This window comes from Myotis myotis, unplaced genomic scaffold, assembly GCF_014108235.1.
Source record: "Myotis myotis isolate mMyoMyo1 unplaced genomic scaffold, mMyoMyo1.p scaffold_m19_p_2, whole genome shotgun sequence".
Lineage (NCBI taxonomy): Eukaryota > Metazoa > Chordata > Mammalia > Chiroptera > Vespertilionidae > Myotis > Myotis myotis.
Window position 1 is genome coordinate 96,819,738 of NW_023416324.1, and position 72,089 is coordinate 96,891,826.

Sequence of the window (72,089 nt, forward strand, 5' to 3'; positions counted from 1 at the left end):
GGCCAACACCATGCAGATTGTGATGCTCCATTCGTGCATGCTGCTGGGTACGTGTGTGTCCTGGAGGACTGAGCAGCTAAGTGGGAAGGCCGCTGTACGCTCATGTGACCTCCTTGGGTCAAGCTATGCAAATGAGCAAATGGTGGGATTGGCATTGTTTCCAAAAGCTCTCTCAATCTACATTATTCCTAGAAGGGGCTGTTGGCTCAAAAAACCAACGCCTTCCCAACTCCCACCTAGTTTTCTTAAACAGGCCTTTGTACAAAAATCCCACACAAAAAGTTTTTTCTACCTCTAAATAAACTCCACATCACACCCAATTAGAATACTGAGCGGCTGAGTACTTTCAGTCACCTGTTAAAATAGCTTTTGGCACCAACTCTAATGACCTGAACTAGAAGCTTCAGGAACTACTAACTCTTTATGATCAACAGTTTGCATAGAGGTCTGCAGCCAAAATAAACCCCATTCGCAGATGTTCAAACATGCACTGGTAATTCTCCCCTGATGGAGAGACAGACAGGGCACACTTGCAACCTTTAGTCAGATACTCAATAAGGTGGTTAAGCCTAAGGTGCAAAATGGAACACTAATTTTGATACTAGCTAAAATAATTATGCTCTGTTGTTACAGGCACAGGTCTCTAGCGGGAGGGAAACGAGAGCGAAGTGCCAAGATAGCGCTGCATAATGAAACACAGTCAGGGTGTTACATGACTCCCCGAGCCTGGGCCGAGGAGCCCCTGCTAGATCCCAAGGGATGGAGGTGCTCAAGCCTCCCACAAGTCGAAGGCAGTTTTTCTTTTTTTCTCAGTTTCTCCCCTTTCTCTGGCAATACAAGGAAAGGGAAGAGGAACTTCCCTCTGAAGTCTTGGTGGTTTCTTGTTAAGTACATGTATAAATACAGCATGTTGAAAGCACATTCTTAATAAAATTATTAATAACTCAGAGTCAGGATGGGAGGAGCTGTCTAGTGGATCACAGGGCTTGACAGTGTGTTCCCCATTTCTATGGTGAGAGGCGGGTTTACAGACCAACTCATGTTGTGCAACACAAGCTCTGCCTTTTCCCTGGGTGCCCAGGTACCTGAGCTCAACATGTCCTTTGAGTTGCAGACAAGACCCCCTGAAGGTTAAGAATTTCTCTAAAACACAACTCAAAAAAATAAAACACAGCTGTGTGCATGCGTGTACACACACACACACACACACGATTATTAGAATTTATAGGCTCTCACTAGAGTTCATAAGCTGTCTCTGCCTGAGTGATGTGAGCAGTTCCAGATGCTGAAAGTGGGGTTCCTTGTTGAGACAAAAACTAAAAAGAACCAGAACCCAATACATTAAAGAAGCCACTAGTGGAAAACCATGCTCATGGAAAAGCAAAAATGCTATTGAGGGCTGTGAGGACACTCAAGGTTAATTAAGGTACTCTGAAAAACATGATTGAAGTCAAAGAATCACGTTGGGCAGAGAGGGTTTATCAACAGATACCTGGAGTGGAATGAGCAGAAACCTGAATGGAATGGAGGTGAATGGAGTGAGTGAGTAGAAACCTCAGTGGAGTGGAGGTGAGTGAGCAGAAACCTGGATAGAGTGGAAGTGAGTGGAGTGGAATGAGCAGAAACCTGAATGGAATGGAGGTGAATGGAGTGAGTGAGCAGAAACCTCAGTGGAGTGGAGTGAGTGAGCAGATACCTGGATGGAGTGGAGGTTAGAGCAGGTGACCCAGTTAAGTCACCTTCACTGTAGGCCATGGTTCTGAATTTCAGGCTAGAAAGGATCTGTGCAAAAGTAAATGACAGAAAAAAATAGCCTATGAAAACTTGCCTGGGCCACAACCATCTTGTTTCACAAATCAAGGCCCTGGGGCAGCAGGAGTCCACTGCTCCCCCATCTTAAGTGTGACCTAACCACTGGGCCTGACCAGGGCAGAGAAGAGGCCTCTGCCTCCAACATCTAGGCATAGTCAAGACTATCTTTAAAAAATTTTTTAAAATATGTTTTTATTGATTTCAGAGAGGGAGCGGGAGATAGAAACATCAATGATGAGAGAGAATCATTGATTGGCTGCCTCCTGCTAGCCCCTACTGGGGATCGAGCCCACAACCCAGGCATGTGCTCTTGACCAGAATGGAACCCAGGAACCTTCAGTTCACAGGCCGATTCTCTATCCACTGGGTCAAACTGGTTGCAAGCCTGCTGAGTCAGAATAAACATTTATGCCACAAACTAATCAATGCCATGTCATCTCAGCCATCAGGAGCTGCTACCAGATTAGCCCAACACAGCTCCAGCCCCCTGCCAGGAGCTTCCAGGCACTGGAAGCAGAAACTTGGGACACATGGCAAGCCGGGGCCCATGCACACCTGCCTGTAGTTCAAGCCAAACCTGTACTTGAAGTAAAAAGTTACACCCCAGCACTCCCACCCTCCAAACTGGATTTAAACAAGGACAATGTAGGAAGTCAACTTAAATTGTTCCTGGAGCCAGTTTGTGGTTTTTCACATTAGAAGCTGGGGGTGGAATCAGAACCTTCGCTCAACAGCCTGCAGCAGTGCTGGGGGGTGGGATGGGGGGGGGCAGGGGAGTGGCTGGGCCATCTGTGTGGGAGAGGCAATCATTTCAGACTGCTGGCATTCAGTTCCCACCCTGTGCAGCAGCACACAGCTCCTGTCTCTGAACTTCTTGCTTTCATGGATGATTGACTTTTCTCCCATGGAGAAATTGGTTCACATTTCCTAGTGTCTGCTGTACTTCCCCCGGAGGAAAACAGCCTCTAAAATAAAATCAGCATCTGTGCTGGAGGAGCAGGCTCCGAACCTGCTTCATGGCCCTCCCAGGCAGGAACACGCACCGCCCATGCCTTAGCTAAGGAAGGATGCTCTGAACACAAAGTTAAATGTGGCTACACTACCTTTTATTAATAAAAGTGTGTAGCTGTTGGTAAATGTCACCATGGAGAGAACATAAACCATGGGTAAGACACACCAAGAGAGATATGCCAGCTGGGAGACTGAAGCACGTGACCAGAGGCTACAGTCAGGATGGCAGCAGGACTGTCGAGACTGCTGCCCAGGCACCAAGATTGTGGTCAAAGGCATCGCCGCAGCACTGGAATTAAGGCAAAAACATGTCCTCTCGCTAAGAGTGTCCTCAGTGCTCAACATGTAACAACACGATTACACAGGTACTCCATTTAAAACAACAGACAAGTTCACAAAACAGTTCTGGACACTTAAACTCTAGGTTTTCTTTCTGGCAGCACCAGACTAAACTCGGTGGCTCTGCAGCATGTCCGACTTCAGGTGCGTTACAGTCTTCTGAGAAAGGCCCAGTACTTCAAAACGCCCGGTGTGGCTGTGGAGAAAGAACAGTGCTGGCAACAAATAGTAAGACAGCATTTCAGGACCTACAGGAATATATTTTGATGCTCATAAGTGAACATACGTTTAAGCATTCAAACTGATATCTTCAATACTTTCTAGTTAACATATTTACATTTATTTTTGGTTTAAGGAAAAGTGTACTTCATAGGCAAATTATTTCATCTGTATGTGGGAGGTCCATGGCCACGTTTCTTATTGAATACCTGGGGCCTGTACGCCCGTAGAGTTGGGAGATGTCATTGTCCCGATCCCCCAAGAGCTCACCTGTGACACCCTCTAAAAGCACGGGAAACCTCTTACTCAGGCTCCTTGTGTGGCAGCATCAGAGAAAGAGTGCAGCACCTCCTTAGGGAGAAGCCAGGGATGGGTTTCCATTCCGTGGCTCTGCGCGCTGAAGCACTGGAGCTGTACAAAGGCTGGGGCACAGAAATGCTTGCAGCACGCCGGCATGCCCGCTGGCCCACGCTGCAGCTGTAGGTGCTCTGCTGCCTGCTGGCCGTGGCCTGAATGTGGAATTTCACCCACCAGAAAGCATTACTGGAGCCCAAATAAGAAACTTTAAATAGCTCAGTGACATTGATGCTTTTCCCTTTGGCTTCAGAAAACAATCACGACCAAACATCTTTAACTATGAGGCAGAGTTGACTGGAACCACAAAAAATACCTTTTCAAAAAACATTTAATGAGGTAGCTGAGATCAAATATCAAATCCACAGCATACACAAAGGTGCTCAATAAGTGCACATTTAAAATTGTATTTTTAAATGCAAACTGCTACAATGCCTAATAAATGTTCTTTCTTCCCACTACCTAAAGGTACGAGCAAGCCTTTGGAAGGGCCCCTGGCAGAGAGAGACAGCAAGTGGTTGGGAGTCAGTGAAGCTGGAGGGAAGAGAAAGGCAGGGCATTCAGAGCATACAGCTTTGGCTGAATTGGTAGTGCTCCCCATAGAACTAAAATGCAGTGGGTGCCAGAGAAAACAAATACCACACAGAACCTGGGGACATGATGGGCTCCAAGGGGACCTGACTTGAGGCAGCAGGAAGCCCAGGCCTGGGGCAGTCATTAAGTCTAGGCAATGGTCAGAACACTGACCGCCACCACCTTCCAAGGTACCTGAAGCCATCTCAGAGGGAGTCTGGCAACGTGCTGCCCTGACATGGCCACCTGCGCTCTGGGGGCGGCTGCCTTCAGCCACTGCCTAAGTTCTCAGTGCGTGTTCACAGACAAGGGCTGCTTCTGGCTGCACAGCACTGCAGATGCTGACAGGAAAGCCCTCACTTGCGAGCGCTGGGCAAAAGGAAAGGGGGTGGTAGCAGCTGGCAGTGTGGACTGAGAGTGCTCGTCACTGTTCACACACTCACACATGCAAACAGATGCATGCAGAGACACACACACACACACACACACACACACACACACACACACACACACGTGCACACTGACCCTCAGAGGCAAGTGACACTGTGGGCAGCGAGCAGCCTCCAGACAGTGCAGAAGTTTTGGGAAGACAGAGTGGAAGGGCCTGAGACAGGGCTGGGGAGGTCCTGGATAGGAGCCTGGATCCACTTTCTTCGCCAGCCTCCCCTCCTGTCCTCCGAGGTGAGGTGGCACCCCATACACCAGGTCGCCTGGCGGAAAGGCAGGCACCAGGTCGCAGTGTTAGGTCTCCGTAGGGTACTTGCTGTAGGCCAGAGGAGGCAGGGCCTGAAAGCTGCTCTCCCTCCAGGCGCTGGGCGGGGCCTCCGTGCGCCCCTGCTCTTTATATTTACCCAGAATGTTCCTGGCTTCTTCTGCATCCCTCAAAGGGCTCTCTCCATACTCCTCCTTCAGCCACTGCCGGTACTGAAGGAGTTGAAAAGAAAAGCAAACGTCACACACACACCGGCATGCATGTAAGACTTTTACGTGTTACATACAAACTGGCAAATACATGGGCATGGGCAGTCACAGCTCTGTGGTTGGCCAGGCAGTGTCAAAGAAGAGAAATTACTGCTTCTTCAGGTTTTGGCTTGAGGACATGAATGTCAGCCAAACCCAGAAAACAGTACTTGACCCCCAGGGAGAGAAATGAAGCACACGGGGCCCAAGGAAGATGGTAAAGGGTGATATCCTGTGGCTGTGGCTAGTGAACAAGGGACCAGGGAGGACTTCATGTGGGGTTCAGGTAAGGTGTCCTTGGACCAGATGTCCTCTGTGGGCCTCTCCAACTTCAACCTCCATGCTTCCAGGGGTGTGTGGAAAGACAGGCACCTTCCCAGGGTGTGCTGCGTACCTCCCGAGTCCCTGGAGCACAGTTACCTCATGGACTTCATGCTTCTCAAATTCCTGGAGCTGTCTCTGGAAGCCCAGGTTGGGGTTGGCACAGGACCTGCCTGCACGCACAGTGTGCAGGGCATCTTCCCAGCCAAAGTCAGTGACGGTCATGATGTACGCGATCACCAGAGTCACACTCCTGGAGACACCGGCCAGGCTGTGGGGCCAAGAGAATGGCCCATGGGCAAGGAAGGTTTAGGGTCTGCAGTCTACCTTCTGATCCATTTGGAGCAAGTACTCTATGGATCTGATTCTAGAGTCTTCCTGCCTTGGATTGCGAGTGGACAGCAAGCCAATATGCTACCTGGAAATCCCTCAACCATGGACACAACCAGGCAGAGGACCTGAGAGCACACACACACGTGCTCTGAAATTCAGCCATGGTGTATGCTCTGCGGGCAGTAAGGGTTACGTGTCTTTAGCAGGCTGAGTAGGGGACCTATTGTAAATGCATATGCAAAGTAAGGTGGTCAAGGAAAGGCTGTGCTGCGTCAGATTTGGAGTGTTCTAGTAACGGTTTCTGATGGGGAAGTTTAGCACATTTCTCATTTTGAGAAAAGCCTATATTCAGATTTGCACAGCTGTATGAAATACAAATTCCTAGACTATGAGACCTACAGATAGTTAAATATAAATAATATTATCAATATGGTAATAACACTAATAAACCACTTTGATGTGATGTCTCTTCCGTAAGGCTTTATCTCAGAAATAATGAAAGCTTTTAAAAAATACATCTTCTCGCCCTAACCAGTTTGGCTCAGTGGATAGAGTGTCGGCCTGTGGACTGAAGGGTCCCAGGTTCAATTCCAGTCAAGGGCATGTGCCTTGGTTGCGGGCACATCCCCAGTGGGGAGTGTGCAGGAGGCAGCTGATCGATGTTTCTCTCTCATTGATGTTTCTAGCTCTCTATTCCTCCCCCTTCCTCTCTGTAAAAAAATCAATAAAATAAAATATATATATTTTAAAAAATACATCTTCTTGAGCTGCAACCTGGAACCCTAGAAGTCCAGGTAGAGAAAGGAGTTCAAAACTGCCCTTTAAATGGCTCCAACTGCACTCCCTAAGTGACACACACACACACACACACACACACACACACACACACAAATATATATATTTAGAGAGGAAGGGAGAGGGAGAGAGAGGTAGAAATATCAATGATGAGAGAGAATCATTGATTGGCTGCCTCCTATACACCCCCTACTGGGTGGGGATCAAGCCTGCAACCCAGTCATGTGCCCTTGACAGGAATAAAACCTGGGACCCTTCAGTCTGTAGGCTGACGCTTTATCCACTGAGCCAAACCAGCTATGGCCCCAAAGAGCTTTAATGAAAAGGCAAACAATGCTACAAAACCCACCATTTGTATTTATAACATGTCCTACTCTTTTTAAAAGTAAAATAAATAAGCACTCTATTTCAAGAACTTTATACAACTGCAGAACACCCTTTTTAAGCAATCAAACTATCTATGTTTCTGCTACCCCATGACAGGTCCCTGGCCCTTAGGACAAATGACAGTTCTCATGAATGACCCCTGTGGACACTGTGCACTGGACCCCCTCTGCCACCAGGGCTGCCCCCCACTTCGGCAGTGGCACGCCCAGTGGCGCCAGTGTATTTCCAGAGAGCTTCACTGCAATAGGGACTCGAGCTGCTGGCCAACATCGAGCCTCATTCAAGGCAGAGAGGCAGGTACTCAGCCTGCACTCTGACATTGAGCATGGCTCCAGACTTTGGCTGCTGGCTCCCATACAGGTTAGTGATGCTGCCAGAGGAAGACAGAAGAATGAGGGAGTGAAGTGAGAGCCGACACTCGGAGAGCTCACTCTGCGCCAGGCTCCGTGTGCTGTCCTTCAGCTCCACCTGTCCCAGTCCCTTCCTCTGCAGTGCATGTATACATGCATGTACATGTATGTGTATCTACATCCACACCCAGAGGACAGCCGAATCGAGGGGCACAGATGTATGTAACTGCTTAATTCTAAGTCTATTCAGATCCTTTCAAAGCCAAACACACACAAAGTCCCAATCTAGATGGAGAGAGAGCCGCCACTCTGGTGCTACGGTGACGCAGTACTACAGTGATGCGGTGCTACCACCACACATGCAATCACAGCTCTGCGGAAGGAACTGTGCTCTCAAAGACCCTGAGGGTTCAGGAACAAACCTACAGTCTGTGCCCTCCAGGGAGGCTGCTCTGACAGAATGGCAGAGGTTGGCCACAAAGGCTCTGCTGTCCAGGGGCCTGACAGTCCCTACAGAAGTCCTACCTGTGAAGATGAAAAACCTGTTTTAGGGTTCTCTCTCAACGAAGGCCAACGGTGTTGAACAAAGAGGAGACTCAAGTGGGGTGTGTGTCTGAGGTTTCGAGGGAGGAAAAAAACCATTAGGAGATGAAATAATTAACTGCACACAGGGAAGCCCTGAGAATCGACCAAGCTGAACGGCTTTCAGGCAAGAGGCATACATACCAGTGGACAAGACAGCCCTCTCCCCGGAGCCGGCACTCGTGAATGAATTTAATACTTTCTTTGAAATGTCTTGTCCTGAGGGGAGAAAAAGAGAGAAGTGACATTCATTTACTCAACACATGGTAAAAAGTCCACCTGAGGTTTGTTAGAAGGTCTCGGCCACTCAGCTTCCCAGCCACACTGTTGGGCAGAGCTGCCTGCGTGTCAGCGCCCATCACACGCCCCGAGGCCTGGGGAGCTGAGGCCTGGGAGCTGCCCACATCTGGGCTGCTTGGAATTTGTCTACTGCCACTGACTGGTGGTCATGGTGGGTGGCTTCTGCCCAGCCCACGGTCAGTCTGGCCCCGATGCTCGGCAGCACACCGGCAACCCTACAGCCACTTTGGTGAGGAAGGTGCCCACGTTATGCAGGCTCCCTAAGTCCGAAAAGCTAGTTTACTTCTGACACTCTGAACAACCAGTAAGTCTTCCACACCGGCCTCCTCCTGTCCTGTCTGTGTGACAGGAGAGCTCTGTGGAAAATGACAACTGCAGCTCCAACGCCTACCCACTCAGTAGCTTAGTGGCTGTGTGGCCTCAGGAAAGCCCCGTGGCTCCCCTTAACCTCTGCTGTAGTGGGAATAATGTTTTACATGCCAACATGCTCCATGGATTCTGAAGTTCTCTAGGACAATAATCCACGACCCTCACTTCTGACTCTCAGCTTTGCTGCCATGTGTCTAGTCAGAATGGGAAATCCAGGTGCGATGCGATGATCGCCACAGGCACTGACTGCAGAGAAGTTCTGTAGTGTTAAGTTCAGGTGCCTAGCTGTTCTGGGACAGGCATAAATCTGCAAAGTGACTCAGGGCATTGCAACTCTACTCCCAAAGACTGGCTTGGTGTAAAGTGGGCAAGAAAAGATTCCTGATGGGAACCTGACATCTGAGTGTTAGTGCTGAGAGTCCTCAGAGCGGGGTTGGAGCCATGAAACTGTGTGGAGGGGTGTAAGCACGGGGTGAGCCCAGCCCGAAGGCCAGGTGCTGCAAGCAGGTGAGGGTTCGGTGCTCAGTCTCCCATTTCTCAAACCCAGCAATGGGGAGCATGCAGGAAAACCCTCTGGCTCTGCAGGTGGCGGAGCATGTTCGGCTGCACTGACTTCACTGGGGCAGCAGCAAGCTCAGTCTTCAGAATCCCCTATTCTCTTCAGTTCTGGCCTGAGAAGTGAAGGGAAAGCTTGTGGTGGGGATTTCTGGGAAAGTTTTCCTTCTGATGAAAGGAAAGCTATCTCTGCCCTAGGCTTCCTGCCAGGGCACTGGAAGTGAGCACTCTGCCTAGAACTGCATCAGATGCCTGGGACCACAGGTGACAGGCCTCGAGTGGAAGGGTAGCAGGATGGATAGGGGACATCAAGGTGTTGCTGCCTAGGCCTGGGAGCATTCATTTTCAGACTTCTGGGTCAAGGAGTTAAGTAATAAATGTCTTTATAACTTAAAACACTGTCAATCAGATATTCTATTACCTACAATCAATACAATCTTCCTGATATCAGCAACTAATTCAACAGTTTTAAACACATGGAGCCAACTCTTCTGGCTTAGGAGTGGCTATAGGCTGCTGTCTGCAATTGGCTTCGTGGTTTACACAGTGTGACCTGTCCTCCTCTGGAGGCCACTGCATAGGGGAGACGGGACAGGGGTAAGTGGGTCTGACTGTATATCCGAGCCGGACAGCCGGCCCAGAAGCCAGGCCCACCCCTGACTAGAGGCTAGTGGCCAAGGGTGCAGCTAGAGTGTGCATGCCTTTGTCACCAGGCCAGCCACACTAGGACATCCAGGGGATCTGGAAAAGCCTCCCAGGCCACAGCCTGTGGTACAGCCTATCCTTCGTGGAAGAGCTGCATCCGGGATAAGATAGCAGGGAAGAAGAAGGCAACCAAAAAGAGAAGAGCACACCTAGGAATAAATGACAACTGCCTTAGTGCATAAACCACAGACTGCCTGGGAGCACTGCAAAAGCATCCAGTGACACAGGAGCTAACAGTGCTCCACCAGGCGGGCAAGCCTTGCTGTCTGGGGACAGGGTGGGTGCTGTGGCAATCACCAAGATCTTGCAAAGATGACACACGAATCCTTTTGCTGAAATTTCGGAGTGGGAACATCTTACGTCCAGTTTTTATACTTGCACATCCCAAACTATGTGCACAATGGAACCTAGGTCTTAAGCACTGTGGAGTGTATCTGGGTTCAAGAGCAGCCTTGTCACATCTCAGAATAAGAGGTGGGGGGTGTGGGTGTGGTCAGGAGGGCAAATCTAAGCTTGCCATGGCCTAGAGACAGTGTGTAAAGGAACTGAGGGGCTGAGGACGGGCCCTCACTCTGCCCCCACCAGAACCTTACTCCTCCAGCTCTAACTGCATCCAGTGCAAGTGCAAACGAGCCCATGAGGGCTCCTGTGCACCCTGCAGAGCCCACAGTGCCTGGCCCAGGGGCGCAACGATGCCAACAAAGTGCCTGCTCAGAGCCCTGCCAGGAAACTTGACTCATGACACTTTAGGCATGAGGCCAAGCCAGGCAGTATTCCTAGAAATGCCTTTTCCAAGAAAAGCCAGGAGGCAGGCGTGCTCACTACTGCTTTGGTGTGTTGCAGGGAGTGGGGGGTTATTTCCAGGGAAGCTAATGACATAAGCCCAAGCCCTGGCCATTAAACACCCTCCTCCACAGTGGGAAATACCCACGACTCTGGTTCTGATATTGCTCCACCCTCTGACTGAAGCAGAAGCATAGCCTGAGGCACCATCGCACCACAAACTGCTTCCATAAACACAGGTTCCCTATTCCTGCTCCTCATTAGGTATTTGCTTCCACACATTCTGTACTAAGCAAGCCAGCCTGCTGGTTCAGAAGGAAAGCACAGCTTGCAAGTGTTCCAAAAATGCCTCTGCCACTGACACTCAGAGGGAACCCCTGGGCCACGTGTGTTCCACACTTACCCAATAATGCGGCTGCTGCTGACACCCAGAGGGAACCCCTGGGCCACGTGTGTTCCACACTCACCCAATAATGCTGCTGCTGCTGACACTAAGAGGGAACACATGGACCATATGTTCCACATTCTCCCAATAATGCTGCTGCTGCCGACATCCAGAGGGAACACTTGGGGCCATGTGTCCTCCACACTCACCCAATAATGCTGCTGCTGCTGGTGACCACCCAGAGGGAACCCACTAGGCAGGCAGAGGGCACTTCAGCAGAGATATCCTTCATGGGGCTCAGCAAAGAGCCCCACAGCTGTATTGCCCAGGTGCCCTTCCTCTTCTTCCTCCTCGGTCTGTGCTAGCCTCCTTGTGGACCAGTACATCCCCAACCCCTCCTTCTCCATCCAGAGACAAGAACCAGGGCCAGCCATGCTTTCCTGACCTCCAGAGAGCAGCCAAGCAACACCATATGGTGTTCATCTTTGTACTCCAAGACTACAAGTCTTGGTCGCTGCGATCCCCCTGTGGGCATGAAGAGTCCTGTCCTGTGAGGACTCTGCCTCCGTAAGCTGAAGCCCAGAAATGGTCCAGCACCCTGATGGCAGCTGGGCTTACTCACTGCAGCCATACAGACAGCAAAGCCACGAATTTTTGTGCACCAGGCCACTAGTATATAATTTATTTTTGCTAATAGCTATTCTTTGTGGTTTTGATTTGCATTTCCCTAATAATTAGTGATGTTGAATATCCTATATAATAAAAGACTAATATGCAAATTGTCCCCTCTACTGGAAGTTCCGACTGGGAGTTTGACCAGGGGGTGGGGCCAGCCCACCAACTGCCCTTGGCCCCTCCCCCTGGCTGGCCCCGCCCCTGATTGCCCCCCAGACACCACCTGAATTCATGCACTGGGCCTCTAGTGTTTTCATATGTCTTTTAGTCATTTGTATTTCCTCTTTGAAAAGATGTCTATTCAGATCCTGTGCCCATTTTTCAATCAGATTGGTTGTACCTTACTTTTCATTCTGGCAAATAAGGTTATTTTATTTTTATATTATTATTTTTTAAATATATTCTTATTGATTTCAGAGAGGAAGGGAAAGGGAGAGAGAGAGATAGAAACATTAATGATGAAAGAGAATCATTAGTCATTTGCCTCCTGCATGCCCCACACTGGGGATTGAGCCTGCAACCTGGGCATGTGCCCTGGTGGGGAATTGAACCATGATCTCCTGGTTCTTAGGTTGACACTCAATCAACTGAGCCACACTGGCTGGGAAAATAAAAGCAATCTAAAAAAAACCAACACACCCAAGAAAAAAACAAAACCCCTCTTTACCATCTAGTACAAAATAATTTCACAAAGAATAGTTCAACACTACAAACACTAGAAAGACATAGTCTAAGACTAAAAAATAGTTCAAGTTAAAGCCTTATGAAAAATGCAAAACACACTTTCCACATATTTCTCTTTCCTATAGACTGCAATGTCCTTAGGAGCCGTGTGTGAGCACGTGTGTGTAAGTTCTCATGTGTGTATGCATCTGTTTGGAAGGGCCATCAAGGGCCACCTAGCTCTGATCTTGCAAAATTGTTTTTTAAATAATGAAAATAAAGAAAAATGTAAATAGGAGAGAGTACAGAGGACATCAGCTACACTACATAAAAATACACAAAAAGACAGGGAGGTAGAATGAGGCAAGAAAGTTTTATTGAATTGTTAAATATCAGCTCTCTGTACTCTAATGCCTCTTCTCTTCAGGAGAACCTCAAGCAGTTTAGAGATCTGTTTGATTCCCCAACCCTGGGATGTCATGAAGGCTTTACGATAATGAGACAATGTTGCCAACTCCCCAGCACAGACCAAGCCTCCTGCATTTGACCCAAGGAGAAGATGAAAAATAAGAGTTATACCCTTAATGATGTCTACATATAAAATGCCAACTTAATAAACATTAAAATAAGAATGAACAAAATAAGCTGCTACACACCTAACCACTCACTTTCAAAGTACATTATCACTCCTTACTTGAATACACAGAAATTAAAATCTTATCTTTGCAGATGCTTAGTGTTCATAAACACTTTTACTTATCTCACCTAATACTATAAAAATTGTGTGAGATAGTTATTTTACAGTGAGAGAAGTAAGGTTAAAACAGCTTCCCTAGGAAAGCACAGAGAGAAAGCAAAGGCAAATATTTCCAAAACCTTAATTCACCAACCCATTTCCATCAGCCGCTTGGAGAACATGCAGCTGTGCAGTTGATACAAACTCCAGGATGTCCCTAATTGTAACAAGTCAAGCAAAGTGGGCAGCCTGGATCTGGGGGGTTATCGCCACTATGAGAATCTGAATTTTCATGTGCCTTGACTTTGCAAGGCAAAGTGGTTGGGGAAACAGCTAAAATCTTAATGCAGTGGTTCTCAACCTTCCTAATGCCGCGACCCTTTAATACAGTTCCTCATGTTGTGGTGACCCCCAACCATAAAATTATTTTTGTTGCTACTTCATAACTGTAATTTTGCTACTGTTATGAATCGTAATGTAAATATCTGATATGCAGGATGTATTTAGGCGTCCCTTGTGAAAGGGTCATTTGACCCCCAAAAGGGGTCGCGACCCACAGGTTGAGAACCACTGTCTTAATGTGTTAATGTTATCTCAAACCAGGTTTCTGCATATCAAGTTCCTGGAAGATCAGATGGGGAGTTAGTGAGTACTGAGGCCAAGATAGAGAATTGACCTTTCTGGGCAGCGGGTTTGCAGCAACTGAATACCAAGTGACAGCAATGTTTCAAAGATCAAAATTAGCAGAAGAATTCCTGTGGATATAGAAATCTGTGGGTAAAGATTTAGGAAATAAAACCTTAGGTTATATTCAAAGCTGGAAATAATTTTTAAAATACATAAGTTTAAAACAATAAGCAATACAGTTTTCTAGAATTTATTTTGTCATTAAATATGGGGACTCTCACCCTGGCTGGTGTGGCTCAGTTAGTTGAGCATCGTTCCATGCACCCAAAGTCACCTATTCAATTTCTGGTGAGGGCACCAGGTTGCAGGTTCGATCCCCAGTCGGGTCATGTACAGGAGGCAGCCAAAGAATGTTTCTCTTTCACATTGATGATTCTTTCTCTCCCCCGCTCCCTTTCCCTAAAATCAATTAAAAATATTTAAAAACCTTACCAGTCTTGGTTATTAGGCATTATTATTATTATTATTATTATTATTATATCCTTTATAGAAAGGAAAAGAATATAGGAACTCTCAGGCATCATAAATTACAAGTGACCGCACTAAAGAACTACCAGTTCTAATTGGGTTACCCAGAGACATGATTCCTCTCTCTTTTGTTAGCAAGAGCATTAAGATTATTTATCTTCTGACCACCCACAATGGTTGATCATACAGAAATGAAGGTTCACTCTAGCCTTCAAATGTTCCTAATATTTACAGGCTACACAAAATGAGATAGGTCATATAGACAGAGTCAACTGTTCCACCTGCAATAGTAAGTTTGTAGTCTGCTTATATTCTGAAAGCATGCTTCCGTTTAGAACAGCGGTCCCCAACCGGTGGTCCGTGAACCGCTGGTGGTCCATGAGGTCCAAAAGGTTGGCAACCGCTGGTTTAGAAGGCATGCGATGCTTTCCAATAAAACATCTGTAACAGGTAAAGAGAAAAGCTATTTCATAGGTTGTCTTAACATACAAGGCATGCTCAAAGTTCAGCTTAACTCCATATTCTCCATTTAATTTTAGTAGAGCAAGAAAAACTTATAGAATCATGCCCAAAACCTTAGTATGCATAAGCGTTGCTATTACAAAGGATTTAAAAATAAATTTCCCTAAAGAACCACACAAATGCCTATATGCCTAACGCCCAGCAGCAGAGTGCCAGTTTTTCTGCCTTTTGGTGAACTATGGTCTGGCCTTAGTTTTTCAATTGCAATAGAGGTTGTGCTCTGCTAAGACTTCACTCCAACAGCAGCAATGTGCATTCTCTGCACAGTTCTATCATTAGCCCCAAACATGGATGCTGCAATAACTCCCAACTGCAAACTCCTCTCCTACACTACGCTTTCATCTAAATACAAGGAGTGGTTAAAGAGGCAAACCACACATATTGTAACAACATCGTTGCACATATTTGGCACAGATAAGAACTAACTCAAATCTTACAGGTTAGTCCTCTGGCTCCACGATGATGGTGATTGGGCTGATTTTGCCAGAAGCAGCTGCATCCCCCTCCTGTCACCTGACCTTTCCACAAGCACACCTTCCAAGGAAATGAAGCAGGCCGCCTGAACACTGAAACTTATTTTCAACTACTTTTTCTGTAATTCCCAAGACACAGTAATATCCTCTTATTTTCAAAAGTGCTTAGAGTTCATAGAAAACACTGTCACATATATGATCTCACCTCCAAAATCCTAAAGGCAGGCTTTTTTCAGATGAAAGAACTGACTTGCCCAAGGTATTTGAAACTTGTTTTAAAGTTGAGATCTCCAATTTTGGGTCTACTGCTCACTTGTCCACATAGCACAGGACACTCATGTACACTCACTGCTGCTCATACGTGGAAAGTCAGGGTCCTGTCCTGGCAAGCCCAGAGATTCACTCGTAACTGCGCTGAGAACCCTGAGGGGCAGCGCAAAGTACACGTGGTCATGTATCCTAACAGCAAATGCCCAGATGTGCTACAGTTTGATTCTTCTGAAGAGTCAGAGAGCCAATTAGGTATTGACAAATTCAAGAGTATGTCAGAATCTCAGTTTGAGATAAGAGCAAAGCAACCATTCTAAAAATAGCCACCAAAATACAGGCAGAAGATTGCTGTGGGCTCAGAGAAAGGCAGTGGCTCACTTCCTTCCGTACATACCATGCCCTCCCAACCACTTCTGTTTCTTGGCACAACTCATAACCAAGGAAGTTCTCTAAAGCATCTTCCCCTCCCTCCAGACCTAAGCTACTACTGTTTTCCTAGTGATCTTAGTAAAATCCTTTCTCCACCAATCTTAAAGATTGACTTTTCCTAGGAAATGTGGAGAGTCACTTTGAAAACATGAGCCCTGGGTAGAATGTATTTGCCCCCACTTCCATCTACCCCTGCCCTTTCCTGATCTACCACCTGTGCCCTGACCTACCTCTCTCATCCTTCTCCATATCAATCTGTCTGCATCTAGCCCCATTTTTTTTTTTCCCAAACAGGTAGACTGCACAAAATTACTGCCTAGCCTGTGATTTCTCTTCTCTGCAGCAGTGAAAAATCAAGTTTGGTTAGTGTCCCACTTTGATAGCTTTTAGAGACTAGATACTTGGGATCCTACATGTAAAATTCTGCAGTCCATACTTCTGATATGTAGGATTTGCAGGCAATAGAATGTGAGAATCACAAGGGATGTGTCCTGACAAGTCTATGGAATCCCAAATGCACAACACTACCATAGCTTTTAACTTTCCTGATGAAAAGAAGTAATATGTAATTCTAGGAGTGTTATTGTATCTGACCTCCAATAACAGCAGAAGGTCAGCCTGAGAGGCAGAGGTTGGTGTCTGTGAGTGCACTGAATGGTTAATACTTTATCACTTCTGGAAACTAAAGAGTGTGAACGTTAGAGCCATAACTGCAGTGGGTCTCCAGAGACCCGTCCTCCATTCTACCAAAGCCTACTCCTACGGGTCTCCATATAATGGCCGTTGATCTGGAAAAGATAGCAAGGACACATTTTTCTTTATAGAGACAAAACCATGTCAAAGATGTATTCAACTGTGAAGAAACAGAGGGCTGGACTTTCCTAAACCAGGAAAGTCTGTTCACTGGACTCGGGCAGACTTTACAAATACACTGTGCCACAGAGTGGCCATTAGCCACATGTGGCCGTGGAGTACTTGACATAAAGCTGATCCGAACTGCTGGCATTGTAAAGAAAGCTTGCTTGATTTTGAAGACTAATATGAAAAAAAGGATGTAAAATATCTCATTTAAAAATACTTAGCACATGGTTGAAATTGAAGTATTTTGGATATACTATTGTAAATAAAACATTACTAAAATTCTTATCACTGATTTCTTTTTACTTTTTTAATATGCCTCCCAGCAAACTCAAAATTCTAAGTGTGATTGCATTTGTGCTTACAGTCTATTTCTATTGGATGTGTTACTTTACACAAAACCCACAGCTCCTGGAAGGGTTTGCTGCTAGAGAAAGGATGAGCATGCTAATGGTTTGATCTGAGGTCCTCTTTTTAAAAACCAGACTCTTCTTACGGACTGCTCATCAGTTACTGTACAGACCACCAGCAAACCAAGCTCGCCTCTGGCTCCAGGCTGCCCCACTGGGCAGCTCACACCTGTGTGGGCCTCACCTCCTCTCTGAGACAGCAGCTGTGCAAAGCAGCAAGGGTTCGTGGCCCCAAGACTCTACTCTCCTTTACGTATTTGACGTTGCAGTCCTTTAGCCATTTTTAATATCCCCAAATAATACAGAAAAAAAACAACTTACAGGTTTTGAGATGGTGAATCCGCTGCTGGAATGCACAGGTATTTAACCCCCTGTAGAATGACAAAAAATAAAAGATAATACCCAGTATAGAAAAATATTTTAAGGAACTATTTACTAAGGTCAAAAAAATAAAAAATAAAAAGGAGAAGTTTGTCACTCATCTTTTGTTGCCAAGGAACTGGGGAAAACTCTTTAATTAAGGTTCCTGATTATTTTCCATGACTGTGTACACAAATGTTCATGCTCTGGTTTGGAAACAGCTTGTAGACAGGGGGCATCAAAAAGTGAAACAACTAGGCACTTCCCAGTAAGTGGTAAAAATTCCAGAGCCCTCACCTCACATGCTTGTTTACATGTTCCACATTTTTATCAATTTTATTTAGGATCCACTGGTAGTAAAAACCTTAACATGATATCTAAAAATTGTAACATTATGGTACGGTTTCTTTATCAAATTTAGTATGAAGAGATTTCAATTTCACTGATGTACCTACATGATAGGAGTTTCTACACAAGGGAAGTAATGTGATTTATTATGTCTCCTTTCCAGAAAAGCAAAACTTATTTACTAAGCTAACAGGTTTTTTAAAAAAATAAATGGTTTGAAAAAACAAACTTCATATAAAATTTATTAAAAGTCTATAAAAATTTTTATGTCAATTCATGCTGCATAAAAATCAGGTTAAATTTCAGTTTTATTAAATTTTAGTTGTTTCTTCATCAGAAGGACTTAAAGTATAGTTTAAAAGGTCTTCAGTGTCAAGTGAAAATACAAAGACTAGATGTCTCAGCAACCTTGGCTTCATAAAGGCTTAAATGGACCATTTTTAAGCCTCCTCTCCGGTAGCCTAAAACCTCATGGACTCTTGCCATTGTGTCATGAGAAATAAGTGTCTGGGAATAAATACATCAGTAACTGGAATAAAAACCAATGTAAGAGAGTAAATGAAGGACAAGCATGTAGGATAGACAACTATAGTTCCCTCAGCAGACAAAGTCATAAAATAACATCTTCTAGGACTTTTGAAAAGTTTGCAGTTGTTTGTTAAAATTTTACTATTAATTCCTGTCATTAGGAATATCTATGCTGTACTTGCTAATGTAGTCTTGTAAGGAACATCTAAATTTGTGGCTGGCCCAAACCCTGTCAGAGTTCCACATTTAAAAAAAAATTATCTATCTATCTATCATCTATCTATCTATCTATCTATCTATCTATCTATATCTATATTTGTATTGATTTCAGAGAGGAAGGGAGAGAGAGATAGAAACATCAATGAGGAGAGAGAATCACTGGTCGGTTGCCTCTTGCATACACACCCTCCCCCGCCAACTGGGGATCAAGCTCGCAACCTGGGCATGTGCCCCCACCAAATCAAACCATGATCTCCTGGTTCATAGTCAACACTCAACCTCTGAACCTCACTAGTTGGGCTCCACATTTTTTAAAAATCTTCACCTGAGGACATGTTTATTGATGAGAGAGAGAAAGAGAGAGAGACAGACATTGATAACATTGATTGGTTGCCTCCCTTAAAGATCCCGACTGGGGATTGAACCCAAAACCTAGGTATGGGCCCAGAACGGTAATTGAACCTGCAAACTTTTGGTACATGGCACAATGTTCCAACCAACTGAGCCAACCCAGCCAGGGAACAGCTCCACGTTTTGATGCTCCCTTACATAGTGAACCCCGCTTTCTCAATACAGAGTCCACACCAACTACTTTTTTCATCCTCCTTTGCTTTTAGGGTTCCATCATCTGACAAACCCACACCAGGCAGATTTGGAAACAGGACATGGGAAGGGTAGAATGGGTAAAGAGCACCGGCTGGGCAGGTGCAGATGGTGGCAGAGGCGGCAGCAGACCTCACTGGGCCAGTTGTATGATGTGGTCTGGGAATTATTCCGGGAATTTCAGCTGAAATCCTATTTCTCCAGCTCCTCTGAGGAGACCATAAATAAGCTCTCAACAAACCCCTTCCTGCTGACGCGGACTCAGCGTGAAACCTGTTGTCTGCCATGAAGACACAAGAGAATTCCACTTCCTATCTCCTTTTATGAGAGGCTAGAAAAAAACTCATTTCCCTACTTAGTTCTCAAACATATATTTTTTCCAGCTTTGAGTCAATCATTACATCTCCCAACAAAGGGTTTTTTGGGCCTTGAAGAAGACACGTTTTATCACTGCTTGTCCAGATGGGAGCACTTTATGTGAGATCGCACAGGCTTTAATGCACCAAGGATAAAAATTAAGGATCAGCTGCCAGAAGAAAGCGAACCAGCAGATTATTCCTCCTTCACGTCTTGCTTTGTCGTCCTCAGTTGCCCCCTCTGTCTCCATTTCCCTGGACGCAGTGCTGTGCTCTTCTGGAAGGACTGAGACAGTTGTCTGAAGTTCCAAAGCACCTCCAAAATTAGACAGCTATTGGCTCAGTGATTTAAAGGGAAAGAAAATGGGATGGATATATTATACTGTGAAAAAAAGTCATTTCACTCCTTCTGTCCATAGAAGCCAAACAAACTTGTTCGTGTAGATCACACACTGATCATTTCATACATCCACCACTGAAATGACTCACTTTTTTTTCTTAAAGTGAGAGTTGGCCATGGATCAGGCCCAGAAGCTTGTGAAATTCTTTCCTCCAGACACTTCCTCCAACCTCTTTCAGAATACTTCCAGAGAGACGAGAGGATTTTCAGGTTCCCACCTTCCCTTCCATTGTGATCATCAGTCCGAGCAACATAAATTAATCAAGGACGCTGAGATGGTTCCCCTCACAGAGAGTGAAGATGCTTGCCTGTCATACATGCTGACTGACAGCCACTTGATTCTAAAATCTAAAATCTAGAATCTGAAGTCAGCATAGTCCATATATTGGAGGAAAGAAAAAATGAAGGAAAGGAAGAAAGTGGCAAGAAGTGGAGGCTAAAAAACTCTTAGCTTATTTAGAGCATTAAATGCCAACAGCAATGTGGTTAGAAAGCACTGTGCTTCCTTTAGGCATAATGTACAAGGAAAGGAGGCCAGCCCCACAAGGCAGGAAAAGGACAAAGGGGACCCCTTCCTTCCTGAGCTATAGCAGATGAGAGGGACAAGGCAACTTTGGAGGAGGCCACTTTGGTCTGTGGTGTACCCCTCCCCTTCCTTCACTGGCTGGGATTGAGATACGGCATGTACAGCTTCCCATCTGTGAAGCTTCTAAGGAAGAACACAATAGCTCTGGCCATGAGTTTGGGGATCCCATACTGTTAAGGCAGGACAGAGAAAATATAAAACATAAGGTAGGATCTCTCAAAGATACAACACTAACCTTCCCTGGAATGGTGCCTGACACATAGTAGGTAGGCACTCACTAAATGTCTGTTGATGATGAAAACAAGGCGAAAAACTACTAACATAAAGATCACACTACAAGAAGTGCAGGGGAAGGAAAACGTTGTCAGGCACCCATGCCTTATCCCTGTGAGCAAGGAAACCAGGCCGGACCTGCAGCCACGCTGCGCAAGGGCACACTGCATGACTCTGCAGACTCCGATCTCCTGCCTGCCTGCTCCCGTGGGACCTGCTAAGATGCACCTCACTGTGATCTACAATGAGAAGGGAACAACCTATGCAAATAAGTAAAGAAAGGAGTCAAAACTGTCGAAATGCTCAGCTGCTTGCCCCCAAGACCATCTATTTATCTTGGCTTAGTCATTAACAAAGCACAGAAAGTATCTCTCTTGGAGGCCACAGGCTACAGAACATCAAGTACCTGAAAAAGGCTTTGGATGCCTGCACATGTGTACAGTTCATAGCCGTTAATTACTAATTCAGAAAGCTGCAGGAGTGGGGCAGCACGAAGGATCACAACACCATGAGAAGTCTGGATAAACCTAAAATTATCCTAGTAGCAACAGACCTGGCTCTGCAAATGTGATATGGAATCGATTTTCCTTTTAATTGGACCTATATAAGACCAGTCTCTAGTACTGAGGTCCATAGAGGCAGAGATAAGGGACAGGATATCCTATGTATGTCTGCAGCTAAATTATGGAAAGTATATCAAACTTAAAGTAAAACAAAAGAATATAAATATTCTAGAACAATCTGAAAAAAATCGTAAGTTCTAAAAATAGCAGCATTACCATTAGCATAGCATTTTAGGTATTTACTACTTCACATTACCTCTAATGTTTAAAAAATACATAAAGCTAAAATTGATTATCTCCTTTTTAAAAGAAAATTCTTACTAAATAAATAAAAACTCAGTACTTTCCATGATGTTTCAAAAAGTGGTTGGTGGAAAGCCAATTAATATTAAACTTTTATGGAGCTAATAAATGTCACATTACAAATTTTCAGTTCAGACAGCTGGCCCAAGACTGCACTAAAATACAGAACCTCCCCCGCCCCCCCCCCGCCCCCCAACACACACACCCTCCCAAAAACTGAGTCTATGCATTAAGACTCTCATGATTTCTATGAAGGAAAAGAAAGAGCAGCTCCTTTCTTTTGGCAATTTAAGTGGCCTGACATGTTCAGAGCATGGCCTAAGAGGGGGCTAGGGAGAGGATAAAGGCAGAGAATTCTAGAAAAGCTCTTATCTACACTGACCACACGCATAGGGAATATTCATAATACCAAGGAACATACCAACCAGCAGACATAATGTAGAAAAGATTAGGAAAACACAGGACAGTAAGAGTCACGTGAGATCTGCCCAGTAAAACTCTTGGATCAAGTTTTTGTATTGGGCTTTGAAAGAAACATTAGACATCAGTGGCTGAGAGTAGTTTTAGAAAGTATCTCAGAGGCTCTTGAACAAAAGGTTAAAGCTTTCTAAATGCACATTCTCAAAAGTCCTAATATTGTTCAGTTTTCTGTTTCAACAAGCATAGTAACCACCAAAAGTAAGTTTTGGCCTTTGGGCCTGAAACGAAAGAATACACCTAAAATGGTATGCAAGCAAAGACTTCAAAGTAGGGGAAGATTCTGATTTCAGGACTAGTAAAGAGATCAAACTCTCGCTTTTTCAAGTACAATTTCTAAAATTCACTGGTCTTTTCTTTCTGAAACATAGTAAGTAAGAGTCATCTCAAGAACCTAGTTGATATTCTACTTTTCAAAGGAAAGATAAAGCCCTTCAAAATCTGTTTCCTCTCTCCCAAGAAAGTTAATGCAAGCTAGTTACAAAATGTAATTATATTCTCTGCAATGACCCATCAAAACCTAAGAGAAAATGTAAGTAGCAGGAGAGGGAGTTTTCAAAGGGCCAGAATCGGGACATCTCGGCAATGGAAGAGTCACTTTAACTGCTAATGACTGGAAACCTTGGTTTGTCATCTTAGCCCATCAAGTGCCAGCAGCAGCATGTGTGTGTACATAGGAGAGGTCCTCTTAGAGAGGTGGCACTTTTTCTTCGACAACCACATTTACGAGATATCAGAGTGTTACAATGAATTGGACTTTGCAGTTCCCAAACACAGAACTCTTTATTAAAATTAGTCATCTAACACCCATTAGTGAGTTGAGCAAAATAAACTGGGGACCGTATGAAGAGCTAATTTCACAATACTCTCAACAAAACTGATTACAAAAAAGAAACATTACATTAAAACAAATTTAAATTTGGACTATCCCACACCTGACCAGAAGCAAGACCACAGCTTATACAGTACTCCCCTCCTTATCTGAGGTTTTGCTCTCTGTGGTTTCAGTTACCTACAGTCAACCACAGTCCAAAAATATTAAATGGAAGATTCCAGAAATAAACAATTCATAAGCCTTTTGTTTTGTTTTTTAATTAATTTTCACATTAAAATATTTTTTAGTGTTGACAGTATTATAGATATCTCCCATTTCTCTCCCTTCCCCCCCCTCCTCCCATCTCCTCCCTCACCCCCAGGTCTTCATCACCCTATTTATTGCCCATGTCCATGGGCTGTGCATATAAGTATATAAGTTCTTTGGTTTATCTCTTCTTGTCCCCCTAACCCAGTCATTGGCAAACTGTGGCTCATGAGCTGCAGTTTGCCAACCACTGCCATAACTCTACATGGAGGTATGTCAGTCTGTTCCACACCTCCATCAATTCATAAGCTTTAAATTGCATGCCCTTCTGAGTAGCATGATGACATCTTGCCTGTCCACTACATCCCACCTGGGATGCGAATCATCCCTTCATCCATTCATGCTGTGGATGCTCCCCACCCTTCAGGCGCTTGATAGCTGTTTAGGTTATCAGATCACCTGTCAAGGAATCGCAGTGCTTGTGCTCAATTCACCCTTATTTTACTTCATAATGGCCCCAAAGTGCAACAGGAGTGATGCTAGAAATTTGATTATGTCGAGGAGAAGCCCTACAGTATATGTGTGGATGGGAAAAAAACATATCATATATATATATATATATATTGGGTTCTGTACAATCCAGGGTTTCAGGTATCCATTGGAGGTCATGGAACGTATCCCCCTAGGATAAGTATATTATTACAAAAACAAAAGTCTTTCCCCCTTGAGACAACTACTCTTTGCACTTTATTTCATTGTGGTAAATTATACATAACATATATAAAATACACAAAACATTTTAGCCATTTTAAATAGTTCAGTGGCTTAAGTATATTTACATTTATATCTCCATCCATTCCCCCCAAATTTTTCATTTTCCCAAATGGAAATTCTGTACCCATTAAACACCAACCCCATATTCTCCTTCCCCCAACTCCTGGACACCCCTTCTACTTTTCTGTCTCTATGAATTTGACTACTCCTGGAATTTTATATAAACCTAAAGGTAATTTGACCCTGAAAAAAAATAATCTGGCCACACTTGTGAAGAACCCAGAGAGGGCAATCACCAACTTGAACTTGCTTTTGAATGCAGAGGCTGGACTGGATGACCAGTCTTCTTTATCGAGGCCCCTCTTTGCAGAGTGCACGCTCCAGAGCAAGCATGTGGACATTCCAACCCAGTTTACAGATATGGAAATACGGAAGCCAAACCCAATACCTGGCATGTGCATTTTGATTATTATTTCTGAATTTAAGACTTTTCACATAGCCAATAACATTTTAAGGGGGAAAAGTAGAATACAAAAGTATACCCATAGAAAGATTACATCTGCAAAAACTTACATATACCTGTAGACTAAGAACTGGAAGTTAGCATAAAAAACAAAACCAGGTAAGGTCCCAGGGGTGAGATTCTTGGCCATCTTTTTTAACTATTTGTACTGTAACAAAAGTCTCACATAAATAACTGTAGAAAATGAGGAGAGGATAAACATAGCCCTTTAGCTATGCAACATAATTCATGTTTTAAGTCCAGGTTTTAAACTGAAGATGAATTTTCTTACAGTACCTATTTGCCACTGATTCTTCCTGCACCTGCTAAGTTTAGGAAACACTACTACAAATAACAACTTCCAAGAACTCTGTGGTGCCTGATAGGTTGAGGAGGGGTGGTAAGGTCAGAGTGGAGAGACAAGATTTAGCCCTTGGTTTGATTTTTTGAGAAAAAAATGCAAATGAGAAACCTCTAACACCTGTTGACTTCTTTCAGGTTAGTCAAATAATGACATATATTTGACTTGTCAGATCAACAGATGAGGACCCAAATGCTTATTTTTGCTCAAGCTATTTCAATGAAAGGCTAACATGGGCACAGCCAGCACATCCGATTTCCTCGAGCCAATAAGGGTGGGTTATGGGAAGATAGCGAGGGAGGCTCACGCCAGCTCAAACCCACCACCGCAAGCCCTCTTCTGTGATTTCAGTTCTGTCTGAGGACTGGCTAATGTACTCAATGTGACTCATGAGGAAAGCAGGGCCAGTTTCAACAGTGTCTCCAAACCAAGTAATGGCACAGTATTACTTAATTAATGTTAATGCTAAATGACCATATAAAAATTATCGTGAATGAAAACCCATGCTTACGAATTATCAGGAGAAATCAGCAGTAGAAACTTCAGGAGTATTCCACAGGTACCCCTTGTAAAACATACAAAGGTACATTTTCATCTGGTCATAACTAGGCTGCTAAAAAAGAGTCCAGTGGGTCCTTCCTGTTTGCAAAATGAAGAAGACCCTCTCCAAAGTCCTGCAATACTGACCCACAGCTTACCCTGCTACTTTCCCCAGCTCTCTAGGCATCCTGGCCTACTTGTGAGTCTCCCCAAATGTCTTGTACTTTCCTACCCCCCTCCCCGGGTTCCTGTGGTCACTTCTCTCTGGAATACTCTTCTCCTGCAGGACTCCTCCCAGTGGCACTTCCTCAGGAAAACCTCCCAGATGTAACCCACTGCCTCTGCAGAGGCTTCCCCCTCCTCCCTCTCCCCTCCTGTCCTTGGACTCACTCCAGCTCCCTGTTCTAAGTGCCCATAGTACACACCACCCACGAAGCCAGCACGAAGGCACTAGGGGACCAGCACATAGGACAACGACTGCTCGTAAATGGTCTCTCCCATTAGATCTCCAATCCCTTCAGTGCATAGATCCTATCTTAGTCATCTTTCTTTCAATATTCTAGCACCTCTCTCTTCAAAGATCACCAATAAATGCTGTGAAGTAAAGGAAGGAATACATGAGAAGGAAGACCCACTATTATAATTTTAAGCACAGGGATACCAATCCAGGCTGGGCAGAGGAGCACTATTCCCAGGCTGGACAGAGGCACCTGGGCCATGGTCCAGTGCAGGCAGGCGGGCAGGACAGCTTCAAGTAGTCACACACAAAGGGCTAGGCCTCCATCTTTAGTTTTCCATATGCTCTAAATGGTCTCAGCAGGATACTGTGACTGGTCTCATTAACAAAGGAAAGCTATAACTAAGGTGAAAGCAAGCAAAATGCTCAGAAATTTCCAGGACTTGCATTAAATTGTGGAGTAAATGGCTCCAAGCTTTGGACCCAACACATGCTCCTGGAAGATACTGGCCCAGTCACTGAGGTCTGTCCCAGCTATGCTCCATCCACCTGGCTGTGAGGACCAGAGCTGGCAAATTGAGGCCCCTATTCATTGGGACCCAGCCACATCTGCTCACATATTATCTCGAGCTCCTTTCACACTACAGGGGACAAGGATACCACCACAGAAACCTCAGGGCACACAAAGCCCAACATATTTATTGCCCTTGATAGAAAAAGTGTGACACTTCACGAAGTCATTTTGCTGACTGGAGTCATTCTGTGCATATTTTTCCTTGACATTTAAACATCTGATACAGCATGCCATGTCCTTAGGACTGCAACTTTTAATCATCAATTGTGCTCAATTCTCTTCCTACTCTGTGAGAGAAAGAGACGAGGGGTTTTCCTCTAATATAGGACTGGTTAGACACGGACACTAGATGCGATATACTGAGAGCAGTTGGTGGGTGCTAAGTAAATTGTGGAAGGTGAGCTGTTGTCAGTGGCCTCCACCATGATGACAGTCCTTTGTTACCTGCAAACGTGGCACCTCACACACCAGGCACTGAAGGCCACAAGCAGACGAGCCAGAGGAACTAGTGTAGAGCCACGCGCACTCTCCCAGAGGTCTGAGACCTGGACAAGTGCACCTGTCCTAGCTGTCCTCACCTTCTTGGCAAGGTAAATGGTTTTCCTTCTCCAAAAAATCAGCCCTCTACCCAGGCAGCAGCATGACACTGAAACACTGTAGTCTCTTTCACAGATTGCTAAGCCGACCAGGTGGCAGACTCCCTCACTATCACAAAATAACAGATCCATAGCAGGCCAAGTGTCGACTTAGAAGACGGCCACTGTCTTTAGGCTTAGACACAATTCATAGCACTTAAGATTTTTCTAAATAAAATTTGTGATCCTTTGGGCCTAATGTCACATCCTCCATGTGGGATCAGACCCTAGAATTGGTTTCTAGAAAGAAGCAAACACTGACATAGAGCAGGGAGCTGCCCGAGAGCACTGGCCAGTTCGACATGGGTAGGCAAACAATGTGCACAGGGTAGATGCCATAAAGGCACCTGTGTGAGCCACCAAGAGGGGTTACCAAGCTCAGAGTTGGTACAGAGAAGCAAAGCAGAGAACAGCAACTCTCCATTTCCCCTGAATACGAGGGAGCCTGGACCTCTATACCCAGGTGAGGAGGGTAATTAGAGATTGCACTCAATCCCTACATTTTCTATGTCCCAAAAGCAACAGGGGAGGGGAGCATCTTCTCTGCTCTGCTGAGTGCTGGCTGGTCAGTGTTCCAGGGCCTTCCTTCAAAGGGCAGCACTTCACCAAGTCTTCTCTCTCCATGGCTGCCATTGAAAGCAGGCCAATGGGCTATTTTTACTCTGACAGCTGCATCCTCTTGCACTGCGTACAGAAGGAAGTCCCAGGCCACCTTGGTTAGAGCCTGTGCGAGGGGAACTCACAAGGGGGGAGAGAGAGAGAGAGAGAGAGAGAGAGAGAGAGAGAGCGAGCGAGCATGGGCCACCAAGTAGCCAGAGGCCTCTCACTTGAGTCAGCAGGACCTTGAGGTGACTGGGTGACGCCATTCACCACAGTCCCACTGCAAATGCAGGAGCAGCAGCAAGAGAGGCTCTGTCAGAAGAGGGGGGAGGCCTCGCTTGGAGAATATTTAAAAAAATCAAATGCGCCCTAACCAGTTTGGCTCAGTGGATAGAGCGTAAGCCTGCGGACTCAAGGGTCCCAGGTTCGATTCCGGTCAAGGGCATGTACCTTGGTTGCGGGCACATCCCCAGTAGGAGGTGTGCAGGAGGCAGCTGATCTATGTTTCTCTCTCATCTATGTTTCTAACTCTCTATACCTCTCCCTTCCTCTCTGTAAAAAAAAATCAATAAAATATATTTTAAAAAAATAATCCTTGAGATGTGATGTTCTCTACTCTTAAAAAAAATTAAAAAAATCAAATGCTTGAAAACATTCTTACTTTGTTAGCTATGAGATTTATTTTGTCTTTAGAGTGTAGGTTCAGGGTGTTAAATAATGCAGTTTAAGTTAGAAATCATTTGCAGTAGATCTGAAGCTTCCTCCTGCTTGGGTGTGGTAGGGCTGGTTTCTGTGACAAGGTATTTCATTAAATAGTAAATTCAAGTCGGACCATTCTCACCATTGCTAGACCTTGACCACTTGCTCTAAAGGCCAGTACACCTGAAAACAGTCTCTAAGATCCTCTGCTTAGGAAAAGATTCCAAGACCGGTGGCTCAACTTCAGATGCCTCACACCATGTCAGAAAAGTGGTCCCTTTGCAGTCATTAATAAAATAATAAAGGGATGACCCGTGGCAGCTTTCCCACTTGTCCTCTCCTTTCTCTGGCAGGTGGCTGTGTGTCTTGCTTAATAAATTTTCTCCCTTTAGTTGGGGGAAAGTCTGAGAAGCAAATAAGCATGTCCACAAGCTGACTTTCAAAGGACAGAGGCTGTAGTCCAGACTCAGGCATGCACTCCTTCCCTTCTCCCCATGCTGGGAGCAGGTGTGGCCTGCATTTTCTGATGCCCTGCTCAATAATGAATGCTGACATTTGACACCTATACTAGTTGTGGTTATAGCTGAGAGGAGATAAATAATTTCTCAGTTCAAACCCGGCTCAACACTGAGCTGGGCCCCAGCACACAAAGTTCTCCAAACATCCCAGGAGTCAGAAATAGCGAGGGGCACACTTCAAGGCACAGTGTGGGCATGACCTGTTCATGCAGCCGGCACCAAGGTGATGATACTAGCTGGGTGCACTGCTTCGCTCATGGCTTTTAAAATCAGGCTGATCACTTCCCCTGCAGGTGTAGCAGCACACAGTCCACCTGGAGTCCCTGCCAGCAATGCATTATTACAAGCACCTGAAAACGGCAAACTTGCTTAAAGTATACTTCAGTCCACCAGGCCACCTCTAAGTCATTATTTTTCTTGTGGCTACAAACAATGATGGTACCGAGAGCCATAAACCAGCTTTGGGTCCTAACCAAGCAACCATTTGTTACTTCTCAAATGTCTGACTGCCGGTGGAAGGGCCTCACCAAGGTGCCTGCCAGCAACCCTCTGCATGCCATCACCACCAGGATACCCAGGGCCCCCTCCATGGATACTCGCCTTGGTTCTTCCTTTGACACTAAGTAGCTCCTCCCTTTTAAACTCCTTTGAAAATTGCACCCCTCTTAAAGCTTTCCAGATTTGTTCTGATGTCACTTCCTTTGTCCAAAGCACTGAACATGGCCAAGCAAGAGAGACTTCTTGTTAAGAGTTAGTGGCCAAAGAACTGCAGAATATCTGCCCAGAGCTTCTCCTCTCCAACCACTCTGTGCTCTGGGGTGCCCCTGCAGGAAACAACAAGGACTAGACTCAACATAGTTGAGACTAACTAGAACCATAAAAGGGTATGGCCTTCGGAATAATCCATATGTCTCCACCACACAACATATGGGGTCCTGTGCTCTGAATGCTATGCCACCACTTAAAGCCAGATGCTTCACCCTCCCTGCATTCTGTTCATTTTCTACCCTCCTGGTCATGCTGTAGGAGCATTTCTTGCATGGTTTTATTCAACCTCAATGGCACAGCTGAGGATGCTGAAATCATCTCCAGCCTAGATGGCTCACCTGAGCCCGGCACATGCATTTTTATCTCATTGGTAATATCACATGAGCATCTCATCCAGAAGTGAGCTTGGTCCTTTTTCAACTCTGTCTCCACCTCCTGGAGCTCTAACATCCATTGGTGGCACAAGCTGTTCTTTCAATCTTCAAAGCTGTGACCTCAGGCATACTTAACATCTCCCCTGCTTCACTCCCCACATTTAACCTGCAAACAATTCCTATTTTCCACTTGAGAAATGGCTTCCTAAATTTTGAAGCTGTTTTATAAGGCAACCCCAAGTTCCCCTTATTTCAATTATTTTCTTTTGCTTTCAATTCTGTTCATCTGATAAAACTACTGCTATGCCACCTTTCCTTGGGTTCATGTGTGCTAGAAAATCTTTTTCCATCCTTTTATTTTCAACTTTGTGGAAATGACTTCTAGGAAAAAAATCCCATTCCCCAGTACCTCAGTTCAAACCCTCACCACTTATGACCAGGGGTACTGTAAGAGCTTCCCAATAGCTTGCCTGATACCAATTTCCCTCACTCTATCTCTTTCCCTAGTCAAACCCTGGAAGAGAAATCCAAAGTATGTCACTTGACTTTGTTTAAAAATCTTTGCTAAGTCTCTGCTTTGCACAATACAGAACTCCACTTGACAAATGAAACCCTTCCGAATCTGCTGTGGGACTCCCTTCCCAGCCTGGCCACTCTACAGACCTACTCCCCTGGGCCTCAATGAGTCCCAGAACACACCTTACCTCTGCACGCCTGCACCGCTGCATGCCCTGTGCTCGCCCGCACACGTGTGCTTTATTACCCGGGAGCCCATGTTCCACTCCAACTGTTCCTGCTCACCATTACTACTTGGAAAACCTCTGTTATCCTATATCCTTAGGATGGCACCAAACTGTCAACTCCTTGGCAAAGCCTGGCTGGCCTCACAGGTGAGCCATTTTCTCCTGGGTGCCTCAGGGACCCTCCCTATGTGATGTAGTGCAACTCTACACTGTTGTAAGGACTTCTGTGCCTGTCCCTTCTTAATGCTGGGCCCATCTTACCTCTCTTTGTATTTTATTCTCAATCCCTGCTACATGGCAGTTATTCAATAAAACATTTTCTGAATTTGAGGGAATAGCTCCCAACTTAACTAAAAGGAGAAATGAAGATGGCACCGCTGTCACCCCAGCCAACTGGAGCTGCCTCCTTCTGACTGTCACCGAGGGGCTACCTTTTCTATTCTATAAGCAGGTGACCTGCACATTCCCAGTGGTTCTGGGCCTATTTCCTCTTCCTGGCCACCCTGGAAGGGTTCCTCCTGAGACACAGCTCCCTACTGAACCAAACCATTCTAGTCCTAGGAGGCTGCCTCAACACCCCTCTTTACGAAGTCTCTCCCATCCCTCCAGCCCATGGGCATGAGGGTCTTGTATAAACTGACAGAACCTCCATATCATCCACACTGAGCAGTGCAGCACTTTCTGGCAGTCTAGTTGCCATTGTCAATGCCTACTACCACTCCAGCTGTGGCCCAGAGGACAGCTCATGTAGGACCTGGGTTTGGAGGTCCTGTTATTCCTGCCACTGGCATATTCTTTGTTGAGGACTGGGAGGGATGCAAACTAAGTAAGCCCATTCTGGGAACACAGCACCTCGCATACAATGTGCTTGGTACTTGGTCACACAGGGAATCAGGAGAGGTGGACCAGAAGGGAGCTCAGTAAGAAATGCTCAAGAAACTGGGACTCAATTACTGTTTCTCGATTTAGAGAAACAGTCTGAGGAAGTCTTCAGGTGTGTGAAGATACTGGTCAGTAAGTATGAGTACTACAGAGAAGTCCCTAGCTGATGTACAGGGGCTCTAGAAAGCGAGGCACAGGAAGCTTAACACAGATCTCTGTCATTCAGAGACAAACAACAATTCCTCTCTAGAATCCAGGAAGTACTAGAAGATTTCAAGCCCCTTCTAGTCCATTCTGGCTTTAGAACTCCACTTGCAAGTCAGCTTGTCACCAAGGAAGAGGTCAGCAGCCAGCTGGAGCTGCCTTTTGCACTTGACTGTCCCCATACAAGGAGCTCAGACACCACTTGACTCGAGAAAGAGCAATTACTAGACAGTTTTCGATACCTACCATAATCATTTCTATTTGAGTCATTTCTATTTAAGTCTGAGGTTGGCTTCAAACAAATTTACCTCAACACAGGAAAGCTGCTGCAAGCCTTTGGTATAGTGGGTACCACTGATATTTGGACAGCATCAAAGAATTTCCTAGAGAGGTGAAAACAACTGAGGCTCACTGGAAACAGCTGTCAATCTGAAAACCATTCCAGGCCCAACAATGGTTTGTTTCCAAAGGTCCTGTACTCATCAGTGATCTGACTGTGGTATTTTTTGCAATGCCAAAATACTGAAATCATCCACACTGGAAACAATGGCCAATCCAAATAGGAAATCTTGCCCAACGCTTCAAACTACATAACAAGAAGAATTATGAATCCTAAAAAAGGTCAGAAACTCTTTTAACTGAATCAAGTAGAAACAGAACATAATTGATATTGAAAATGAAACCTGTACATTTGAAATCTGTGTTTTGGACTATCTTCTCCTTTTAAAGATTAAGGTGACTGAAATGACCTGAATGACACAGATGTAGCTTTGTAGCTTGTTTGATGTCACACATTCACACATGAATCCATGGAAAACACTGTTATCAAACACAGAATCCATTCCAGCCAAGCAATCTACCTGTCATTATTTCTTTTATTTTATTAAATGTATTGTTCATTTTTAAGAAAATCAATTATACAGTAACATGACAATTCCAAATTGTTCACAAAAAGTGATAATTAAGTTCTATTACCTGTCATTATTACCAAGAGTGTGGCCACCCACCTGCCTGTGTTCCTGCCCTACCTTTCTTCATTAAAAAACATACTATGAAGATACTCCCATTATAAAAAATAAATAATAATAGAGAAAAAAGTGAAACTCATCCTCATCACCCTCCTCTCCTATCCCACTTCTTTTCACCATTCTTAGTTTGACATAGTCCTTTCAAACCCTTATGTGTGTGCATTTACACACTTATATGACATCAGAAATATATAATTGATACTTCATTTTACTTAAGTGGGATCATACCGTAGATATTATTGTACAATTCGCTTCTTTTGTGTAACAGTTGATCTTTTTCTGTGCACACACATAAACCTCCTGTTCTTTTTGAATTGCTGCAGAGTATTTCTTAATATGGGCATATCATAACTGACCACTAGTTTCTGCTGAGTGTGTGTGTGTGTGTGTGTGTGTGTGTGTGTGTGTGTGTTTGGGGGGGGGGCAGTCTTTTGCTATTACAAACAGAGCTGCAGTGAACACCCTGGCCCATCCCTATGTATATGAGACAAGACACCTGGCTTATGCCAGGGGAAATGTAGCCTCAGTTCCTGGGACCTGAAGGTCATGGACAGGGTGGACCCAGGGTTCTGAGAGCTGAGGGCTTTTGTGGTCACCAGGCAGAAAGGCACAATTGGGGTGAGGCCCTGCAGTCTGACTGAGTGGCCAACAGAGAAGGACGACAGGTGACAAGGCTCTTCCTCATGAGCCAGAACACTGCCCCTGTGCCTGGAATGTTCTCTCAGCTTTTCATGATCTGGCCAAATGCTCCCTGAAATCTGAGACAACATTTCAACCAGCTCTGCCCCTACCTTAAGCATACTGTCTTGGCTGTGGAAACCCTTAGAAGTTATTATTTACTGACTGTGTTGGTGATGGACTGTCCTTCTTGTATAACCAAACTTCTAATGCAAACCAAAGGCAGCTGAAGGACCCTTATGAGATCAATCAGAAAGTCACAGAAGTTTCACAGGGGATTCTCTATTATAATAACTTAGGAAGAGGTAATCCTGAACTATAGGCCATAAGAGCTCTGTAGAACAGGACATCTAGACCTGCCAATGCTCATAAGTGCACTGAATTGACCAGACCCTCTGGCTTCACAAATTACTTGTGATTAATAAATCATTCTTGTACAGCTTTTCCTTCAACCCTCAGCCACGCCCAATAAGCCACAAATCACCAAAGACAGGATGCCTCACTTTGGAATGGAGCTGAAAATGCATGTGGCTTCTACTCTCGGCAAGCACCTGAAGAGGGCCCTGTGAAGCAGCCAGGCTGCGTGCTGGAGGAGAACAAAGAGGTCCAGCACAGCACCTGCTGCAGCGGGCCTGTGACCAGCTCCAGAGCCCGGGCAGAGGTGGCAAAGGGCTAGATCAGCAAACAGAGGTCAAGCAGCTATTTTGACATATTAAAGAAGCTGTCACAGAGCGCACACAATTCACAACCCAACCAAGAGTACAGACCCAAAATACTGTAGAAAGGGGACGAAGCCCTGAGGTTGGAGGGCACTGGGAGAGCTGGCTGAGCTCTGAGGGGAGGGGAACCTTGGGCAGGCAGGGCAAGGGTGAGAGAAAAGTGCACAATGAAGCACAGTGTCTTATAATTCAATGCCTTTGAAAAGCTGGGCTTGGGCTTGTCTTACATTTGGGAAGCCCCCCAAAAACAGATGGGGTTGGTCACCAGGCACACATGTAGCAGGGGAATGAGGTCCTTCCAGGAACCCTCAGTCCCTCAGCACCACTGTCTAAGCAGACTGAATACCTGACATTGGTGAGTTTCCTCATAAATAAACAGGTGAGCAAAACAGCAGTACTGACATATAGATAACAGTAAATATCAGAATCAGAAGGGGCCAACTGCAAACAAACTATCAAAAGAAAATTCTGAGCCTAGACACCTCAAAAAAGAATGTTTTTAGTATTAAAGGAAATACAAAACAGAATCACCAGGAATAACTGTCTGCCTATGGAAACATCTTATTCTTAAAAAATTATATAAAAAACTGCAGCTTACATGGTTAAAAAATATAAAACTCACAACTTAAAGTGAAAAAAAAAAATATCCAAGCTGAATTTAAGCTTAAAAAAACCTATCTGGCCCCTAGCCGGTTTGGGTCAGTGGTTAGAGCGTTGGCCTGCAGACTGAAGGGTCTCGGGTTTGATTCTGGTCAAGGGCACATGCCTGAGTTATGGGCTTGGTCCCAGTAGGGGATATGCAGAAGGCAGCCAATCAATGAGTCTCTCTCATCATTGATGTTTCTAGCTCTCCCTCCCTCTCCCTTCCTCTCTGAAATCAATAAAAATAAACAAAACAAACCTATCTGGTAGACATACAATGTCTGGTTTAAATACAGGGGGGTAAACTATTCCACACATGAATGCATGGGAAACCCTGTTACCAAACTATATTTTTTCTATTTAATCCTAAAATGTATGTTATTTAAAAATTAAAATTCTTTGGGCTATTAGCCCAGTGAAGGAATGAGAATACCTTTTAAAGCATTTTTATTAATAGTGAAAAATAGTTTTGTTTCCTGCAGGTGTTCTGGTTAAATACCCAGAATGAAAAATGAAACAAACACTGAAATCTTTTACATTAGAAAGAGTTTTGTTTCTTTTTTCAGAGGAAGGGAGAAACCTTTCATTACTCAATATTACTTCCTTAGCACCTTTGAACAATATGAGGGTTCTGATTTGAAAAGCACCGTCTCTGTAGCAGAAGTTTTTAACCACCCTTCAAATCTGAAGCCATCAGTAGGCGCTAAAGACACAGCTCACAAATGAGAAAACACTTCTGACTAAATGCAAGTAGCTTCTCAACCAAGATCTACACATGCAGTGTATGTTATAATTACAGGGCTGGGATTCATTCATGTAGAAACCATGTATGTTGCAATGATATATTTCCTGATGGCTCTGCCACTTGCTGGCAGGGGACGTGAGCCAGTTGTCACTGGGATGATGCCATCTGCATTGCTGGCTCACCAGTTCTAGGGAGTGGACAAAACAGGTATGGTCTGTGGTGTCAGGGCCCCACCAGAAGCATCATGTCTTGTCACTGCCAGCCTCGCCTGGCTTGAATGCCACCAACCAGATTTCCCAAATTTCCAGTCCCTTCCAAAGCTCTGGTCAAACGCCTGGTCATTGCACATGCCCCCAGATATACACAGCAGAAGAAGAACCTTGTTTCTGGAGATTCCACAGCCTCAGTTCCTACTTGATTCCTAGCACCAAAGGCCTGCCCAGAGCCAGAGCTCTTGTTTCACTGACTGTAATTATTATTAACTAGGGGCCCAGTGCACAAATTCATGCACCTTGAAAGGAACTTGGGCCGTGAAGCTGCAGTGGGCACAGGGGCAGGTCTCAGCCCATCCTCTGTGCCCCCGCCTGACCCCTCCCACTGTGGCCCCCGGTCCCCTGTCTGCCAGCAGCCCTGCTCCTGCCGCTGCCCCTCCCACGAACCGATGGCACTGGTCCCACTTGCACCCACTGATGGCTGGCGCCAGCAGCAGGTGCGAGTGGGGCCGGCGTCATCAGCATGTATGAGCAGTGGCTGCTGCCCTGATTGCCCCTCAGGAGCAGAGGGAGGTGGAGAAGCCCTCGGGGATGATCGGGGCTGGCAGCTACCACTCGCCCCTGCTGACAGCGCCGAGAGATCAAGACCAGCGCCAGGCACTAGCAGTGGGTGCGAGCAGCAGCTCCGGTGCCAGCATCAGCAGTGGGTGCGAGTGGTGGCGCTGGTACCTGCAGCGGGTGCGAGAGGCAGCTACCAGCCCCAATAGCCCCTCAGGAACAGGGGGAGGTGGAGAAGCCTTGAGGGGTGATCGGGGCTGGCAGCTGCCGCTTGCACCTGCAGATGGTGCCGAGCGATTGGGGCCAGTGGGTGCAAGCGGTGGCTCCGGCGCCAGAAGCAGGAGTGAGTGCTGGGCAGAACCGTGGTGTGCGGGAGCAAAGAATTTTCAGTAACCACCAGAGGCTCACCCTGATGACAGTGACTGGCGCCCGCCTTGGTCTGGCACCTCTGCTCACCTGCTCCACCATCCCACCTTGGCCAACACCTGCCATGTTCCACGCACACCCCATGATGGTCAGCACATGTCATAGCGACCGGTTGTTTGGTTTTCTGCCATTTGGTCTATTTGCATATTAGGGTTATATATATACATATATATATATATATACATGTATAAAATAACCCTAATACATATCCTCTTTATACATTAAGGGCTTCGCCAGGGCAGATACTGAGATTTACTTCTGTTATCTCTTGCACCTACCCTGGGGCTGGTATGTAGTAGAAGCTCAAGAAATGAATAAATCATTAACTCCCTGCCTTCAATGTCTAGACCAGCCGTGGGCAAACTACGGCCCGCGGGCCGGATCCGGCCCGTTTGAAATGAATAAAACTAAAAAAAAAAAAAAAAAAAGACCGTACCCTTTTATGTAATGATCTTTACTTTGAATTTATATTAGTTCACACAAACACTCCATCCATGCTTTTGTTCCGGCCCTCCGGTCCAGTTTAAGAACCCATTGTGGCCCTCGAGTCAAAAAGTTTGCCCACCCCTGGCTCTAGACAAAAGACTCAACAGTGTGAGAAGGCACTTGAGGCAATAATAAAAAACAAAAATATTGCTAATTAAAAGTAAAGAAGAATAAAACTTGGTGGTGGTGGTAGTCTGGGGAAACACACTTTCATACACTGTTAATCAAGACACAAATGGTACAACCCTTTCCCAAGCTGATGTGGCAACATCTACCAATACTGCTGGCAAAGTCAGGGGCACCAGAGAACCATGGCAGGGAAGCACACTGGAAAACCCGAGAGAAGGTCCAGGTTTCACAAAGCCATACACCAGCTGCGGGATCAAGAACAAGTCCCTGCACATCTCTGAACTTCAGCTTCCTGCTCGCAGTGATGGGATCAAGTAGGTCATCTCCAGGACCCTGTGCAGCAGGCATGAAAATGGGAGCCAGAGCTCTTCAGCATCTCCTGTTAGTTTAGGGCTGACTCAAGTGAGTATGAAGGTGCCCAAGTTTCTAAGAGTCTTCATTCCAGAAGATCTATTCCTCAGATAATCTTCGGAAGAGATAATAATTGAAGCCTCAGACCTCTTCCTCTTAGCTGACCATCTGGCTTCCTGGTTCAGAGGATGAAGAACTTTATCTCATCCAGCACAGAAACATCAGAGACAAGTTGCTGCACTCCAGGACCAGGGTCAGGCCCAGCCGCTCTAGAGGTCGAGAACCGCGTCTTTCATTTTCTTCCACATATCAGGTTGCTAGGAAGAGTGGGAGACCCTGCTAATGCCATGTTGGAAACCCCCCAATTATCCAAATAATGAAAACTAACTAAAATCAACCAAGTTCCTTAGAGTCTTTCCTAAATAAAATCAATAAGTGCATAATAACTAAGGATGTCGTCAGCATATTCATGAGTTCTTTCATGGTGGGTATACTTTATAGTACCGTTATTGACCAGGTATTGCAACAGATTACACCTAAGAGGCTACAACAGGCACAAAAAGTGTGCAATCTTCCATTTTGCCTATCTCTTCTATACCAAGATGTCACAAAAACCCATTCTCCAGCAGCTTCCATTAATAACAAGATCAGGTTTGGCACCACCTCTTCTAGTCCTCCTGGCTACTTAAGTGTTTGAGCATTCCTCTGAACATCCACTTGCCCTGGAGACTCGCCCAGACTCGTGGGGCCACAGGCACTTTCCAAGGTCCTCCTGACTCTGGATCTCCATGACCGTATTCAGCAGAACATAGTTCCACAGATGGTATCAGGTCCCTGCTCAGATAGACTGGCTACTGTGTACCTTCAGTGCAGAACCTGGGACCATTTTTCTGTCCACACAACCGTGAATCTTCCAGAGGGGTGTTAAATTCCCTAAACTTATTTATTTTTTGCAAAGCATCACATTCCAGGCCTAATGTCTGACAGCCTATCCTTTGACCAGACCTCTTCAGGAAGTCCCTGACTTCTGTTTTAGAAACCTTGCTGAACAATATGACTGCCCTTTCTCACTTAGAACAGACCTAAAGATTCAAAAATCCATTGCTAATTGATGCTAAGCATCCAGTGTTTTAAACTCACTCAGATATTTGTTGGAAATGACCCAAAGTGCACTGCCCAATCCACAGACAGCTACACAACAGCAGGACTCACGGAACTCCTGCATGGAAGCAACAGGGCTGAAACCTTTCTATTTTAGATAGTTAACTAGCTCCCTCTTCCTGCCCCGCCTCAGACTAGTGCTACCCAGAGTAAGTCAGGGATCACAAGATAAGCATGCATGGCTTTGAAGCTCTTAGAAAATGAAGCAGGTCCAGCTCCTTTCTCTCTCATTCTTTCCCCTCCACTCTCTATTAGGGCCCCTCATCAGGCTGGGAGAAACTCACAGCAGCTGCTTGGCCCTGCATACAATCTGCCCTTTCACCTTCATCTCTGTTCTTATTTCACTCTGGGGATCAGGAACAGTAAAACATAGGGCTGCTCAAGAATCAAATCTAGCCCTAACCGGTTTGGCTCAGTGGATAGAGCGTCGGCCTGTGGACTGAAGGGTCCCAGGTTCAATTCCAGTCAAGGGCATGTGCCTTGGTTGCAGGTGCATCTCCAGAAGGGGGTGTGCAGGAGGCAGCTGATCTGTGTTTCTCTCTCATCTTGATGTTTCTAACTCTCTATCCTTCTCCCTTCCTCTCTGTAAAAAAATCAATAAAATATATATTTTTTTTTAAAAAAGAATCAAATCTATCTATTAATTCCCTACCTACTCCAAACAAGTTAATATCCCTGAGCTAGCCCAGGCTGGTGAAGAGTGTGGCTTCTGGAACAAGAGCTGTAATTCAAGACAGAAGCTGCCATGGGCATCAGGCAGGGGCTAACCAAAGGTCTGAACCATCTGATCCCTGCCCGGTGAATCTCTATTCGAATAACTTAATGTGAGCATGTTAGTTCAATTGTTACATCAGAGAGGCTATTGTTCTATTTTTTTTATGAATGTATTCATGAATTACTTGTGAAGTTAGACTGAGACATGTAGGGACTAAAAAGAAATACGCAGTATATTATTGATGGGAACACAGTTGTCCACAGCTCTGAGGGTTTTAGGCAAACAGTGGTCTCTACACTGGGCTACAATCCCACCTGTTTCACTTTTTAGCCCTTCATTTCCCTGTGTGTAAAATGAGAGGTTGGGCAGATTGGGGCTGAAGCTCCTTTACTTCATGATTGCAGATCTTGTATCTAGTAGGAGCTACAATGGGACAGGTCAAGGGCCATGTTCATACAGGACAAGGACAACGTGCTCCGCTAAATGGAGTATCAAGTCAGGAGGCGGGGTTGGAGGGTGAGGAGTGAAGGACATCTATGTCATTCATTAAATAAAGGAAACCTCAAGTCTCATGTTATGATTTAAGAGGAAATCAATCATGACCGTTTATGTTTAACTTATGATGGTGGCCATATCCTGGCTATGCTTCAAATACAAACTGTCATTCATAGATGAAAAAATGGAACTGTTATGTTCCCCCAAAATGGTGTGCTATTGTTGTTGTGTTTTTCAATGAAATCTTACTGCAACACAAATTATAGCACCTTAACAAGAAGTATGAGCTGAAACAGAAGTGCCAGCTCACAGATCTCAAGAAATGGTCGAAGCTGCTTACCATCTACAGTTCTCTGTACATTTGACAGAATCACTTCTTCCTCCATGTCCTCATTTGTTTTACACTAACTCTAATCTGGCAGCTCTAATGGCTAACGAAAATAGATTAACAATAAAAGTGTATGATCTATTCTTGTATAATATGAATTTAAATGAAAACAACTTGAACTAGGATTATTTCTTTCAGAATAAATCACCCCATTTTCTCCAAAACCCCACCCTACAACAGAAAAACACAATACACATTACAACCACACATGCGTTACTTTCCTAAAAAGGGGTAACTTGGGCTCTGCCAAGGCTAATGGAGAGAAACAGATTTGGCTCCTGGACAACAGCTCAAACAGTCCATTGGGGTAACATTGAAGATGGTTTGGGAATTAATGTACAGGCAGACACACCTTGTTTACTTGAAAACCGAATACACAACAGCTTCTACACTGACAGCCTCTGTACCAGAGGAGCCTTCGAAAATCTCCAGTGATGACTTATCTCCCATTATCTTTTATTCCCAAATGCAAATGGTACATAATTGAGCTTAAGTGAAGAAAAAACAACAACTAGGAAATGAGCAGCCCAGATTCTTTTGGATTCTAAAATTGGAGATAATTTTGAAAGGAATGGAATGGGTCTGAAATGTCCTTAAAACCCAGAGGGAAATCAGTACAGCATCAGCTTATCTTTGGTACATAGTCAAGAAAGCCAAGCCCGCAATGTAGCAGGAGACAATGGGAACAACACACCCTCCACATTCCATAGGCAGGTTGTGGATGTAAGTCCCCGGAGCACAACAGCAACCACAGGAGCGTACCTTGCACCTCAGCACACGCTCTTACCTCTAACATGGGTCTGGCACTATCATGGACAGATAGGATGTGGGTCACCTTGTTCCTGCTCAACTGTTCTGCATCTCTGGCATCTGTCACAAAAGAAAGAGATGGGCATGTCATTACTCTCTGCGAGCAATTCCTCCTCAAGTCTAGCCAGAAAATGCCCCCAAAATGATTTACATCTTTCTTTCCTGAAGCTTCCTAATTGACCATACCCCAAATAATCTAGGTCTAGGGAACAGAGGGCTTTCTCTTTTATGTGTTTTGCAGATAAGTATGTTTATTTCTGACTGGCACATCTTTTGAGCTGAAGATGGAAAGGTAATAAGATCGATAAACACTGTGATCATGATTACTGTTGTTTAAAGGAAGTGAACCCATGCGATCATTTTGTAGGTGATAATTGTCAAATTGTAGACCCAATAAAACACATAACACTAAAGATATTTAAAATGTATTAAAATTATCTTTTAATGATTAATAACCCAAGTTAAAATTAAGCACAAAAGACCACTACTGTGTAAAAAAATAGGAATCTGCCAGAGATGACCCTGCCTTGATGTCAAAAGTAGGAATGGGTCCAGACATGCAGACAAGACTGTGGTTTACACAGATTCACTTTAAGGCAAAAGTAAAAATGGAACACTTTCTAGAAATGCTAAACAGAACTGTCCCTAAGTTATGAGTTGGCTATTAAATTATCTGCATATGAAACTAAGGAGACACCCATTACATTACTTTCCAATGTAGAATAAAGACTGCATGAATTTCACCACGTTGGAACCCATCTCTAATTTACAAGACAGGGTCCAGCAAGAAATAAGGTGGTCACTTATCCCTGTCCTGGCCTGGGCTGAGCTTTTTAAAATGATAGAGGGTAAAACAGACCGAAAATTAACTGTTCAATTATCATGTTTCTGGAGGATATTTAATGACATGGGAAAATGCTCAGGATATAATGTTAAACAGAGGGTAAAACAGGTACAAAACTATAAATACAATATAAATAAAATTTGTAAAAACACATAAAGACAGACACACCCAGGTGGGTAAAACTGCTATAAAGAATTAGCCCCAAAAGTGGTCACCTTTAAGAGAGGTAATTAGAAGAGTTCATTTTTTTCTTTTTTATATATTTTCTAAAAGTTTAACATGCTTGTGAACTATCTGGGCAGGGCGGGGGGGGGGGGGGGGGAGCTTGTTAAAAAGGCAGATTCCTGGGCTCCAACTTAATTCAAGGTCTAAGACAGGGCTGAGGAAAATGCATTTCTAATGAGTCTTGATGATGGAACAAAACCTAAGAATACTGTTGTAAATATTCTGCAATGAGCACTCTTAAAAGAAGAAAAAACTTTAAAAGTAATATTTAAATATTGATTTTGAGACTCTCTTCACTGCTCTAGCCATCTCAAGCTTCAAATTCAGATATGCATAGCAGCCATCTCCCTCACACACACAGGACTCCATTCTGACCCTCCCCACCCAGCCATCGATCACCAAAGTGCAACCCTCAGTGAGCTCTGAATTAGGCAGGAACTGGAATCATTTGGGATCCACAGGCCGCCAGCCTCCACATTCTCACCAAAATGTGATTTTTCCAGTCATCACTAATGCATTTGTGAATTTACAAGTGAAACAAGAGCAACTAGAGCATCTAGTGTTCACGGAGGAGACAGACAGAAAGGCAGGGGAGGTGGGTTCTTTAAGGCTAGCTCAGGACACTCGCGGACAGGAGCTTCGAGATTCTGATCTTGCCTAGGATTTGGATTTATTGGTGAATATTTGTTTAAGTGTAGTTTTTGTCTTTTTAAAAACAGCTTTACTGGGATCATCAATGTGCCATAAAATTCACCCTTTTAAAGTGTACAACTCAAGGGTTTTAGCATATGTAGAGTTTTTTAACCATCACCACAATCTAACTTTAGAATATTTTCATCACCCCATAAATATGCTTTTATAACACAAGTTAAGATCAACAATAAAAAAAAGTGGTTTGGGAATAAGATTACACATATGTGCATACAGAAGACCACTCAATACCACAAATAAGACACTGACTCCAAAGAAAATGGCAGTTCCTGGTGGAACATGCTTCTTTTGCTCTGTGCTTTTTGTTTCCTTAAAGCAACACTCACACTGTGGGGTTACCCTTTCCCTAAGCACAGGCTATGCCCATCAACTTGAGAGTGCACAAAATTCTTCATCAAAGCTACTGATGACACTGGACCTTTTATTCCTCAGGACTCCATATTGTTGATGGTTCTGGATGGCTGCCTACAACTACGGAATGAGCTACGAATGCAGCTATGAGACTCTGGCCAGGGGGTTTTCAGCTCACTGACATGCACATGCGTAGCCTGGAGGTGTAGGACTCAGTCCTGTGCTGCTCAAACTGGGGCCTGTCAAGCAGAAGCCAGGCATCTCCTGGAAGCATGCTGGAAATGCAGGCTCCCAGGCCCCCTACACACCTGTACAGTCACAGCCTACACTGAAGTAAGAACTCCAGAAGGAAGGATGTGTGCACTTTACACAGGGCCCCTGCCTCACTGCAGTATGTTGGTGCCATTTCTAAGCTAGAAAACAATTCACAGACACTTGCATCACAAACACAGTAAGTTGGTATTAATAAAATCAATGGGAAGATTACAGTTTAGAATTCAAATGGGAAAAAGTCTACAGGAAAATTTGCTGACAATGGTTATCTCAGGATAGGAGATTTGGGGAATTTTTCACTCTAACATTTCCATCATGTTTGGGTTTTATTTTATTTTTTATTTTGTTGATTTGAGAGAGAGAGACCAAGATGGAGAGAGAGGAAGGGGAGAAAAGAGAGAGAGAGAGAAATATCAATTTCTTGTTCCACTTATTTATGCACTCATTGATTGCATCTTATATGTGCCTTGATGAGGATTGAACCCGCTACCTTGGCATTTTGGATAATGCTCTAACCAAATGAGCTATCCAGCCAGGGCTCATGTTTGGATTTTTAAATTTTAACTGATAAGTCTACATTTTTTTATAATGAAGACAAAAATTTAAAAACACTGTTCACAAGATTCAATAGAACTCACATTAATAAGTAAAATGAACAGACAGCCCCTTATAGGTGAAAAGCAGCTAACCATGTTCATATCATCTCTCTGCCAACATCTCCTTTGGCTCTGGACTCCTTGTCGCCTGTCTCCCTTTACCCTCCCCATCTCCAACACTCCTCCCTCCCACCGGGTCTGCTTTAGCGGGCCTTCTGAAGAGGAACTGTCACCTTCACACAATGGGGGCACTAAAACAGAAACATCCAACATATTCTTCTCCTCTGCTACTGAATATTCCCTGCCTCACCAGGAGGAAGACTCCACCCATTACTGGGTGGACCTCATGGAGGGAGCAGGTGGATTCCTATAAGATGCTGTCCTAAAGGGCAAAGTGACAGCCACATGCTTCCTCAGGAAGGAAAGTTAGCATTCTATACTGACACAGAAGATGGACAGGGATAAAAAGTCACAGGATGTGGGAGATGCCAGAATGGCTATGGGAAATAAGCTAGTCCAACAAAGTCAAGCAGAATTTCTTCTGAATAAAACTAACAAAAATATATTCAAAGAAGCATCAGGAATTAACACTAGCACACGTGTTCAAGAAAAACATACACTTGGGAGGAAAGAACCTCTTTAGCAATGCCTTTCTAATACTCAAACACCTGCTGCACTGTTTGTGAACTCAAAAGGATGGCCTTGCAGGATGAGGGGGGCAGGAGGGGAGAAGGAAGGTCTCTGCTATAGAGAGACCAAATCCCTTCTGCTCTGACACCAAAGCCCAAGCCATGTTCAAAGTTATTTCCAAAACAACTTCTGTCTCCCAAGCTGAGAATCTGCTGAGTGATGAGCAAGAGATTCCAATCCATTTACGGTTATAGTTCACATTGTAAAACTGAAAGACTTCTAGTTACAAATTACTACGCACTGTAATAACTTCCAGTTATAAATTGTTAGTGAGTTCAACCTTTAAGTAGATCTATTTCCAACCTGGATTGGGGAACAAAATGGGGCAGTTTCTACCTTTTCCCTCCTCTACCAATCCTGAGCTTGGTCCTGAGTTTGGGCAAGTTTTCCTGTACTACACTTTTCTCACCTGTATTGTAGGAAAATGGCAAGAATACCACCTCAAAGGGTTGCTGGAAGTACTAAATGATATAAAATGCTGAGAACAGTGCTTGGCTGGTATGTGGTAAATGGTATTGTTGTCACCATTATTATTATCATCATGACCAGATAAGTCCAAAGGTTGTGGTATGGGCTTCAGTCTCTATCACATCTGAATGTTTCCAAATGCACGGTTACTTCAAAGAGATCTGATTCCCAGCTCTCGCTTTGTGCTCCATACTCAGTTCCACTGCAGGGACCCATCAGAAGCTCACCATCTCAGTCTGGTTGTTCAGACAGGAACCACAGCAGTTCTTACTGAACAAAAGCTCTGACACCGCAGACAAGTGCCCACGCATATCACCTGCACACACACAGCCCAGGTTTGTTTCCTACTTTTCTAGATTTTTGTGGACATCTTCAAATAATGAGGGCTTCCTGTGTCTGCTGACATCCACTTTTGCACTTGCTAAAATGTGAGGAAGCAGCTAATCCCACCCTCTTGGCCTAGATGGAGCCGATCTTTGAATTTCTACTCCCTGCCTCCTTGTGTCTGGGCAGGGCCAGCTGCCAGTTACAGGTTTCTCAAATGAGAGGCTCTCACCAAAGACTGGGATCCAGAAGCCGGGTTTGTCTGTGGTTTTTCTCTAGGTGGAGAAATCACCAGGTGCGAGAAAATTGTCTGTAAATCATCGCAAAGTTAAAAAGAAAAAAAAAAAGGAAGTTGCAGAGGATTCTACTGGAAGGAAGGAAGGAAGGAAGGAAGGAAGGAAGGAAGGAAGGAAGGAAGGAAGGAAGGGGAGGGGAGGGGAGGGGAGGGGAGGGGAGGGGAGGGGAGGGGAGGGGAGGGAGGGGAGGGGAGGGGAGGGGAGGGGAGGGGAGGGGAGGGGAGGGGAGGGGCAATAGGAGGTGGGGAGGAAGTGGTACAGAAGAGTATTAGCCATGGGATGGAGGAGACAATGGCTGCCAGGACTAAGACCTGAGGAGTGGTGCTGATCCATACACTGAAAAATAAAGATCTCTCGGAGAGTAAAAAGGAATTCCATTAAATTTTCTTTAAACATTTCTATACTGGTAGTTGGGGGTAGTAGGCATACATTATTTATAATTTAAAAAGAGAAAAAAAATGACTAAATGAAATGTCATGCTAAAGCACAGATGGCAGTTGGACACAGTGGCCTGGAGAAGCCACAATCCTTTCACCTCGAGCTCCACACTTGCTGTGTAATCTCATCAGCACCTACTGCACGCCTGGCATGGAGTGGGTGCTAGGAACAGCTATATCCTTCCCACAGCGGCCTACAGGAGGTGTACAGTTCCCATTTCCAGACAAGGAGGATGAGGAGGGCCTGCCCCTAGTGGAACTGCCACGTACTAGGCATGAAATGGGTGCTTCTGCTGCACTGTCTGGCTTGGCCCTCACCACAGCCCCAGGGCCAAGGTTATCATCCCCTCTCACACAGAGGTTGCTTAAAGTGTCAAGGGCAAACATCTGGCTCATGGGCTGTGGGGTAGCTGAATTCCAAGACAAGATCAATTCTATAGGACCTGTTCCCCTGCTCAGTACATGCTCTGAGGTCCAGGATACTTATCCACATCAGGCTCCTAGCACAGTGCCTTGCACAATGGGCATTTGCAACAAGTGTGTGGAATAAATGAGTAAATTCACAGGCAACTATATGGACACAACACTTCTTCCCAGCTTCTTGTGGAGATAAACCTGACACTTGATGAGTGTTTAAGAAATGCTTGGTGAATTAATATGTGAATAAAACACAACCGCATACTAATGTTAGAATAGCTGAAGGCAACAACAAAGCATCACCGCCTGAACAAAGACAGTGTGGTTGCTGCAGAACTCTCTAATGGGTGAAACCCACAAAGCAAGAAACCTGGAACCATGAAGGGTTCCTATGTCACCGAATATTTAGAAAATAGGTACAGATTTTAGTACAAAAAGAGTGTTAAATCTTTCCTTAAAGTTATGAATAATGTCCCTTTATAAGAAAGTAACCTTCTATGTGTAAGGATAAAACTCTCACAAACTATTGGCAGAAGTATTTAATTTGGTTGGTATTTATTACAATTTTTAATATGTAAACACTTCACTTAATAATTCTATTTCTAGGAATTTGTCCTAAACTTTGCTTCAAACTCGAAGACATTCTTTCTACCCATGAAAGCAGTTAATAATAACTCACTAAATAAATCCCTGAAGATACTGGCTCTATAAAGGATTCCAGCTTTCCTGAACAACTCCCTACCACTTGGTGCTTTTCCCAAACTACAAATCTCACTGATTTAGGAACTCCAGTACTATTTTTAGTGAGTTCTAGTAGCAATTAGCAGCTAGCTGTCAGCTTCCTGTGCTTAATTCTCTTTGAGGAAACTAGCAAAGCTGGGAGCTTTCTGGGAAAAAGAGGAACAAATATTATGCAGAGAAACCATACAGGTTTTTATAATCAACTTGATTCTGAACTCACGAATTTAGGCAACAACCAGAAACTGACAGCAGTGTGTGCTGGCCTGCTCGAGGAGGGCGGAGTCTCAGATCCCATGATGAAGGTTGGCTCTCAGCCCAACAAGGCTGGCTGGTTTCTGCAGGTTTCCTCTGTGTATTCTCTCCTATTGAGCACACCCTGTCTCCATGCTCAGGAACCAGTTTTCACTAAATTCACTCAGTGTCACATAGCATGGGTACCTCCTTGGAAATCAAAAGTCTGTTTGCCATCCACTTGGCTCCTTGGGTTTCTACTCACCTCTGTGACCACAGAACACTTTGAGACAGATAAGCTAAAAATAAAAAGTCAACAACTGACAGCAAATCAAACACATATTGAATAAGCTGCAGAAAAATGTGTAACAAGAAAAGTCAATACAAGATGAGAATAATCTGCTAAAGATAAAATTGCCTCTTATCTTTTCCAGGTGATTAAAAAAACAGGTTTCTGAAAATTTATTAATAACTAGAAAAAAGTGATAAAAATTATAAATAAACTATATGGCTGCTAAATGTGTCCTTCAGCCAGCTGCTTTAGATCATGTTCGAACATGTGTACAGAATTAAAATGAAGGTCAGAGGTCCAATTGGAACCTGCAAGCTCATACCACTCAGTCAACACTGGCCAAGAGGTCTGGCATGAGGATGAGGGTCCAGTCCACAAGGGGTCTAGCACAAGTGGTGGCCACCTCCAGACCAGACTTTGAATAAACCAAGTTTACGCCTTGGTTCGATCATAGGTGAGAAGGCTAAAGTGACCTCTTAAAAAGCAAACTTCCCTTTGGGTGGAAGCAACCCAAATGTACATCAACAGATGAATGAATAAACAAAATGTGGTATATACATAAAATGGAATATTATTCAGCCTTAAAAAGAAAGACAATTCTGACACATGCTACAGCATGGATGCACCTTAAGGACATTATGCCAAGTGAAACCAGCCAGACACAAAAGGACAAATACTGCATGATTCCACTCATGTGAGGCCCCTAGAGTAGTCAGATTCATAGACAAAGAGTAGCATGGTGGTTACCAAAGGCTGAGGTGGGGATAAGGAGGTAGTATCTAATGGGTACTATCATTAGTACTAAGTGGGTATTAAAAGTACTAACTTCCAGTTGGGGAAATCAACGGGTTCTGGAGAAGGATGGTGGTGATGGTTACAAGCAATGTGAATGTAGTTAATGCCACTGAACTGTTAAATAGTTAAATAGTTAAAATGGCATACTTTACATTATACATATTTTACCACAATAATACAAAAGAAAAGAGAACTCACCTTTGAAGTTGCCAATATACAGGCCAGGCAGGATCTAGGGAAGAGACACAGACCAGATGTGAGTGTTAGGGACCTAAAACTGACAGTGTTTTGCGTATAGAGGCTGAACTGTCAGCAGAATAGCTGGAGCACAGCTTAGGCTTGTCACCTGCCACATTCACTCCCAGCACCTCCCTAGATGGACAGCACGCACAAGTGAGCATCCCTGTCTCCAGGCTCTTGCCTTCCCATGGCCAATAGTAAGCCTGCCCAAATAACCTACTGATGGTTGCATGTTGGTGCCCACTGACTTGTGGAACTTGAAAGACCAGGATTCTCCATGACTCCTCCTTTTACATACACCCTCCACCACCCTCTACACCTGCTGCACGTGCAAGCCTTCTCTCACAGCTCTAGCAAACCTGCCCTCTGCTGTCTGAGGCCTTTGTGCATGCTGCTCCCACTGTTAGGCAGCTATGTCTCATGCCCAAAGGAGGCCTGTCCTGATCCCCAAGTCTGGAGTAGACCCTTGCTTCAGTGCCCACAGTCTGCTGTGCTCCCTTGTAGTGATGCTGTCACAGGGGCACTACACGGTGAAGGTCTGTGCCCGCTGCTGGGCTGGAAAACTTTATGGGCAGCAAACACATCCCATCACTCACAGCTGCACACCCAACTCCTGGCTCAGGGCTTGGCCCATGATTATCATTCAACCAAAAATTGTTAAATGAATGAATGACTGTCTAAACGGGCAAGTTAATTAAGAACATACATTTGCTCCTAAATGTCTACTTCCCTAAGACAGTGTTTTCAAACCAAACTATCCACCAGAATCTGTTAAAAATTCAAATTTCTGGCCACGCTTCCCAGCCCCAGCCCCCAAATAAAATGGTTCAGTAGATCTGAGATGAGAATGGGGACTGTATTTTTCACTTTGCAAAACATGAAACCAGAAACTCATTCTTGTCTTGCCAATACTTTCTATAGAAACTCCAAAGTCCAATTAGGGACACTGCTGCAGAAGCTACAGCACCAGACAGATTTCCCAGTGCACACAGCACACAGGTCTTGATGACACTTCCCTACAGACCCCCAATGCCCAGGCAACACCCTCATGTAACACCACTACCCTGTACCCGGCTCTGCTCCACACTCCCTCTTTTTCGCCCACTTCCACTAAGAGATCTGAAAGCAGCACCCAGTGATGCTCTTCAGGGCAGGGATTTCATTGAGCATCTTTGCCTTGCTAAAAACTGATGGCACATGCACAAACCACTGTAGAGCCTGACCTACTCTATACAAAGCAGCCACATTTGGGTTCTTGTTGAGACCACATACCCTGATGTAGGCCTTTGAATCCAGAAAAAATACACAAATGCACTTGAGCTTCACAGACCATCAGGCAAATCACCAATTAGCAAAGTCCTACCCAACCCTGAAAGCAGCAGCCCCACCGGCACTCCACTGACCAGTTGGAGGTTACTGACAGGAGGCTCCTCCCTCCGCTGGACTCCACTTATACCTCACTTAGCACTTCCTTCTATGCACTCCTCAATTACCACCACGCCCCGCCCCCATCCCACACACACACATTTATTTATTTGCTTCTCTTGAAACTTTAGTGCAGTTCCTGTGTTCAGCTTCTTCAGCCCTCCCCTCTGACTTACTGCAACAGCTTCCTAGACATCTCCCTACCTCTGGACTTGACAACTCCAAAGATTCCTCAACCTACCTCCAAGGTGCAAAGCTCATCATGTGGTTATTTCAGATTAAAATCTTCTTAGGGCTCCAAGTAGCTATCAGGATGACACCTACATATGACACCTCAGCAAATGAGACCTGCAAGGACCAAGGTTGCTATGTCTACAGCCTCTGCCCTACGCCTAGCACCTTCACCCATCTTCCCCTCATCCAAGGAAGACACAGGCCAGGCCCCCCAACCCAGCATCCAGATTTTATGGGAAACAACCCAATTTTCAAACACTGTCAACTACATTAGGAAAAACAATCTTAAACATTGCGATAAATAAGGAAAACACAAATGCAGGCTGACTATAGCCCACAACAGTCTAATTTACCTGCTGCCTGCACATATGTTTTGTCTAAACTCAAATGGTTTCCCCTGGATTGGTAGGTATTCAAGTAAATGTTTTTTCAATGAACAAATAAACAAGTGAATAGAGTGGGAGGAGTCAAAGCAAGGAAAGGAGAGATATGAAAACAATGGTGAATGAAACTTGTGAGATGAAATTGTGTCCCTTTCTGCCCTGGCTGGTTTCCCTTTGGGGTCAGTGAACCAAGCTGGGGCCCTGGGGCTGGGCTGAGGAAAGCAGCACCCTGAGGGATGCCAGGGCAAGAGCTGGCAAAGGCAGAGATCTGAGCTTACTAAAACCAAGAAGCCCACTTACTAAAGTCATTTAAGATGCACATTCTGTATTCAGTTAAAATATTTTTAAGTAATATAAGGAGACAACAGAGTTATGTCAGAAAAACTTTTAACTCAATTTTCCAGACCAGAAGAGTAAGCTAGAGTTTCAAGGGCTGGAAATAAAAAGCAAATTTCTCAATCTCAGTTTCTGCAGTTTCTGCCACATAAAATTACAAAACAAGATCAAGGATGGCTGGAGGACCATTGGCAGGGAGAAAAATTCAATTTTTGTTTTCTAGAGGAATAAAAGCCCATAAATATTTAAATTTCTATACCAATCAAACTTAAAACTGTAATTCAAACTTAAAAATAAAATAAATTCGCCCTAATCGGTTTGGCTCAGTGGATAGAGCGTCGGCCTGCGGACTGAAGGGTCCCAGGTTCGATTCCAGTCAAGGGCATGTACCTTGGTTGCAGGCACATCCCCAGTAGGGGGTGTGCAGGAGGCAGCTGATTGATGTTTCTCTCTCATCGATGTTTCTAACTCTCTATCACTCTCCCTTCCTCTCTGCAAAAAAAAAATCAATAAAATATAATTTTAAAAAAATAAAATGAAAATAAAAAATTTGACCCTATTTCCCCAATATTATTGTTACTAATAATATCTAAGTTCAAAAAAGGAGACAATAAAGTGAAACAAAATAATTTTACAGCAGACAGATGCTTGTATAGGAGCCCAGGGAAGAGGTGAGAATTCACCTGGGATAGCATGGACAGTGAACTCACACCTGGTAGGAAGTAAGGACAGATTAAGGAAAGAAGTTAGTAAATGCAATTTGGGAATATTCTATGACTCTAAAAGAATAAGTACAGAATTGGTCCTAATCACCTTTGGGCCTTGGAAATAACTGTTCCTTCCCTCTGCCAAGGATATTCTTTCCCTGTTGTTCACCTAGGTGGTTCCTTGTTGCTTAGGTCTCCCATGAGATGACAGCTCCTAGAGAGGTCTTTCCTGACCACCTAACTCCCTAACACCTCTACCATATCACCCTGTTTTATTTTCTTCATCGCATTTATCAAGACCTAAAATTATTTTGTTTGTTTATTTTTCTGACTGACCTTGAAGCAGGGTCTTGTGCCCTGCTGTGTCCCAAAAGCCTGCCACTGAGTCTGGCACATGAAGAGATAATCACTGAAGGAAGATGCTGACACTGCTGGTCAAAAGATTCTTATTTTTGTTAAAGGACTGTCTGGAGATAGGTAATGAAAGGAAGACTCCTTCTGCAGTAATACTTTGAGACCATGCTAAAAATTTTCCATGGTTGATGGCTCCTCTTGATCAATATTGTTCACATCCACACCTTACTAACACTGGTCATACAGAAATGCATAAAATCAAATCCATAGCTGCAAGAAAGATTTTAAACACAAAAGGATACTATTTCTAAGGCAGCAAATATTTTGAGATTACTTTTTAAACATTTCTTAGTATTTCAGGATGCCATGAAATCTAAGACCACCACCCAAGCAGATATAAGGGAGAAAATTCCTGATCAAGCAGTAGTACAAGGTAATGGGGGTGGAGGAAGGCTTATAATTCTCCCTAGGTCAGAAAGGACTGTCTGAATTTTAAAGCCACGGGTGAGGGGGAGAACTCTGGGGGATTCCTGAAGGGTTAAATGTCACAGACTTTCTTAATGCCATTTGGCTAAGAAGTTAACCAGTTTGCACTTACAAAAGAAAGAATCTGAGAATACTCTTGCGTGCACTTACATGCCGTAAGCATCTGTTTCTTCAATATGAAATGAATCTGTAATGCTGAAAAGAGAAAATATGCAGGGAGTAGTGTTGAGAGGATAGAGAGACCACCAACACAGCGCCATCTGTCCATCAGTGCCATCTGTCCATCAGCCCCACAGACACAGCTGTACAGGTGCCACTCACAGTACACTTGCCTCCCACAGAGGGAGTCCTCTCTGTAAGTTGCTTCAGACCAACTTGGATGGCACATTTATTTCCCACAGGGTCTAACACAGTGCCTGGACGATAGCAGGTGTTCAATAACATAATTTGATGACTGGGCAAATGGACAACTGAATAGATTATGAAGGAAGTAAAGTCAGGTGCTGCCATGTGGAAACTGCAGCATCTAACAGCACAAAGATGTCTGACCTTCTAGCTTCTTCCCATACTGCACAGTGCTTCTTTACCTCTTAGGCCCTCTTCGACTTTTTAAGAATGATTGGGTTCCAGATAACACAGACGTCAGGAGAGTCTGAGTGAAGAACCCTAAGTCAGTGGTTCTCAACGAGGGATGATTGTGCCCTCCAGGGGATATCTAGCAGTAATACCTGGACACATTTTTGGTTGTGACATGGGGGGAGGGGATTACTGGCATCTAGTGGGTGGAGGCCGGGGATAGTGCTAAACCTCCCACATAGTACACAAGACAGTCCTTACAACAAAGAATGCTACAGCTCAAACTCAATACTGCAGAGGCGGAGAAACCCTTGTCTCTGCCTTGGGGGCATATCCCCTTAGCTCTTTCCCCTTGAACTACACTCCTTTAGCAACTATACTCCCGTATCATCCTAAAGAGAAAGGAGCTATGCTGCCACAGGTGTCAGCCATATCCAAGGCAGATGTCATCACTACTGTAACTACTGATGTGCCAAATCCAAGTGCAGATTTGCTTGTAAAAATGTCTTCTAATCAATTCTCATTTGCTTCTCTCAAGAATCTGGGCAGAAACTTGGGGAAGTATCATTAAACTCATTTTAGAGCAAATAGGAGACTAGATAAGCTACCCACCATCCCTATGAATCCAGGGAATAGAGAAACCAAAGCTCAGAAACATTCACAGTAAAAAAGAAGGAACTCTTACCATTTGCAACAGCAATGGACCTGGAGAGCATCATGCTAAGCGAAATAAGCCAGTCAGAGAAAGATAAATATCATATTATCTCACTCATTTGTGGAATATAATGAACAACACAAACTAATGAACCAAAATAGAGACAGAGGAGAAAAAATATACTAGAATATAATAGAAGTAATCCTGTTATTTGCAGATTTTTAATATTTCCTACAACTTTTGTGATATACTATGTTAGTACAGTTTTGGTAATATTATTATACTTATAATCCTTTTATTCTTGAAATATTGTTTATTGTATGTAATATTATTTTACGTAAGATCATTTTTCTTGAGATATTAATGTTTATTGCATGTAACATTGTTATATTTAAAATCGTTTTTCTTTAAATAAAAAAATAGAAAAGAAACATTCAGTGACTTGTTCAAGATTGCAGCATGAAGCAGCAGAGTGGGAGGAAGGAAGAGGCTACCAGACTGGGCAGCTGGGTGCTGGATGAACTGTCTTTTAAGCCAGAAGATGCTCTCAGATCCTACCCTAGATGGTAACATATTAGCCCACTTCTAGGTCATTAGTTCAGGTTGATCAAGATAAAAACATACATTTAGAGACGCATTTGGGCCGGTTTCTCCAATATAATGCTGGCTAGAAAAAATGGGTATTTGTTTTTGATGGGGTATTACATTACTACTTAAGACTAATAAGATGATAATGAGATAGTCATTTTCTTTATAGGTCCTCCCCAAAAGATTTGGGGGTTTAGACACTTGAGAGAACTTTGAGTCAATTAGGAGTTTGAGAAGGTTCCACAGAAACATGATATTTGCATGCAATCACGTTCAGTTTCACTCCAATCCTCACAGAGACATTTACTAGTCCCTTGGTCGGCAAACTGAGGCTCGCGAGCCACATGTGGCTCTTCGGCCCCTTGAGTGTGGCTCTTCCTAAGCCTTAGGAGTACCCTAATTAAGTTAATAACAATGTACCTACCTATATAGTTTAAGTTTAAAAAATTTGGCTCTCAAAAGAAATTTCAATCGTTTTACTGTTGATATTTGGCTCTGTTGACTAATGAGTTTGCCGACCACTGTACTAATCTGACCCTTTTAGCAGCACGGAGAGGCACTCTGTATTATGGCTATGAACCTGACCATCTGGCTTAGAGCCCAGGCTCTGCCACTCACCAGATGGGTAGCTTTGGGCTGGTCACTTAAACTCTGTGTACCTCATCTGTAAAACAGGAATACAAATAACAGTACCAACTATACAGGGCTGTGGTGAGGATCAGAGGTCAAGTCGCAAGACTTGCCCGGCATACAATAAGCTTATTAGTGATTATAAATTTGACCAGTTCAGAGAATCTATTTGGGAATTGCACAAAAGGGAATGAAATGATAGTTTTAGTTGCCTCCCTTTCCCTCCTTTTGCTTTATCAATGTCAAACATGAAGAAAGAGAGGAGGTGGCTTTCCTATTTTGCAATTAATTTGGAACTCTGGGTAGCTTTCTCAAGTTATTTTTTAGCATCTTTAGAATGTATTTGGGCTGAACTGGCACCCCAGGTCAAAGGAAAGGCTTCTCCTATCTTCAAAATCAGTGGGAACTGGGTTCCAAACTCAGTCCTTCCACTTCCTAGCATTTGGTAGGACCTTAATCATGCTACCTCGTCTCTCCAATCTGTACAAGTCTCCATTTCCAATCTGTACAAAAAGGAAAAGACAGGCTGACCTCCTAGGGCTGTAGTGAGGCTTAGATTTTACAAACTGCAGGCACATAATATGAGGCTCAAAAAAATAAGAGATCACAATTGCTGTGTTCTCTTTCTGTATTTCCTCATCGTCTTCAATTGGCCAGAACAAAGAAGCCTTTCTCCCTTACACACTCTGTGTAACACACTGTATACACCTAACTGAGATGGGCATGGTGTTCTCCCGGAGACTGGAACATATGGATAAGATCTTCCCTGAGGGCATGAAGCAGTCAGAATGGAATCTGCATTGTTTAGTTCGTAAGTTTTCTTTGGTCAAGGATAATTAACTTGACAGATTGGAAAGAAATCCTGTCCCAGTAACCTCAGGACACACGTACTGTAGATTACATTTTCAGTTTGAAGGGCATTATACATTACTCATAAAAGTGCTTAGAAAAGCATTTTTATGATTAGCACCTTATAATAATACCACTGATCCTGCCAATCAACCTTTATTTTTTCTTTTACAGATAGGGAAAATATGAAGCCTAATTCCAAGTCACACAATAAGACATGAACAAACTCTAGTTAAGGCTTTTAATTTCTGGCTTCCGGCAACCTACTTTGCCACTAACTAACCTTGTAACTTTGAGTAATACATTCTGATCTCAGCTTAAACATCTCTAACCCAGCAGGATCCTTGGCCTGGCCTGAATGACATTTCAAGCCTTCTCTCATCACATCTACTTACCCCATGCTCCTGAAATTGCCCATCTTATCCTGGAGCTTGTATTCCTCCCCACCCTGTGTTTATGGGGCCTTCTCTCTCTTTCTCTCTTTCTCTCTCTCTTTCTCTCTCTCTCTCTCTCTCTCTCTCTCTCTCTCTCTCTCTCTCTCTCACACACACACACACCCACGTTGTGTAATACAGTAATATATACACACCCATGGCTGAGTACTTAAAATGAGATGTGATTTAAATATAAAATATACACCAGACTTTGAAGACGTAGTACTTAAAACTGTAAACCATTCTATAAATAATTTTATATATTGGATACATGTTGAAATGATAAAATTCTGAATATATTTCATTTGAATAAAATATATTACTAACTTTAATTTGACCTGTTTGTTTACTTTTTTAATGTGGCTACTAAAAAATCTAGATTAAATACTTGGCTCACATATTTCTATTGGGCAATCGCTGGTCTATACTGAAGGTTCTGTCTGTATCATTACCATCACACTTTCACCCCACCTGCTCCACTAGCACAGCACCTGATAGCAAGTACACAATAAATATTTGGTGAATTAAGGATGTTTCTAAATCTGTCTGTATGTTTCGCCAACTCTATATTGGAGATAGTGGTTCTATTTACAACACAAGATGGTTAGGATAATAACATCATCAAGAAATCTATTACTTTCTTTGAAGGGTAAATTTATGATATGACATTTTACTGAAAAGCCTTAAGTTAATTTTGAACCCTTGGGCAATCATTTGTATTTTGAAATATGTTCTTTGAGTTATAATATAAATGTAATAAATGAAATGCTGAAAGAGCTGGAGAGTAAGCAATTTAAGTGGGAAAAAGTGTTGAAAGAACCAAAGGAAAGCCGAGGTATGACCACAGTTAATGGGAAAGCAGACAGGGCCCAAAACTTATGCAAGCGGCTTTACTGTTGTTCTGTGTTAATTTAATAAGCAGAAGACTCATGGTGCTGATGGATTCCAGTACTAATGGGGACACAGTGCAAGAGGTTATCCAAAAGCCAAAGTCTGTTCCCAAATTTGATCACTACCCCACCATCCTCTCCCCAACCCCCAACGATAACACCCACACACAATGAATACAATTCTGGTTCCCAAAAAACCCTCAGGTATGCAAGCCCAAAACACACAGCAGTTCTTTCATCAACTGGATCTGCAGAACACAAGAAACAAGTGGGCAGGCGGAGAGCTAGGAAGGTACACAGGACTACTTCTGCTTAAGTCTCCTTCCCCACCTTGCCGCCTAACACTCCCTACCCCACCTCTGACACTCCAGCTAAAGGAACCAGTATGGAGACTGCTGACCCCAGTATGGAGACAAATCAAAAAAGAAAGCCACAGTGTTACATCCACCGAACCTGAGTGCTGAGTGCATGTGAAGTGAGTGAGTGGGCTTCGAGGGGGGAAGAGAAGCGGACCAGAAGCTACTCTCCGATCCAGGACCATCTCACAGATTTGTGAACTTGTCTTTGTTGAGGGCTTTTAAAAATGTTTTGTAAATCTTTCCTTTAAGCCACCAGTACCAGATCACAGAACCTTTGCCATGAATACATACACCCCAGGCACCTCGCAGCTGAAGAGCTGGTACCTTTCCTGCCACCTCCTACCAGTGGCAGGAACGGTACAAAACCAGCCCACAGCCTGGGAAGAAAGGCGGGCAGGCGGCGGGCAGGCAGGAGCAGCGGCAGGAGGAGCGCTGCACGGAGGTCTAGCGGGCACGACCCGCGCAGCCCGCGGCCCACGGGTGGGGCTGGTCGCAGCAGCACCGACCCAGGCCCCTCCGCGGCGCCCGCGCTCCCACCGCCGCGCCGCCCCGCCCCCACAGGCGGCGTTTAAAGCACCTGGGACTGGGGCCTGTCAGTTCTCGGTCCACAGGACGTGTCTGCGCACACGACAAATACACAAAATCTGCGGAGAAGGTTAGATAGAGACTGGAAGACAACCGATCTCCCGGTTTACTGCCGACACCCGGACGACGCCTCCAGAGCCGGCTGTGACGGGGAGGGGACCGCAGCGCCGAGCTCGGCGGCGGGGGAGGGGCAGCGGAACGGCGACCGGCACCGCGAAGGGTGCGCAGGCCGGATCCCCGGAGGCGGTAGGCTGGGCGGGGGTGGCGCGCCGGAAGCGGGGCCCACAGGGGCGCCCCCAAACCAGAGGGCCCGGCGCCGCCCCGGGCACCGCCCCCCAACCCCCTCCGCGGGAGGCACGTGGGGAGCCCAGCGCTCCCGCCGGAGGGAGGCTGAGAGGTGGAGGCGAAACCTGCCCAAATGAGAGACAGACACGTTACCTTGTTCATCCCATTCCCCATGGCGGCCGAATGCGCGCTCCGACACCCGCTCCGACACCCGGCTCTGAGGGCGCAGGCTCCCTAGTGGCGGGGCCGGGAGGCCGAGGAACAGGTGGGGCGGGAGGGAGGAGGCGCTGGGGAGGAATTTCGTGCACTGACTATAAACAACAACAACGGGAATCTGGGGCGTCCGGAGGCGCGGCGGGCTCCCGACGCGGCCGGGCCCTGGGGTTTTCCGCTCGTCCGCCCGGGACTTCTCGGCACGGCCGGGCAGAGCGGCGGCGTCCCAGCCGGGACCTGGTGCCGCTCAGCCCGTCCGCCCCGAGGGAGGCCCTCGCCCCCTCCCCGCCGGCTCCCTGGGACTTGTAGTCGGGCTCCGGCGTCCGGCGGGGGAGGGGCGCGGACCGCGGCTCCGACCGACGGCGGCCTCCAGCGCGCAAGCGCGTCCCCGAGCCGGCGGGCGGGGCGGGGCGGGGCGGGGCGGGCGGGGGTCGCGCAGGCGCGCCCCACCAGGCCGCGCGTCACGGGCCGCCGCGGGAGGGCAGAGTCACCCAGACTTCCGCCAGCCTCTTCCCTGGGACCCCTCGCGGGCGGGGGCGGGGCTGTTCCGAGCAGCCGCCCCGCTGGACAGGCTCGGTGAATCAGGTGCTCATCACCGCGCGGCCGACCTAGCCGCCTGGGGATTTCTGTGGCCCGCCCCCACCCACGGGGACCGAGAAGGCGCACCCGTGGAGGAAAGGTGGGCTCGGTTACTCATCTCCGGAAAGACCCTACCTCCCTATGGGGGAAGGAGATGGCCGGCCGGAACCTGACCTCAGGCCGCGGCTCTGTACATCCAGGCTGTCCCCGTCTGTACCAAAGTTGTTTTGAATATTCGGGCACCCTCACTAAACTTTAACTTCTTCCCTGGGGACAGAATCCTTGAAATAGGGGTTTCTCAGTTCCATTTCTGTATGCTCATCAATGCCTTGGGCACACTAGGTGCTTAATAAATACTTGCTAAATGAACACAGGCACCAGCCTGATAGGGCTGAGCTCACCCCATGACCTCATTTCATCTCTCCTCCTTGCTCACCAGTTACAGCCTCATGGGCTTTCTGGAGGCTCTGCAAACGTACCAGGACGGATCAGCACTTGGGCCTTTGTGTGGGCTGTGCTCTCTACCCAGACATCTCAGTCTTAAGCTCTTGGCCTGTCACCAACTGTCACCTCAAAGAGGCTTTTCCTGACTATCCAATGTACTAGTAAAGTAGATACTCCAGTCACTACCATATTAAGCCTGTAGAGCAGTGGTTCTCAACCTTCCTAATGCCACGACCCTTTCATACAGTTCCTCATGTTGTGGTGACCCCCAGTTTCATTGTTACAAATTGAACATAATTGAAGCATAGTGATTAATCACAAAAACAATATGCAATTATATATGTATTTTCCGATGGTCTTACGCAACCCCTGTGAAAGGGTCATTCGACCCCCAAAGGGGTCACTACCCACAGGTTGAGAACTGCTGCTGTAGTGTTTTCTTCACACCACTTAACAACGGGACATCATCCTATCGATTTGGCTTACATTTCATCTGTCTCACTAGAAAGCAAATCCCAGAGGAACTGTACCTTGCCAGTATTACTACTATAGCCAGCTGGCCTGGCACAGCACCTGGCACAGATAGGGGCTTCCGTAAATATTTGTTGAATAAATTAATGAATTTCAGGGGGCTTAGAAAACAGCAGTGAGAAATGCTGAGATTTTGAAAACTTGTAGACCCTATCTTGGCCATTTCTCTCCTTGTATGCCACATCTTCTGTGAAACCAAACGTCCACATGTAGGAAGCCATCACTCAGAATGCACCCGAATTGTTTACTTTAGGTAGGATGGGACCCAGATCAGGCATCACACTTCCTGCCCCTTGTTTCTGAGTGTTCCTTTCCTACCACCTTCACTTCCTCTTCTCCCTCCCGTCTCCCAGTCATCTGGGCAGCCCACCTCTTACTCCTCTGCTCCTCACCATAATTATTTTTACTGGCTTCCTTCTTGTAGACAACACAGCATGATTAGTGGACTGCCTGGGGAATCCCAAGACCCACCTTTGTTCCTAAATCTCACAGTGATATTAAGCAAGATGATCAACTTTTCTGAACCATTTTCTTCCTCCTCAGTATAAGCATTGGACTATGAATTTTTGAAGGTCCTTTCCAGCAATCAGTGAACTACTTCTATTTCCCTCCATTCTACTTGTCTGTTGTTGCTGCCATAGCCATTTGAACTTTTGAGAACACAACCAGTTCATAAATTGGTACTTGTCTATAAATGACAAAAGCATACCCAGTTTTATTTTTTTATCATTCATTTGGAACATGTCCTTTCTCCTACTCAGTTCTTAACAAACTTATTTCTCTAGCTCAGATCATCTACTTAACAGTTTCTCCTAGGCTCAGAACCTGCCAGACCCTGCCAGACTGTCTTTTAACAGCCGAAGTTGGCACTCTGGCCTGCATTTAGTTTAGCTCTGTAAGATCCACAGGCTCAGATTCTCCATTTTATATTCCATAGTCTCAATTTTTATTATTTTTGGTTAAATGAGAAAAGAGAAGACCATTAACATAAGTCAGAAGAGTCAGGTTTTTAATATTTATTATTTTGTGTGTGGGAGGGAGCGGGGGGGGGTCTCCATAAAAGACTATCTTCCTACTTTCTCCTCCATTCTGTTCTAGACCTAACACCACCTCCCTCCATTGTAACAGTTATTATCAGTTTGTCAAGTCTTGAATTTTCTATGACTAAAAAAGAAAAGGGAAAGTCTAATCCAATTTGGCAACATGTCCTCGTTTTTTCTCTTTCCCTAGTGCCACCTCAGAGCGGAAGCTCTCCTGTTGACCCGATGGCCTGCCCACTTCCAAGCGCCATTCCTTTCCTCCTTTCTTTTATAGCTCCTGATGATAGGAAGAAGGGAAGGAAGCAAACTCACATCTAAAGGAGAATCTATTTGCATTCTCTCAGAAAATTTTTAAGGCATGATAAGCCTAGTAGAATTTCACTCCATGTAAGATTTTTGCGTCCACTTTCCTTCCTGCCACTTTTCTGTCTCTCAGCACACTAAACACCACAGATGTTGGTAACAACTCCTAAATAAGCCTTCCTGTGTGCCCAGTGAGAAATGGTCTGTTAGTCATGTGGGGCCAGCTGGTTCATACACATGTGGTTAAGGGTAACTGGTTAGTGAGCAATTCTTTGAACTTTAAGGTGAGAGTGTGTGATACCCACAAGCAGAAGCTTAACCATCAAAGTCAGCCAAATCATCAGATAATTTCAGAGAATTGAGGTGAACTGCCCAAGTGAGAAGTACTTATGTAATGTTCCTTGGCCTTTTAAACATACTGTAATCCAGAGATTCTCAACCTTTAACACTGCTGACATTTTGGGCTGGGTGATTATTTTTTGTTGTGGGGCTGTCCTGTGCATTGTAGGCTATTTAGCAGTATTCCTGGCCTCTGCTACCGTTTGACAGTAGCACCCCTCAGCTATGACAGTCAGAAATGTCTCAGCCTTCAGAGAACAAAATGTATTTCCTACCACTATTACCTGCACAATAAGGCACAGAAATGAAATCTCTTTCTTTGTCATTCTTTCCCTCTCTCTTTTTCTCCCTTGATAACCAGTTAAATATACACTGGTAGATAATGTTAGTTCTTTGCAGAATTCTTAGGTCACACTGTCCAATATAAAACAAATTAAGAACAAGAAGTTAAAATGAAGAGCTAATCTAGCCAAAGCATGACTGAAAGTGGAAGAAAACTAGGAACCTCATGAATTGTGGAGAGAAGAAAAATGGTGGTGTCTAGAACTACCGGATGGAGGCTACAAAGCATCTTCTGTTTCTCCAGAATGGCTAGAAAGAAGGTATCCAGGGGACTGCTGCAGGTCATGCAGAGCGGCTGACCATGAGGGTAGGCCCTCAGTGACCTCAGCCTCTAGATTGCCACCAATTTCAGCCTCCAAGCAGTCTTCTGATTATGAACTTGGTTTCTTCTTTACACTTAAGAAATTTGGGGAGCTCAAATCTCAGAGCACAGAAATCTGGAGACTGGCATCAGAGAAGAATAGCCAGTGAGTATCTAGATAGGCTGGCAAGACAGAGATACAGGGTTGGAGAATCTGGGAGGAGGTAAATGGAGAGATGCTAGCAGGCATTTAGTTGGGAGTCAGTGAAGTCTGTCAGCATGTAGAATTTCTGGGAGGGTTGGCAGAGGCAAGGCCAGCCTGGGAAGAATGGAGTTATTAGGCAAATTATAGAGCAGAGGGTCAGGCAAAGGGGAAGTTAGAGCCCTGGTTCCAAAAAATTGAGTGGAAGGTGACACAGTTGTCAGCCTACAAGTCATAACACGTATGCCTGTGTACTGTCAGTACATCTGGTTTCCAAGGTCATAGCTTCATTAGGGTAGGTAGGGCCAATTACATCTGTCTTAATACCCAACACCTAAACCAGTTCCTGCAATGTGGAGAAACTTTCAGATGTTTGTTCATGAAGGAAAGAAAACACAGCTGGGAGGTTACTGCATTTGTCCAGGTGTGAGGTTCACAAATAATTAATCCTTTTTTATAGGCTAGTTACTCCATCAACACTGTGTCTACCTACCTGTCTTCCTTTTCTAGAACAATGCAATTTCCATGTGGGATTGCTCTGTCATCTAGGAGTGTCCAAAGTTCTATTGTCCTTTGTTTTTTTAAACAGATGTAGTGTATGCTGGTGTGTGTGTGTGTGTGTGTGTGTGTGTGTGTGTGTGTGTGAGAGAGAGAGAGAGAGAGAGAGGAGAGAGAGAGAGAGAGAGAGAGATCAGTCTTTGCATACAGTGCTGTCATGTATTGATGGATGCCCCTTGATTGCAGCCATAGCTGTAGTTGGCAGAGCCCAGTACCTTCGGTAGCTCTGTCCTTGACATCATGCTGTTTTTGATCTTTGGTTAAGAGAATACATGGGTCAAGTAAAACCATTCCTGGCCTATGGACATCCATCTTGTAGGTGGGCTGGCCATGTTTATTTTCTTTCTCTGGAATGATTTCACTTGACTTATGTATTTTACTATCCCTGCCAAGGAAGGTCGACCACAGATAATAAACAGGTCCTTTAAAACTTTTCATGGCTTAAAAAACAAAACAAAACAAAATGTCATGGTTTGTGATCCAAGCTCAAAACAGCTGCCAAAATCTGAACTACTTCTTTTAGACTCAGTAAAATAATCATCTTTTTTCATTTAGGTCTGACAGTACTGGAAAAGATACAATCTGAGCTTTGCTTTCTTACCTTAATTCACCTGGGCATAAAGCAAAACACCTAGGAGCCCTTACCAGTTGCCTTCTATGTAGTTCCATGTTCATAGTCTCCAAATCTGTATAAAACCTTATTTAAAGTGACCATGTGGCCTGCAATCTAGTATGGAGTGGGATAGTCCCTAAGTATCCCTGGTCCGAGGGCTTCATCTGCCTGCATTTACACCTGCTCGGCCAGCTGCTCTTTCAGAGGCCCACTTCTGCTTCTTCAAATGCCTGCAGGGGCCCAGCGGCCCAGAAGTGAAGATAAGGGGAAATGGCAAGGGAAGCCCCAGCACTGAACATTTGAGCATTGACTGGTCAAGGGCAGCCCTCCTTAGAGAGAGACTAACACCCATCGACTAATGTTCTTGTAAAGTGTTCCCTAGTGAAGTTTTGTTTGTTTTTCACCCCTTTTTGTAAAACAAATTGAACTAGATATGAAGACTTTAAACTGGTCTGGGTAGGGGGCTCAGGGAGAAGGGGGTTTCCTCAGAGAATGGAATGCCCCAAGAGAAACTTCACTGGTGAGAGGGGAAGTCCATTTCATGTGACATAATGGTGTCGTTATTTAACACTATTGGGTTTTACACTTGTTAATAATTTATCATTATTTTGATTAGTCATTGATCATTATGAGAAAGCCATCATAAATAAAGTGCTTCTCAGGCTAGTCAACAGACCAGGGTCATCTTTCTTATCCAGACCAGAGCACTTGTGGTTATTAAACACTACCCCTGTCCAGACAAGTCGTCTCACCCAGAGCCATGTGATTATTAAAGACTGACACCCTGCATATGCCAGTGACCTATACTTCTTGCCATCTTAGTCATACCTGTGTGCCCTTTCTAGACAGAGCTTCCCTACAGATCTCTGCAAACAGTAACACCAGAACAACCACAAAGACGACAAGCGATTTCAGCACAAGTTATGTTTGGTTCACAGAAAGTTAGGGTATATTTCTCTTTCAGATCTCATATATCCAGTAAACCCTAAAAGGGGCAGAAAGGCTGAGCCAGAGCTTGCCTACTGGACAGACTAAAAGAGAATCTCAACCTAAAAACATTCTGCTCCAAAATACAAGTGAGTGTTTATTTTACCTTTTGTAATTAAAGGGCATATGAAGGTGCTTTTTCCTGATCAAAGGCACAGTTTGTCTTGAAGGTGGTATGAGATCTCTCTCTCTATAGACAGAAGAACTGGTGACTTAAATGACAGTTCCTCCTCTTGCTTGTTGAGGTCTTGTCTGGCAGCCCAACATGAGCAAGTACTATGCATGGGTAGAATGATAGACATATAAGACAGTGTGATATATGGACATCTTTCCTTACTGCAATGCTTTTTAAAAGATGTACACTTTATAATGAACTTCTGCTTTTAAAAATCTCACAATTTTTGTTGTAGTCAAAACAAGCAAATGAACCAGGAAGCTCTCTGCATTGTGGTTATTTGATTTAAGCCATGGATGAAGCTTCTATCTATACTAATAAAAAGGGTAATATGCTAATTAGACCGGACGTCTTCCGGACGACCTTCCAGACGTCCTTCCTGACAAAGCCTGGCCCGGGCGAAGCCACCCACCTGTGGTCCCAGATGCCAGCGGCTGCAACTGTGGCCCGGGAGAGGGAGAAGCCACCCGCCCCCAGTCCTGGGTGCCAGAGGTTGTGACTGCGGCCCGGGAGAGGAAGAAGTTACCTGCCCCCAGTCCTGGGTGCCAGCGGCTGTGGCCCAGGTAAAGCCACCCGACCCTGGTCCCTGGTGACTGTGGCTGCAGTCCAGGCAAAGCTGGCCCGGGTCCCGGGTGCCTGCGGCTGGCCAGAGGGAGGTAAACCTGGGTCCCAGGTGCAGGGCCGAGGCAGAGGCTGTTAGGGGTGATCAGGCCATCAGGGGAGCAGTTAGGGGCAATCAGGCAGGCAGGCAGAGGTGGTTAGGGGCAATCAGGCAGGCAAGTGGTTAGGAGCCAGCAGTCCCAAATTGCGAGAGGCAGTTGGACATCTCCCAAGGGGTCCCGGATTGGAGAGGGCGCAGGCTGGGCTGAGGGACCCCCCCTCCCGCCCCCGCCATGCACGAATTTTGTGCACCGGACCTCTAGTGCACCGGGCCTCTAGTTTAGTATAAAGGTGTGTGTGTGTGTTTTTCTTGAGTCATAGTAACTCTAGATCTTCTGAGTCAGTGTAAAGTGTTGATTCTGATTGCCAGAATTACATATCTGATTGTCACAGATAGGGCGGCAGAAATAAAATGTCTGAGCAAGCGGTTGGCAAAACTACTCTAAAACAGACCATCTCTCTTCTAGTTTTCAAGCGTAACTGTTTCACAAAATTGATATAATAATATATAGAAATAATAAAAAGAAATATATAGTCTTTGCATCAGCCACCTTCTTTTTCTTTTCTTTTTGTTAATCCTCACTAGAGGATATATTTCCATTGATTTTTAGGGAGAGTGGAAGAGAGAGAGAAAGACAGAGAAACATCGATGTGAGAGAAACACATCGATTGTTTGCCTCCTCACAAGCCCCGACCAGGGCCTGGGCCAGGGAGGAGCCTACAACCAAGTTATGTGCCCTTGACCAGAATCTAACTCAGGACCCTTTGGTCTGCAGGCCGACACTCTACCCCAGCCGTGGGCAAACTACAGCCCGCGGGCCGGATCCGGCCCGTTTGAAATGAATAAAACTAAAAAAAAAAAAAAAGACCGTACCCTTTTATGTAATGATGTTTACTTTGAATTTATATTAGTTCACACAAACACTCCATCCATGCTTTTGTTCCGGCCCTCCGGTCCAGTTTAAGAACCCACTGTGGCCCTCGAGTCAAAAAGTTTGCCCACCCCTGCTCTACCCACTGAGCCAAACCAGCTAGGGCCAACCACCTTCTATTCTTTTTAAATTTTGTAGAATTTCTCATTTCTAAGCTATTTAGTCATTGCATAAAAAAAGGAAGCAATTTCATCTCTAACTTGTTATAAAATATCTATTATGTGGGTGACCAAAGTATCCCAGTTTACCTAGGACTTCCCTGGTTTTAAAATGGAAAGTCCTGTGCCCTGGGAGGCCCTTCAGTCCTGAGCAGTCCAGGACAGCTATGGTGTGTTTGAGGGAATATACATCAGTTTAAAATGAGAGAAAAAAATTAATGTTTATTTAAGCACCTTCCTCATTATTTACTCACTAGAGACCCGGTGCAAGAAATTTGTATATGGGGTTGGGGGAGTCCCTCAGCCCAGCCTGCATCCTCTCGCAATCAGAGACCCCTCGGGGGATGTAGGGCCTAAACTGGCAGTTGTACATCCCTTTCGCAATTCCAGATGCTGCATGCACCAGTGACCATATTTTTCATACAGGTGAAAGGCATTTTACTGTTGTATTGGTAGCTACATTTTTTTGCCCTGATTATAAAAAGTAGTACATAGCATGATCCTTCTGAGGTGGTAGTACCATTTTCCCCATCTTATGGGTGGAAAACTGAAGCAGAGAGAAGTTAAATAATTGGCTTTGTCACACAGTTGTAAGTGTCAGAATCAGGGCTGACCACAAAATGTGCATGCCAGAGTCCATACATGTCATTGCTGCATCATCCTGTCTTTTCGGTGTTAGAGAAGCCTTGCCAGATTTTAATTTTTAAATCTAAGAGAGTGTTCCCTGTAGGGAGTGGCTATAGGGTCAAGCCTCAGGCTGACCTGTAGCAGGGCCACAAACAAGTCCCATCTTGGAGAGCAGAGCCCTCCTAGCATAATTAAGCTTAACCTTATAGTCCTCCCTAGTTCCTTCCTAGGTAGCTAATGAGCTGTGGGAGGTGCAGCAAGTGCTGCCAAAACAAGGTGAAACTCATAAGAGCATTGTAAACATGTTGACCACTTCCCTGTTTTGCTTTGTGTGCTCTGACCATAAAATAAAGCTTCGGTTTGCAAGCTGGGTCTCTCTCAGTGTCCTTATCCAGGCACTAGAGATCCACCCAGTCCCAGCTGTATTCTCTTGTTTGTCTTTTCTGATCCTTCAGCGCCCCCCCTCAGGTTCACCCATGGCTGTGCTAGCGTGGCACAGTTCCCAATATATAGGGTAGGGCCCCTAGGCCTGGCCAGAGATCAGGGCCATCTGTGGGGGCAATCGGCAGGCGGGGCGATTGGAGAGCCCCACTGGCACCTGCCTTGCCTGGTGGCCTGGTGCTGACCACTGGTCGGCCCTGCCCCCCAATTGCTGCTGCAGGTCTCCTTCCTCGAGGGTCAGACTCTCAACGCGGGAGCCTAGTGGTCAGTGTGTGTCATAGCGACCAGTCATTTGGCAGGTTGTTCTGCTGTTCAGTCTATTTGCATATTAGAATTTTATTACATAGCATAGTTCCCTGAGTGCAGTGTTGGGAAGCAGCAGGTGCTCCCATTGCTGGGCAGGGCAGGCAGTTCCAGTGGGAAGTATGAACTATTCTCTCCCCAAAAGGGTCCAAAGGGTTGGAGTGGGAAATTGACACTTTCCAGAAGGGAAATATTGGCTGAAGAAGAGTCACTGTCAGTATTTCTCCCTGGAGAAAAATACAGTTTGATCTCTCCCCAAATTTTAAAATTTGAATATTTTATACTTGAATGTTTTCCCTAGAAATTATCCTATATAATAAAGAGCTAATATGCAAATTGTCATCACGCCCTCATGTCATCATGCTGTGATGCCCTCACACTGTTACAATCCATCACCAGGAGGCTGCATGTGCAGCGGGCTTGCTTGGGTGGGCGGGGCTGCATGTGTGGTGAGCGAGCAGGGGTGGGCGGGGACTTGATGCTGTATGCGTGATCCGGAGGTGGGTCCCGGCTGCTCTGTGCAGCGCGGAGGCGGGACCCCTGGCTCTGCCCTACTACTTTGGGGCAATCCATCGAGGAGCCCTGGATGGGTGGGCAGGGGCTACTTCTTTGGGGTGATAGATCACAGGGCTCCCGCACTGTGAGAGGGCACAGGCCAGGCTGGGGGACACCCCCCTGAGTGCACAAATTTTGTGCACCAGGCCTCTAGTTTCAGTTTAACCAGGAAAGCCTAATAGGTTTCCTTATACTATTAAATTGAAGAGATCACATGCTTGAAAGAGTAAGTGCATATTTCAAAGAAAATGGATAAGTGGTTAGATTTTCATAGTGTGGAGGCTTTTACATAAAAACATTAATTCTCCCTGGTCTTGAATCCATGCCCTGCCACTGCCCCTCAGCCCAGTCACTGCACTTCAGGTAACATGGTTTTGGATGTCCTGTCCACATTTCCAATCTCCAAACATTGAAGTAGCTTTTTAATTAATTGAACCAACATTTATTGAAAGCCTATTATGTTCTGGGCATTGTCCAGAAGCTGAGGATACAGCATAAAAACAAAACTGCCCCCACAGTTAACTCATATCTATTATAAATGCATGGGAAAGAGGGTCTTACAGGTAAATCATTTCCATGTATGTGGTGCATTCCTTGTGTGCCACTTGCTTTGGGAAATTAGAGGAGGGGACTCTTAAAACAGCCTCAGATGCCTCTTCTTTTCTGCAAAATTGGCATCCTTACATTTCCGCATTCCTGGTATGCAAGCTCTCTTCAAAAGACACAATTATGTGTTTCTAATATGTTTTTGTTTATTTAGAGCCAGGAAAATAAGATAGGCCTGTCTCAGTGCCACATTCTGGGACTCTTGGGTCATAAAGTACCATGTCCTGAAGCGCTGTAATGTGGGGAATGATGCATGTACTTCACACCTAGACATAATTAGGACAGTGCCAGAATGTGCTCTTGTTTATAAGGCAACACTAATTTTAGTGGCTTCCCACCTCTCACCATCCCCCCTCCCCTTTCCCTTTATGGAATTCTCAAATGTACCATCTTCAAGGGAAACTGAATTTTAGAGAAGTTGCAAATAAATAAAAGCAGTATCTATAATAATAAAAGCATAATATGCAAATCGACTGAATGACGAAACAGCAGAACTACCATCCAGATGACCTTCCAGATGACGATGCTATGACACGCACTGGTGCCAGGCCAGCCAAGGTGGGTGCAATGCGATTAGTTGGGGAGCCCCACCATCATCCCACAATTGCCCCACAGAGGGAGGCCCAGGCTACCCTGCCAGCGGTGAGTGGGCAGGGCCTCCCTCTGCAGGGCGATTGATCTTGGAGCCCTGCGATTGATTGCCCCACAGAGGGAGGCCCAGGCCACTGGCCAGTGATGCTGTGGTGGGTGTGTGGGGTTGGCCAGCTATTGCACCCCATGCCTGTCACCCGCAGAGGGGGTTGGGCAGTGCCACACAGATGGCAAGCAGTGGCAGCAGCAGGGGCGGGGCCAGTTGCCAGCAGCAGGGGGAAGGAAAGCCATGATAGATTGTGAGAGGGCATAGGCGAGGCTGAGGGACACCCGCCCCCCCTCCTATGCACGGATTTTGTGCACTGGGCCTCTAGTAATTATATATTTATACACACACACGTTTGGGGAAACAGGCAACCTTATGAAGGGAAGCCTTAGCCTGTGTTTCTTGAGAAAAACCTGGCCTCAAGAGATAGATGGTTGGTAATGAGCTAAATCAGCATCAGGTTTGGCATATTTTGAACAAAATTGAATTGCAGAACTTAAAGTACATTTAAAGACCATAATATTCTAATTCAAGCCATTTGGCAACTGAGGCACCAAAACCTTAAATGATTTTCTTAGGGCCACCGAGATAAACAGTATCAGAAAATATTTGCTGTTCCAGATTCCCCCCTGATTGCCCAAGCCTCTCCTCTAGATTATCCCCACTTTCTCATTATCCAGCAACTAGAAGGTCAACCCTCAGCTCAGCTCAAAGCCTTCAGGACTTTAACCCTGCTACTCTGAGCTGGTTTTATTTGGGTGGGTCAGTACCATGATATAGTATATATTTGAGCATTCACCTGAGAAAGCTGGGTGAGATTCCAACCAAAGGCAAGGAGGGCAACAACTGTTTTAGGTGTAGGGAGGTAGATAGTTGCCATATTGTATGCTAAATGTTGGGACAGGAGAGGAAGTGGCTAAGGGAATTCAGAGAGAAGTCACTATATCAGTATCTGTGAGCAGTGGCACAAATATGATAGGCAGTCAGACAGGAATGAGCAGAGCAGGGCAATAGGCCAGGTATGGAATGTCACCAGGGTGGGAAGCTCCAGGTGCCAAGCAATGGGCAAAACTGAAAAAACAAGGACATCACCCCCAGGATGACCTTTCCTCTGACCTTTCGTACCACTGGTCCTGTGGTTTGGACCCTTCCTCCCCTGGCATGTTGCCAGTCACGTGGGTTAGACCAGTGGTCGGCAAACTCATTAGTCAACAGAGCGAAATATCAACAGTACAACAATT

The 72,089-nt window shown here is 45.0% G+C and overlaps 1 protein-coding gene across 11 annotated transcripts; it reads right to left on the bottom strand.

The window, feature by feature from the left end:
- Positions 1–2,896: 2,896 nt before the first annotated feature.
- On the bottom strand, positions 2,897–59,891 carry DUSP22 (dual specificity phosphatase 22). 11 transcript variants are annotated; one of them, XM_036347254.1, is made up of 10 exons: positions 59,456–59,888; positions 49,485–49,518; positions 46,310–46,387; positions 41,573–41,655; positions 17,646–17,695; positions 8,181–8,255; positions 5,689–5,860; positions 5,160–5,232; positions 4,834–5,018; positions 2,897–3,377 (listed from the first exon to the last, which is right to left on the bottom strand). In XM_036347254.1, exons 4-10 carry the CDS (start codon positions 41,579–41,581, stop codon positions 3,312–3,314), a joined length of 630 nt encoding a protein of 209 aa, XP_036203147.1. In that variant the 5' UTR covers positions 41,582–41,655; positions 46,310–46,387; positions 49,485–49,518; positions 59,456–59,888; the 3' UTR covers positions 2,897–3,311. The 11 variants fall into 11 exon arrangements, with proteins under 11 accessions (XP_036203147.1, XP_036203145.1, XP_036203152.1 ...); XM_036347252.1 differs by lacking the exon at positions 46,310–46,387 and having other exon boundaries at positions 59,456–59,885; XM_036347259.1 differs by lacking the exons at positions 41,573–41,655; positions 46,310–46,387 and having other exon boundaries at positions 59,456–59,891.
- Between the last annotated feature and the right edge of the window lie 12,198 nt (positions 59,892–72,089).

What these genes read in the sequence shown, in the direction of transcription:
- DUSP22 (XM_036347251.1), bottom strand. Translation starts at nt 53,711, where the DNA reads ATGGCGCTGTGTTGGTGGTCTCTCTATCCTCTCAACACTACTCCCTGC. An exon ending in GAAACAGATGCTTACGGCAT is followed by an intron (nt 49,519 to 53,601) that starts GTAAGTGCACGC and finishes TCTCTTCCCTAG; the next exon opens with ATCCTGCCTGGCCTGTATAT. An exon ending in AGAAGCATGAAGTCCATGAG is followed by an intron (nt 5,233 to 5,688) that starts GTAACTGTGCTC and finishes CAACTCCTTCAG; the next exon opens with TACCGGCAGTGGCTGAAGGA.